The 72,089-nt window shown below is 37.4% G+C and overlaps 2 protein-coding genes and 1 pseudogene across 5 annotated transcripts; all 3 read left to right on the top strand.

The window, feature by feature from the left end:
• Nucleotides 1-18,180: 18,180 nt before the first annotated feature.
• Nucleotides 18,181-66,846, top strand: LOC111389626 (E3 ubiquitin-protein ligase BRE1-like 1). 4 transcript variants are annotated; one of them, XM_023014555.1, is made up of 11 exons: nucleotides 18,181-18,368; nucleotides 18,449-18,775; nucleotides 18,867-19,052; nucleotides 19,133-19,293; nucleotides 19,376-19,447; nucleotides 20,036-20,112; nucleotides 26,982-27,176; nucleotides 43,524-43,597; nucleotides 43,680-43,766; nucleotides 66,416-66,553; nucleotides 66,633-66,846. In XM_023014555.1, the coding sequence occupies exons 5-9, from the start codon at nucleotides 19,379-19,381 to the stop codon at nucleotides 43,697-43,699; spliced, it is 435 nt and encodes a 144-aa protein (XP_022870323.1). In that variant the 5' UTR covers nucleotides 18,181-18,368; nucleotides 18,449-18,775; nucleotides 18,867-19,052; nucleotides 19,133-19,293; nucleotides 19,376-19,378; the 3' UTR covers nucleotides 43,700-43,766; nucleotides 66,416-66,553; nucleotides 66,633-66,846. The 4 variants fall into 4 exon arrangements, with proteins under 4 accessions (XP_022870323.1, XP_022870322.1, XP_022870324.1 ...); XM_023014554.1 differs by lacking the exons at nucleotides 66,416-66,553; nucleotides 66,633-66,846 and adding exons at nucleotides 49,767-50,178; nucleotides 50,508-50,869; XM_023014556.1 differs by lacking the exons at nucleotides 66,416-66,553; nucleotides 66,633-66,846 and adding an exon at nucleotides 44,553-44,635.
• On the top strand, nucleotides 58,655-67,720 carry LOC111389618 (annotated as a pseudogene).
• A 2,731-nt stretch (nucleotides 67,721-70,451) lies between these two features.
• Nucleotides 70,452-71,777, top strand: LOC111389636 (ethylene-responsive transcription factor ERF039-like). The gene has a single exon (XM_023014568.1). It carries the CDS (start codon nucleotides 70,739-70,741, stop codon nucleotides 71,495-71,497), a length of 759 nt encoding a protein of 252 aa, XP_022870336.1. The 5' UTR covers nucleotides 70,452-70,738; the 3' UTR covers nucleotides 71,498-71,777.
• The last annotated feature ends 312 nt before the right edge of the window (nucleotides 71,778-72,089 follow it).

The raw sequence follows: 72,089 nt of genomic DNA, 5'->3' as shown, positions 1-72,089 counted from the left end.
ATAAGTGATATGTGGCTGCATATCTTTTTGAACATTTAGATTTTATATACTTACATTTTAGTCATGGTTGATGCCATTAGCTAAGTAATTGAATGATATGACCTTTTATTTTTGACTTATTTGTTTGATTATTAAAACAAATGATGACCTAATTATCAAATGATTTATTTTATTGCTAACAGGGCTCTAGCCTTTTTGTTTGTCTTGCTCCTCCCTAGTTACATTTTCCTGCACGGTACTTATCTTCGATAGCATGGATATAATTCTTTCAATGAAAATTTCTCTATTAAATGATTAATTACAATCCTATATTCATTTTCCTTTCTTTCTTCCATGCTTCAGTGTGCATGAATGAATTTTGGTTGTCGTTTTATGATAGTTAACTAGGAGATGAATGAATTGGCTCTGATAGGGTAGGAGCATGTTTTAGTAAAAAAATGTTGTTGTTTTTTAGCTGTAAGCTTACTTTTGTTTTGGCCGCTTGATTGTAGTCTTTGGTGTTTCCCATGTGGACATATAACTAAAATACAGGCCGAGCTTGTACTTCTCCATATGAAATCCTGTAAGCATTACCTTAAAGTTTAAAATTCTTAATGGTGCAGCTCGTCGCAGCAGTGTTCAATTCCAAAATCAGATGCTTTTTCTGAAGTTAGAAGATCAGAAAATTGAGATTAGTGCTCGAGCTAATAAAATGTGTCGATTGAGGGAGAAACAACAGTAATATGAGAAGACTTTGGCTGTGTTTAATAACTTTTGGGGAGAGGTATTATGCTTCTCTGTTTATTTTATTACTTGTTTTTTCATGTCTAATTTACAATTTTCTCAAGCTGTATGGTCAACTTAGTGACTTTAATGTTGGCTCTGGTTTTTCTTCCAGCTGGTTGATGACTTGGAATCATGTTCTAATCACACAGAGGACTTGTCGAGACATGGGATAGGTTTTGAACATCAAATTCTCAAAGAAGGTGAGGGACACCTGACCTAAACTAGATTTTTTCTCCCTTCACTGATGGCACCCAGAATCCATTAAAACACATAATACAGGATTATTTGGGTTATTAAATATGAGGAAAAATTGCAGCATTGGTCCCCAATATAATATCTGAGTAGCTAGTGGGCTCAATCTTTAAAAGGGAGCAAGTTGGACGTCGACCTTTGATTATAATTGACAATCAATCCCAACAATGAAAAGTATTCAAATCTTTAGTAAATTGTAATCTGGCCCTCCTGAAAATAGTTACTTGGGTATTTAGCTTAATAAAGTTGGATGTCTGAGGGTCATGTGGCAATTTAACACAGATTTGGACAGTGTGTTTCATTGAGGATTGATTGATGATAAAAGGTTCAGGAGTGATCTGCTACTTTTTTAATGTTGGTGACCAACTTGGTACTTGAGCAATAGGTTGGGAACCGTTTATATGATTTTACTTATCTGTAATCAAAGAAATGGTAGTTCGCAATCAAGTAATGGCTCATTTCCATTTTGAAAAATATACACCTGTGATTATTATCTCCTACGTGTATTTACCTGATTGGAATAGTACAGCTAATTTCCTGTCAGTGCTGACTTTTAACTGACTGGTATTTGGAATCTTATGATTTATATTGGTTGGTCACAATTACAAAAGGTAGACGTCTTAGACAGAACCAGAAAACACTCACTGTCGATGCTTTCTAGGGATTTTTAGTTTTGAGATATGTGCTACTGAACACTTCTTTGGTGTCTGCAATAGTCTTCTTAGAAAACTAAATGCTGATCTCAAGCCTAATTTTCCTATATTAGTGGATGAACTGAAGTTACATGAAGATTTTGTTAACTAATGAAGATCTATTAATTGCTTGTTTTGATGGCTATTCACCTCCAGAAGCTGTGTTTTTAAGTTGGCTCTTAGAAACAGGTGCAACTGAAAGTAGCGCAGCTGGTACTGCTGCTAGTCAAATTGAAGAAGATATTGACGTGGAAAAGTCTATAGCTACATTGTGTAACATAGTAACACTTCCTATGGTCTATGTGATTTAGAGGAGAGGTTGTATATTGCATCTTTTCGAGCTTCTTTCATCTGGTGGTAAGAACATACTAGGAACACTGTTGGAGATATAGAGTTCTTCATTGTGGACCATGACATTTCTTATCGATGTTATCCATTCACTCTTTTTGTTGCTTACTCACTGATGCAGCACCAACGGGACAGTTAATTGAGAAATAGAACAGATCTACGGGGAGGAAGAATTAGAGAGGAGAAAGGGAAGGGGATTCAACAGAAGAGAAGAAAGAAAACAAGAAGGGAGAGAACGCCATAAACCACCAAAATATTCATTCATCATCAACCGAAAATTATAATGTAAAATATGTTTAAATAGTTAAGCAATCCTAACAAGCTTGGGCCCAAGCCCATACAAGCCCAAATCTTAAGTAATAGTCCAAAATATAAATAAAGCATAACTAAAGCGTAAATAAAATAAGTAACGTCCGATGTCCTCATCAACTCTCCCGGGGTGGGAGAAAACTTGATCCTGTCGAGTGGATATATCACTCTAAGCTGTCATCAATCTCCCAATCATAAGTTGAGTGGTTGGGCAAGTTTCTTCCGACGTCTATAAAAATGTGTCAATGGAGGTCTGAACCTGGTGTCCTCACCAACTCCCCTCGGGTGGACGAGAGGCGATTTGGGCCAAGGAAGATCCTGCTGACTCCGATAAAACTCCAATAAATCTGGATCCAATTGCTGTAGTGTCTCCCTGGAGATCCATGCACAGTTAGAATCTGGTCGACCAATCCAACGAACAAGGAAGCGCTGAACCTCTCCATCATTAGTGAACACAATTTCTTCATCTAAAATAGTATCAATTTTTTCTTTGTGTGCTATGAGAGGTGGTAGTGGGTTAGAAGGGGCCAAAGAATCAGGATCAAGGTCCACAAAAGGAGGTGACAGAGGATCATCTGAGGGAATGAAATGACCTTTATAAGTTACAAGGTCTTCAACATTGAAAGTAGAGTGGTAATCAAGGTGTGGTGGAATGTCAACAATATATGCATTTGAACCAGCCTGCTTTAAAATTTTAAAAAGACCAGCACTACGAGCTTGCAATTTGGAGGCGGGTCCATGTAGACGCCGCTCTGGCTTAATGCAAACCATAACGTAATCCCCAATGTTAAACTCAATATGTCGTTTGTGTAAATCAGTGTGGAGTTTATATTTTGCATTACTAGTTGCAAGTTGTTTATTGATCTCAATATGCAAGTCACGAAAATGTTGTGCAAATGCTTCGGCTGATACTGCCTGTAGGGACATAGGGATGAGATCTAACGGTTTCCTAGGTCTGTACCCATGAACGGCTTCAAATGGACTCATACCTAATGAACGATTTATGGAGCTATTATACGCAATTTGAGCTACAGGAAGGATCAAATCCCAATTTCGAAGGTTTTCCCGGACCAGACAACGTAATAGGTTACCAAGACTTCGATTAACTACTTCAGTTTGACCGTCAGTCTAAGGGTGGTAGGCCTTAGAAAATTTCAATTTGGTACCCATCTTATGCCACAAAGTTCTTCAAAAATGGCTAGTGAAACGAACGTCCCTATCAGACACAATGGTCTTGGGAAGCCCATACAATTTGACAATTTTATTAAAGAATAACATGGCAACCTTGGACGCATCCGACGTCTTGCTACAGGGGATAAAATGAGCCATCTTTGAGAAGCAATCGACAACCACAAAAATAGAATCATGCTTCTTTGGGGTGCGTGGAAGTCCTAACACAAAATCCATACTAACATCTTGCCAAGGACAATTGGGGACAGGGAGAGGGGTGTATAGACCCGTGTTCTGCTTCTTCTGCTTACTCAATTGACAAGTGTTACAAGTACTAACAATCTTAGCCACGTCTTTCTTCAAGCTAGGCCAATAGAATTTATTTCAACTTCCTCTATGGTCTTATCACGTCCAAAGTGACCGGCTAACCCTCCCGCATGAATTTCTCACACTATGAAATCGCGCACTGACGTTCGAGGGATGCACAATTTATTAGTTCTAAAGAGATAACCCTCCTCAAGTCGGAAGCCATCTGTGGCGCCTGACTGTCCCCTTTGTAAATCAAGAAAGATATCTTTAAAATCGGGACATGCCTCGTAATCCTCCTTAAGCCTTTCAAAATCGATGACCTTGACACTCATGATCGACAAAAGGGAGACTCGACGACTTAAAGCATCAGCTGCTTGGTTCTCGACGCCCTTCTTGTGTTTTAAAACAAAGGAATAGGCCTATAAATACTCAATCCCATGGCCATGCCTAGAGCTTATTCTCTTCTGGGAGTTGAGGTAACGGAGGGCCTCATGGTCCGAATAAAGGACAAATTCCTGGGGCAACAAATAGTGACGCCAATAGCGCAAAGCTTGGACCACCGCATACAGTTCCTTATCATAAGTCGAGTACCGTTGTTTGGCTTCGTTTAACTTCTCACTGAAGTAGGCAACAGGGTAACGATCTTGACTCAAGACTCCGCCTATACCTATCCCGGAGGCATTGCATTCAACTTCAAAGACTTTGGAAAAGTCGGGAAGACGCATGACAAGAGCCTCTGTCATTCGCTTCTTGACCAATTTAAAGGCCTTAGCCGCTTCTTGTGTCCAATGAAACTCCCCGTTCTTCATGGACTCCGTAATAGGTGCCATAATAGTGCTAAACCCCTTAATAAAGCGACGAAAAATGTAGCTAAGCCGTGAAAGCTCCTGACTTCATGAATAGCTTTAGGCTCAGGCTAGTCAATAATCGCCTGAACCTTAGTAGGGTCAGCAGATACCCCTGTCGAAGAGACAATGAACCCCAGAAAAATGACTGTATTGGTGAAGAAATAGCACTTCTTGACATTAGCATATAGATTAGTTGCACGAAGGGTAGAGCAAACTTGTGTGAGGTGGTCAAGGTGTTGCTTCTTAGTCTTACTATAGATGAGGATATCATCAAAGTAGACAACAAGAAACTTTCCCATGAAAGGTCGGAGAGTTTGTGTCATTACTTGCATAAAGGTACTTGGCGCATTACTTAGCCCAAAAGGCATGACCAACCATTCATAAAGACCATCTTTCGTCTTAAACGCGATCTTCCACTCATCACCTGGGCGAATTCGAATCTGATGGTATCCACTCTTCAGATCAATCTTCGAAAAGATTGTGGCACCAACCGTCATATCTAACATATCGTCAAGTCTAGGAATGGGAAAACGATACTTCACCGTGATCCTATTGATCGCACGACTATCCACACACATCCTCCAAGAACCATCCTTTTTGGGCGTCAATAGGGCGGGGACAGCACACGGGTTTAAACTCTCACGAATGAATCCTTTGTGAAGGAGATCATCCACTTGCCTTTTAAGTTCAGCGTGCTCGGTAGGATTCATCCTATAATGAGGCAAATTTGGAAGGGATGCCCTTGGGACAAAATCTATGGCATGTTGAATATCCCGTAGAGGAGGTAGATGATCAGGTAGGTCCTCCGGAAAGACATCTCGAAACTCTTAAAGGATCGACTGGACTTCAACAGGGCTCTCTATTGTGGAGTGGGATGAAACCTCCACGACCACCAAAGCGAACACAACTGAGTCACCAGCAAGTATACGCTCAAACTCCGTAGGACTAATAATGTGCAATCCCTTTCGTTCTACACTCTTCTTCATTTCCAGTGGGCCAACAGGCTTTGGGGACAGTGGGTTAAGGTGAATCTTCTTTCCATTAGACACGAAGGAGCAGGAATTGGATCGACCATAGATGGTTACATCTAGGTCAAATAACTAACGTCGTCCCAAGATGATGTGCCCGACATCCATTGAAATGACATCACACCATTATATGGTCCTTATATTCGAGAAACTGGATAGGGACTAAACAACGCTCCTTGACAGCTATAAAAGAGGTATCAACCCAAGAGACGCTATATGGCTGAGGGTGCGGAACAGACTTCAATCCTAGACGGAAAATGGTAGCCATCGAAACTGCATTAATGCAGCTGCCACTATCCACGATAACTTTACAGCCCTTATTATTAATCTTGATGTAAGTGTGGAAGATGGCATGACGGCGCCAATCATCGGCATCCCTAGGCTGGGTAAGAGTACAACAGACGACACCGACTTTAGGTGTATGTGGGATATGGGGACTAGCCTGAATACAACCCAAGAAGGTATCGTCACTATCCACCAAGTCATCAAACTCTTCTAACTTAGGCTCATAAACCTATTCCTCTAGTGGCTCGTCAACTATACCTTTACACTCTTCCAAAACTAGGGCTCGGCTAGGACACTTAGAGGCAATGTGACCAAAACCCTTACAGTTGAAGTATTGCAAACGAGAGGATGTTCTTGAAACCTCAGAATCTCTACCTTTACTGTCCGATGTAGGGGTAGTATTAGAAGGAGGAGGTCCTAGAATAGACTTAGGGGATGGAGTGGATGCAGAAGAGGTTGCAGTGTAGGAGTCACTACGATTTCTGTACGGTGTCCTAGTCAATAACTCGTAATCCTGAACGAAAGAGTAGGCGTGGTCAAGAGTGGTGACACCTCTAAGAACAAGCTCACGTCTAAGATCATCTCGTAGGCCTTGCCTAAACCTACTCAAGGTCATGACTTCATCCTCAACGACTTGACATCTCATTCGAAACTCGTCAAACTGAGCAACGTATTCGGTCACAGGTCGACTGCCTTGCGTAAGTGCGTTCCATTGATCCAGTAAGTTGCCCCTGTAAGATTGAGGTAAATATTTTTCTTGAAGGCGGCTCTTCATTTCATCCCAACTCCTAACAGGGGGAGCATGGCGCCTCTCTAAGAGATCCTCAACACTTTCCTAAAACAGTTGAGTTGTGCCAGTTAATTTCAAACTGGCAAATTGTACCCTCCGATCTTCAAGGACCCCATACCAGGCAAAGAAGCGATCCATATCTCTAATCTATTGATTGAATACACTAGGATCTAGACAACCATCAAATGTAGGGGCATCTAACTTAATATTTCGAAAGAGGCGCTCCTCGTGGCGAGGGGGAGATGGTGTACCATGATGGTGATATTCCCGCTCGCGTCCACAAGCTTGATTTCCCTCCCTACAATCATGTCTAGCATAGTGTCGACCACCTTGTGGGCGACGATGAGGTCTATTAATGGAAGCGTCAGAGTTTTCAGCTACAGTTGAGTATTGAGTTGGGTCAAGAGTGTTCACCCTAGCGGTTAGGGCTCTATTCTCCTCACGAGCAGTGGCTAACTCAGTTTGGACATCTGTTAATTGATTTTGTAATTGTGCCAACTATCGGGTGATAGCTTCAATATGGGAAGGGTCCATGTTTATGGGTACTAGCACTAGACGCAGTAACACGATCACTACGCAATTGCATACACAGTAACACTAGCTACGTGAGGTGCGCTGTAGAGATCAACAAACAACGAGTGCCAAAAGTAGATTCGCAATCTGAAATTTCATTATTAGTATTATTAATTTGCGTATTTTGTTTAGTTTTTTTTTTTGTCTTTTTTGTTTGTGTTTATGAAAAATTTGGATTACGCAAGGTCCGTTCGTAGCAAGCCAATAATACTAATGCGAATAAAATAAAAAGCGATTGGTCCAAAGATAGGCCTAGTCACGTGGGGTAACGGGGAATAATGGAAGTTAACTCACGAAATTCGATCTAGTAGGGTATAAGGCTAAAAGTAGCAAATAACAACAACACTAGTATTGTAATTGATGCTATTTTAAAATGAAGCAACAGTATAAACGAAAGATAGATAACAGTAGTGACTCCCTACAGGTCGGTTGTGACTCCTAGTATTCCGATTGGTTTGAGCTGCTAACAGGTTGGACCCCAGGTATGCTTTTGTCCCAACTCTCGCCTCCGTTGCCTTAACCTGCAGAAGTCTTCCTGCGAAATTGTGATGCCTGCTGTCTGCACTTTGAATTTGAAGTGGGAGGGGTTACAAATAGTAACCAATGTCACAATAACTTGCCTCTGATTCTTGTGAATTCCCTGAATAGTTGCTCTAAATTTATGTGAATGAACGTGACTGAAACTGTAGAATGATATGTGAATGAAAGATGTCCAAATCGATGGCTGTTGTGGCGGCGATATGTGAATGAAAGATGAGTGGTGCTTCGGCTTTGGTGGAATGTCGATGATTGACACGACTTGTAGGCCGCTTGATGACCGGTCGACTGAGGTCCAAGAAGGGGAAGCAGAGAAGAAGAAGACAAGAGGAAGATGGCCGGCAGCGAGGAGAAGAGTGAATGGCGGCAGTGCTGGGGAGTAATTGCAGAAATGGCGGTATATGGCTGTTCTGACAGGAGGTGTCGGAGGGACACAGAGCAAAGCAGATAGGGTTCAGGCTGATTGTGAGGTCGCCGGTGTAGGTAGCATTGGCGGAGAGACGAAGGTTATGGGGAACAATCGGGCTCGAGTTAGGGGCTAATATGGCTGCTTTGTGGATGACGATTTGGGTTTGGAAGACGAACGGGGTGAAAATCGGGCACTGGGAGTTCGAGTGTGGTGAGAGACGAACCGATGATGCTGGCAGTGCTGGAGAGTGGTGTCGCCGACGTCGGTGAACAGTAGGGGAGTCGACGTCGTGGAAGAAGACTCGGGTTGAACGGTGGGCCGATTTGAGTTTGTATATAATGGGCTAGGGTGATATGGGTTTGACCGGGTCTATGGATTACGAGTTAGTGGGTTACGTAGGTTTGGGCTGTGTTCTATATGGGCTGAGTTTAGACTGAAAATTACGTTGAGCTGGAATATATGTTGAGCTGGAATCTATGGAATTGAAAATAAAAAATATGTGCTAGGGTTTGAAATAGCAACTTTAATGCAAAAGGAAGCAGCAAATCAATCAAATTAAACGGCAGAATTTTTTTTTTTATAGAAAGAAAATCAAAAATTTGGAATCCGGGTGTGAATAGTACCCGTGAACAGTAACATGATTTTTTTTTCAACTAACTCTGAAAATTGAAGAATAAAATTGTTGCATTTACCAAAATCCTTTTAATTTGTGCTGTTCCAACAAAATTTGGGAGAAAAGAAGAGATTTTGGATTGTAAAAGAAAGTACCCAAGATTCGACTCTGATACCAAATTTGATGCAACACCAATGGGACGGTTAATTGAGAAATAGAACGGATGGGGAGGGAGAATTAGAGAGGAGAAAGGGAAGGGGGATTCAACAGAAGAGAAGAAAGAAAACAAGAAGGGAGAGAACGCCATAAGCCACCAAAATATTCATTCATTATCAACTGAAAATTATAATGTAAAATAGGTTTAAATAGTTAAGCAACCCTAACAAGTTTGGGCCCGAGCCCATACAAGTCCAAATCTTAAGTAATAGTTCAAAAGATAAATAAAGCATAACTAAAGCGTAAATAAAATAAGTAACGTCCGATGTCCTCATCACTCACCTTTCTTGATTGCTCATTTTCTTTGTTCTCTTTCTCCCTCACTCTAGGATCGAGCCAACATATTGGCTCCTGTGATTTGAAATCGAAGGTTAAAATTCTAAGACTGCCAGATGTTAATCTTCATTTGAAGCACAAATTGCTGGCTGGTGAATTACAGAGCCATCGAGATATTGATGCAAAGAGCGAAGCTGATCTTAGAAATTTGAGAGGTACTTAACTATGGGCACTCTGTTATGCAGTCTTCGATGATATTCAGGACAATTTTCCTTATTGATCTTGACTAATATCTCCCTGCTTTTAAGCTATAGTTGGCTTAAGCACACAACTTAAATTAATCGTAGGTCTCACATTATGTTGACGAGTGTATTGCATCGATCGCGGATGTGTTAATCATCTTTATGCTTTGGGCCTATGGAAAAAGTTAATGGCATTTATTGGCTTACATAAGATTAGTTTGGAATTATCACGAGACTGAAGCAGCAGTGAGTAACTTATGAATTCATGTTGGTGGAAGATTAATATTTTCATAATAACGTAATAATTTAGGTGTATTCAAGTACGATTTGTTTTTGTGCTTATCTACTAATTTAAAAGTTAGTTGCTTGCATATATTTTCTTTCGATTATATATGTGCTTAAGCATGTATGCTACAATCATGATGTTGGTGGTATAAACGGAGTGTTTATGAAGCTATGGTGAATTTGTGACATGTATGCAAGGTATCAAGTTGGTGTAACATTATATAACAAAGATCATTCTAAAGTTCAATCACTATCCGTTTTTTAAATTACATGCAGAACAGAACTTCTAGAGTAAATTACTTCAGAAACAAATATTAGCTTGACTTGGTGGCTTTTGAAACTTGGTGATTAAAATGTTTGAAGAGAGAACTTGTTGATATTTTTTCAGTTATTAATGTTTTAGGTAGCTTTATTGTGTTATGCATTTCTAAGGTTTTCAAGTACCTGCATCTGTCAGGTGTATTCTTTTCCTGTACATATTCCTCCAATATACATGCTCTGTACTTGGCACATTTTATTTTTTAGACATCTCAAGAAAAAGTTGAACTGAGATATAATACTTGGATTCCTTTTCACGTCATGATAAATCACTTACTACAGAATGGATTGAAGAATCATATCCCTATTGTTCATGCATGTACTAGTTGGAGAATCATATTTAACTGTGTTTCTTGCATAATTTTGGAAAATAATTGCCTGGTGGGGTTAAGCATGAAGACTGCATTTTGTTATTAAAATTTCTAAAAGGTGAAGAAAATGTGGCTGGTGCCTCCTAAGTTAATCATACAAAATGTGGATGATTGTTCTCATTGTGTCCTTGCATTATACCAACCAGTTTTTATATTATCTTTCTTGAAGCAGGTTATTTTATGTAGTTTGATAAAAAATATATATATATATATGATTTTCAAATTTTTATGTAGATGCCTTCTAGAAATTTGCATTTTATCCGGTCATTTATATAGTGAGGTTTAATTAAAGTGTCCAAAATGTCCCCATTTGCTGTGTTCAACTCTACTTCTATTATCCACATCTTTTTGGTGTTGAATTATAATTTAATCATGCTAAAAATCGAGAATCACCAAATAATAAATTGATAAATCGAATTCATACCTGCGGAAGCCATTGTTGATATGAATAATAGTTGTAATAGCAGTCAAGATCTTCCCTTCCTTGCTCCTCACAAAAGTATTAGCTATCAATGAGGCAAGCTAATGAAAACATATGGAGAGGAGAGGAAACCTAGCCTTTATATATAGGAAATAATTTGAGCCGTCCCATTATAACTAGAATTTTAATTAGGGTTTATTTTCGGTCCACATACTTTAAACTACCACATAAAATTAATTACAACCTGTAAAGTGTAAAATGCCCAATTGATCACTTAATAAATTTAGCCCAAACACAAATATCATTATGAGCCATACATCTAACATGTGAAATTTGCTATCCAATGTGAAGCCCACATATGGAATAATTAATTATTCCAACATTCTCCCACTTGGGCAAACATTTGATTGCCATAACAAAGTTTTAACACCCGGGTTAGACTACATAGGTGGCCAGAAAAGTATAGCTCCAATGATGACACCTTACATAACATGATCCGGTCCAACAAGAATATTAACACCGAACATGGAAGTCATTACACCAATTTAAGAGATGTAAGACCATTCCACAGCTACAAATGTCAACATCCTTATCGACATGAATCCCCATCCTCCAACCAATGTGGTAGTATGTGGTATGAACTTAGTACCAAATGTGATCAAAAATTGTGCTAACTCATATCGGTCCTCATAATGTTTCAAATCAAAATGAAGTCACATGTCTCTAAATGAGACCCATCTTATGTCTTTATAGGTCATATTTCAAGATAATTGAAAGACATAAGTCAAATGCATACTTAAAATAGTTCATGAATAGGGGAAAAATTATTTTATTATCAGAAAGGGGCTGTACCCGAAAACATATGGGTTGTCTACGTACCCTGTAAAGGGATCAAGCTCAAAACGTAGTTCTTTATATAAATAATTTTCACTAACCAAAAATATCAAATGTTTCCACAATACCCATATTAGTAATATGTGTTTTAAAGACTTTTGGAGCGAGTCCCTTAGTCAAGGGATCTGCAACCATCGTCTCTGTATTGATATGCTCTATTTTCGTCTGCCCTTCTTTGACTCTGTCTCTAACGACCAAATATTTGATGTCAATATGTTTTGATCCACCATAACTTTTATTATTCTTTGAAAAGAATACTGCTGCACTATTATCACAGTAGATGGTGATCGGTCTTGCGATTGAATCAACAACTTTCAAGCCAGAGATGAAATTTCTTAACCAAACGGCTTGAACTGTAGCCCCATAACATGCCACAAATTCAGCTTGTATAGTAGAAGATGCTACTAGAGTCTGTTTAGCACTTTTCCAAGAAATGGCACCACTAGCTAATGTAAAAATGTAACCTGAGGTTGATTTCAAATCATCTTGACATCCAGCAAAATCAGAATCTGAATATCCTACCACCTCAAGATGATTTGTACGCTGGAATGTAAGTATGTAACCTTTAGTTTTCTTCAAATATCTCATAACTTTCTGAGCTGCTTTCCAATGTTCTTATCCTGGATTAGACTGAAATCTGTTAAGGACACTTACTGCGTAGGCTATATTCGGTCTAGTGCAAACTTGAGCATACATCAAGCTCCCCACAGCACTAGCATATGGGATCATCTTCATAGACTCTCTTTCCAGCTCATTCCTTGGACATTGGGTTTTGTTAAACTTATCTCCTTTTATGATAGGTACATCTCCAGGTGCACAATTCTGAATATTAAACCTTTCTAGAACGCGTCGTATGTAAGCTTTCTGAGAAAGTCCCAATAAGCCACGATTTCTATCACGATGTATTTCAATGCCAGTACATAGAAAGCTTCTCCAAGATCTTTCATCTCAAAATTAGCAGACAACATTTTCTTTATCTCATGAAGCAGCCCTAAGTTACTGCTAGCAAGTAGAATGTTATCAACATACAATACAAGGAAAATAAAATTTCTCCCACTGGTTTTAAGATAAATGTATTGATCAATAGTATTTTCAATAAAACCAAGAGATGTCACAACCTCATCAAACTTCAAATACCACTGTCGAGATGCTTGCTTGAGACCATATAAGGATTTGTTTAACTTACACACCAAGTTTTCTTTTCCTTTTACAACAAAACCTTCAGGTTGTTTCATATAAACCATTTCAGAAAGGTCTCCATCCAAAAATGCTGTCTTAACATCCATTTGATGAAACTCCAAATTGTAGTGTGTCACAAGAGTCATGATAATTCTAAATGAATCTTTCGATGAAACAGGTGAGAAGGTTTCAACATAATCAATGCCCTCTCGTTGAGTGAAACCTTTTGCAACTAATCTTGCTTTCTTTCGTTCAACATTTCCTTTTGAATCTAATTTACTTTTGAAAATCCACTTGTTATCTACAGCCTTAGCATCTGGAGGAAGTTCAACAAGATCCCAAACTTTATTCCTTTCCATGGAATTCATTTCATCTTCCATGGCAGCTATCCAATTATCTGTATCACAACTTGTCAATGCTTGGTTATAAGTTATAGGATCAACAATATGCCCAATATTAAAATCGCTCTCCAATAAATATGCAATATAATCACTGGGCAATGCAGATCTTCTTTCCCTTTATGATCTCCTAACTTGCGGCTCAAGAACCGATTCAATCGTTGTTTGAGGAATTGGAGATTCCTCGGTTCTTCATTAACAACTTCAATTGGTTGAGAACCAACTCTTTCCTGTATGACAGGAACTGGAACTACAACTTGATTAGGTTCAATAAGAATTTCTCTCAACGTGGAACTCCCACTATCTCCAAAATTCTCCAGAAACTTAGCAGTAATGGACTCCATAATTCTAGTGCTGCGATTTGGAGAGTAAAACTTATATCCCTTTGATCTATCCGAATACCCAATAAAGTAGCCAGGAGTTGATTTAGGGTCTAATTTCTTTTCAAACGGATTATAAATCCTAACCTCAGCTGGACATCCCCAAACTTTAAAGTGAGCCATACTTGGCTTACGTCCTGTCCATAATTCAAAAGGTGTCTTTGTAACAGCTTTACTTGGAACTCTGTTCAAAATATACATAGCTGTTTTCAAGGCTTTACCCCACAAATATTCAGACAAATTTGTTCTACTCATCATACTTCTAACCATATCTTTTAAAGTTCGATTACGTCTTTCAGAAACACCATTCTGCTCAGGTGTCCCTGGTATGGTATATTGGGGCACTATTCCACACTCTTGTAAAAATTTTGCAAAATCACCCATATTTTGACCAGATTCGTCATATTTCCCATAGTACTCACCACCTCGATCAGATCTTACAACTTTGATACATTTCCTACATTGTTTCTCTACTTTCAGTTTGAAAATTTTGAATTTCTCAAGTGCATGTGATTTGTCGTTAATTAAATAAATATATCCATATCGTGAGAAATTATCAATGAAAGTTATGAAACATTTATTCCCACATATAGTGGAAAGCAAAGGTCAACTGATATCAGTGTGAATTAAGTCCAAAATTCCATTACTCCTAGTCGAACCCTTCCTCGTAGACTTAGTTAACTTTCCTCTTATACAATCTATACAGGTGTCAAAATCGGAGAAGTCTAAGGAAGGAAGTATCTCATCTTTTACTAATCTTTCCATTCTATCCTTAGAAATATGACCCAATCACTTATGCCACAACATAGAGGATGATTCACAAATTAAAGCTCTTTTCTTTGATACATTTGTAACACATGAGATATCACCAAAAGAAGCCAAAGACAATTTATATAAACCATCACATAAAATGCCATTCCCAATCAAATGAGAATCATAAAATAACTTAACTATTCCATTACCAAAATTAAATGTAAAACCACAAGCATCAAGTTTTGGTATAGAAATTAAATTCCGTCTCATCTGCAGTACATAAACTGTATTTTCCAAAACAAGATAAAAACCAGACTCTAAAGTTAACTTCACTACTCCTATGAATTCAACCTTCACTTGAAATCCATTTGCAACGCTCAAGCTTACTTCATTCTCACTTGGCCTCCGTTTGCTTATGAACACCTGCAAGGAATTCGCAATATGAATACTAGCTCCCGAGTCTAACCACCAAGAATTCAAAGGCACATCTATTAAAGAAGACTCAAAACAAACTAAGGTCAAGGGAATACCTGAAGAACTCTTCTTCTTTTCCAACCAAGTCTTGAACTTAAAACAATCTTTCTGCCAGTGACCATTCTTTTTACAGAACTTGCACTGATCATTTTTCTTTATAACTCCTTCGGGACCACTAAAATTTTTATTCTGCTGACTTCGATGGGACTTATTACCCTTACGAAACTTAGGTTTATGATTATGAGAAGGCCCCTTATTCTGTGATGGCTGAAAAGCTAATTGCACAGTTTCACGGCGCATCCTATACTCTTCTTGGGCACACACTGCTATAAGGTCATTCAAATTCCACTTATCCCGCTGAGCATTGTAAGCAACCTTAAGCTGATTAAACTTACTAGGAAGGCTATTCAAAACATGATAGACTAGGAAAGGCTCCACAATGGGAATGTCAAGAGCCTTTAGCTTAGATGATATATTTATCATTTTCATGACATGCTCCCTAACACCATTTGTGCCATCATATCTCATGCTCATCAATTTATCCATCAGATCCCCAGTTTCGGCTTTATCAGACTCAACAAATTTTTCTCCTATGACATCCATAAAACTTTTGGCATTTTCATTATCAGGGATGGCACCTAGAATGGAATCAGATATCGATCGCTTAATGATTTTCAAACAGAGTTTGTTAGCCCTTTCCCATTTTTCATGCTCGGCTACATATTTAACGGTACTCTTATCTGTGGGTTTTTCAAGCTTTTTCTCCATTGCAAAATCCAAGCCCAAAAGACCAAGTGCTATTTCTACGTCTCGTTTCCATCTCACATAGTTATTGCCAGTCAAAATTTCAATAGCAGACAATTGATTCGAAAGAGATGAGTCATTATAAACTGTGGAAACATAAAATATCACTTTTAATATCATTCAAACTTAATGCATGCAATCAAATGGATGATGAAATATCCAACTAATTAATATGGGTTATTAATTAGATAATCCGTAATTTAAATCGAAACATATAAATTTTTATTACGGTAAGAGCCTAGATGCATCATCATAAGGTCACCTTTGGGTCGACAATACAACATGTTATAAGATACTCTTAAAATACATTATGTAGCTAGTTAACAAAATTACATTGATTTTTGAAATTCCAACACCTTTGGGCAGAAGGAAATTTTTTTTTAAACCAAATAAGCTCGTTAACTGCCTTATGTCATTTTCCAAAAAATATCACATATAACAACACCTTTGGGCAAGATGTTATATGCAATAAATCAAATTATTGTGCAAAATACTTATATTTTTATTGTAGAGAAAATCGAATAAATAATAATGAGTGTGTCATTTTGGCAGCTACCATCCATTTTTATTTCAAAATATTTCTCTTTGTGGGGACAAATTAGGATCATCTCAAAACTCATAAAAATTTAATTACAAAACAATAATTATGCAAAAAATAATCGATAAAATATGAAGATTCATATGTAATTGAGAGACGAAATTGCCAACAAAATTTCAAAAATGAAATTTAAATGCATAAATAATGGCAATATTTAAATACATATACAATTTAATGAAAAATATAAAAGTCGTCAATCAAATTATTATTATTATCTAATATGTTTTAATCGGGTCAATTATCAATTAAAGTTTTAATTTGGTCAAAAATAAAATTTTAAAGTCAAAAGTTTAGAAGTTCGAATTTAAGAGCCTCCTATTGAAAATTACATTTTAATACTAAACACAAATTAAAATCAGGTCCCTCAACTATACAAATTACATGACAGACCCTCCTTTTAAACTTGCAAGTTTAAGCCCAATCTCTTAATTGCAGATAGGGGCCTCTAAACCCATAATTTGCAACAGAGGCTCCCGTCTCCAATATATTCAAAATCGATTTTCAGAAAATCCTAAAGGGAAAAACTTTTCCTTTTTGCCTCGGCCACCGACGCTACATTTTGCCAGTACGTCGTCGCCCAGATGACCACTAAATAGGCAGCTTTATACAAATATTTATGCACATAATATGTAAATATAAAAATGGCACTTTTAATTTGACTTTTTCGATTTGTTTTTCTCTTATTCTTAATTTCAGAGGTCGTTTGGGATTCGACACTGTTTAAAAAAAAAAAAAAAAAAAAGAACAGAAAAACCCAATACACATCCAGATTCAGATTCAAGAATTAATCCTAAAAGGAAGTTAGTCAAAATCTATGTTTTATTACGTGTGGCCGCGGATTTGCCTACTACGGAAGCTAGGATGAAAGACAAAAAATGAATTGACTCCAAACATTAAAATTGCTGCTGGAAATCATGATTCAAAACATAATAATTCCAAAGCTCAAATTGGTGGCTGCGTAACCAAATTGGAAGCTTAATAACAATCCAAAATCTCAAAAATTTAAGAATTTTAAATCCACTAGCGGCTGCGGAAGCCAAAATTAGCGACTTTATATTTATTTTTAAATTGGTAGTTTGAAAAAATTCTGGAATTATTCAGCCAAAAATCGAGAGAAGAAAAAAAAAAAAAGTTTTTTATGAAGGATTTTGATCTTAGCGTAGAAGTTCTGATACCAATTGTTGAATTATAATTTAATCATGCTAAGAATCAAGAATCACCAAATAATAAATTGATAAATCGAATTCATATTTGCGGAAACCATTATTGATATGAATAGTAGTTGTAATAGCAGTCAAGATCTTTTCCTCCTTTCTCCTCACAAAGTATTAGCTATCAATGGGGCAAGCTAATGAAAACATATGGAGAAAAGAGGGGACCTAGCCTATATATATAGGAAATAATTTGATTCGTCCCATTACGACTAGAATTCTAATTATGGTTTATTTCTGGCCCACATACTTTAAACTACCACGTAAAATTAATTACAATTCGTAAAGTGTAAAAGATCGAGTTGATCACTTAATAAATTTGACCAAAACACAAATATAATTATGTGCCATACATCTAACACGTAGAATAGTGAAGCCCACTTGTGGAATAATTAATTATTCCAACATTTGGTTGTCAATATTACAGGAGATTTGGAGACTACTGCTGCTGGATTCGAAGAAAGTAACTGCAAGTAGGCAATTTTAAAATCCGAAAGAGCTGTGGGAAAGGAGGAATTTTTGCCTGTCCCAAATCGGTTGTATTTCCGGTCACCACTGATAAAGCTAGAGATAAACAAAAAGATTTGCAAGGCATGGAGTCCACAATGAAGGAGTTATTGGTAATCACTTGCATTATGTTTTATGGAGTCTATAGTTGATTGCACTGTAGCTTAGATAATGGACTAAGTTATCTGTGCAGGACGACTCCTCTGCTCGATTACAAGAACTCAAGCGTCTTCATGATTATCAGATAGACATATTAAGGCAATTATTAGTGTTGCAAATTAGTTCTTTCGTTCTTGTTTTCTCTGTTTTGTGCTTCGAAATGTCTCTTTGGTGGTTATGCAATACTTTCCCCTTCTGTATTTGTTCCTACTCATCTTTTGAAATTGGATTTTTTTGATATCACAATCTAAAGAATGTGAAGCGTATATGTTTGTGCCGACCATATCTCATGCTGAAAGATCAACTTGCTAAGTCTAAGGCCGATGTAGTTCAATATCATTCTCTTTATGCGAAACTACAGGTTGTAACTGGTTGGTCATTTTATTTTTAATGCCATTTTTTTTTTGTGAAGAAAATTTAGTTATATTGCTCACTCATCTATCTAAATTCAGGTCGAAAAAGGCAATCTTGCCTGAAGGGAAAAAGATACTCTTATTAGAAAAGAATTAGTTGATTTTTTCATCAAGCTTCAGCTGTTGCCGATTCTAGAATTAAGGACCTAGAGGCAGATATAGAAAAGTGCATCAAAGAAAAAAAATGGATCGAAAAAAAGAGGGAAGAAGTGCCTAAAGAACCTGGTATGAAGATTTTGATGATTCCCTCATGTGACATGTCCTTATTGGTACTGTCAGTAAGTTTCATGTCCTTTTGATTTCAGATAGGTTAGAAATCATTGTGGAGTTCGAAGGTATAATTTATTCGTTTCCTGAGGAAATGTGTAGCGTGCAAAATCAGTTTAGTAGATTCAAGGAGGATGCTTCAGATGTTCATAGTCTGTGAGCTGATGTAAAGTCTCTTGCCAACATTCTTGATCGTAAGGTGGGATTTCTTTTACTTGCAGTTTTCTTTTGTTTTCAAATTGCTGCTTATGCTGGTCAAAACCTTCTGTTAATATCTGCAGGCTATGGAATTGGAAGCTTCTTTATTGAGTTCAGTTGAACAAAATGCTGGAATACAGAAGTTGCAAGCTGTGGTACGAGTTTTCCCCTTCATTACATAAGTGTGAAGAAATATGTCTGTTACTACGTTGTCGTCCATCTGATATACTATTCTTCTCTTGACATGAGGTGCAAAGGGAATGATCTTTTTCCTATCCCCACTACTCGTTTATCCTGGCTCCGAAACAAACCACCATGTGCCTGATGAATGAATGAAAGAAAGTGTCTATGAGGCTACAAGCCTTCACTCGATTAGCCGTACCAGTATAACAATTATGGAGGAAATTCACGTCGAATTATTTTTAACAATGCAACGGAGCTTCCTAATTGGCATACCTGTTATAACTTTCCACTAATACCTACGCAAGATAGTGCTAACAGGTGAAACAGCTTTATGTACAATCTGACAATATTGTAAGATCAGGAAAAGTTTAATGACTGAACTTACGTATTCTCTTTTAACATTTTATGGATGAGTTAAACTCACTAGACAAGAACTGTAGCTATCACTATCTGTATTGCATAGTCCTGCTTTCTGAACAAAGATCGTTAATATCTTGGGTTGGTTTCAAATATAGTAGAGACTTTCTTCAGCTTTTTTAATTTCAATTTTCTTGGTACAGGTCCGTGGTTTAAAGGAAACCATTTCAGACTTGAAGCTTTATAGGGAAATGTACAGACATGAATCAACGTATTCAAGGTTAGTGTTTCTTGGGGATTTCTGCTTTAGATTTCATTCAATGTCACTTATGTTGGATCCAAATGACTTCTTCATAATTTTGTTTGCTCTTGAAAAATGTGGTTGTATCTCTGAACATATTATAAACTTGAGTCCCATGGTCTTATCATTCTCAGGTATTTATTGCTTTTATCAGTGCTAACGTGTTTATACTGCTGATGTTTGCCTTTTGATCTATTCCTGTGTAGGGGTGGGCGCGGGTCGATTCGGTTCGGTTCTCTTTAGAACCGAACCGAACCAAACTTTTCGGGTATCTAGTAAATGGAACCGTCGGGTCCAAATATAATTATGGAACCGTTTGGGTTCGGTTCCATTCGGTTCGGTTCGGTTCGGATCGGTTCGGTTCCGTTCGGTTCTGTACTATAATTAAATTTTTTAACATTTATAACAACGTTATATAAATACGACTAATGATACATTCAATAGTTTTGGAATGTCAGAGATTAGTAAACTATCTTATTCAAATGATCGCTACGATCAAAGTTTCGGTCGGGGAAAGTCACGACTTCGATCGGAGGTCAGAGTGTCGGCCGACGATTGTATAGATTTTGGAATATTAGATAGGCTGCGAGAGTGAGTGCGAGAGTCGAGACAACGTTATGCACTTTATTGTAGGTGCTTAGGGTTATTTAGTGGATTTGATTTGTTTGACTAAGAAATGAAACAATAAAATGGGTAATTGGGCCAAAAATTAAAAAATTAGAAATGAAACAAATTATTGGGCCAAAAATTTGGATTTAGAAATCATTAATTTGTTAATTTGTTTAGAAAAAATTAAAATTAAAATAATTTGATTTACTCAATATAAAAACTATTCCTGTGTAGGAAATCGTCTATAATGGAAAGATATCAAAATCTTTCCATTAATAGTGTAATTGATAGTTTTATAGGCTGAAATTACTCTCTAATATTATGAGACCCTTTTTTTCCTTTTTTGGCTCCATTATGTATTATAAAAGGATGTAAATAGTGATATTCAATCATCAAGAAATAAAAGAATAGTTCTTGGTCCCGTTTTGTTCATGGTATCAGAGCCTAAATTACCTTTTCTCGAACCAGTGGTTGTTCTCGCGAGTTTCTCGTGTTTCCGACATCTTCGTGTGTTTCCGGTGCCTTTAGAACTCGGTGTCCATAGTGGATCTTTTGTTCAAGTCGAACGCAGGTGGTCGTGTTTCAGCACAATCTCGGAGTGTTCTGGTTTCATCCGATTCTCCTTTGTGGTGTCAGAAGTGGGAGTCAACTTTCCGACGTGAGTGAAGGTTGCGTTGTTGTTCTGGGAGGCCCGATTTTACCTCGTCATCTTTCTGGGAGGCGATTTTGCCTCTTTTGTCGGATTTCAAAGGGTTGGTGTGAAAATTGGATCATAGTATCACGGTATCGGGTTTTGCCACTTTTGGGTTGATTGTTGTCTCGATTTTGGGCTTCACTTGTAGTGTTGGGCCATTTGTTGTGTTGGGTTAATTAAACCAAGGTATTGGGCTTGAAAAAATTGGGCCTGAAGTTATGGGTATGTCAATTAAAAGACAAATTGATTAGAAGTCAAGACAAGGCATTAGAATTTGGGAATATCAAGCTGAGGCTAATACCAATCCTGCTCAAATTGATGCATTCAATCCCGAAGAATTGGAACAGCTCTACCGAATTTTTTCCAAGTTTCAAACTTCCGGTCAATCCCTTTCTAATGGTCATTCAAACTCCTTATTTCATAACGGGAATTTCTTGAGTCTCTTATGTACCACGTCAAAATCTATAACCCCTTGGATCATCGACTCAGGAGCATCCGATCATATGACGGTACATATCATCTCTTTTCGTCTTATTCAACTTGTGCTGGTAATGTTGAAGTCGAAATCGCAGATGGCTCCCTCTCATCTGTTGCAGGAAAAGGGATTATAAAACTCTCTAACTCTATAACACTCGAATCTGTCTTACATGTTCCAAATTTTTCTTGTAATCTATTGTCAATTAGCAAGCTAACTAGAGACACTAATTGTTTCGCTAAATTCCTTTCATCTCACTGCATTTTTCAGGACTTTTTATCGAGGAAGACAATTGACAGTGCTAAAGAGTGGGGGGGTCTGTACTACTTTGAGGAGGCTGATGTGAGTAAACAACGTCAAATTTCAACTTGTGAGTCTACATCTCTTTCTAGGGATAATGAAATTCTGTTATGGCATTATAGACTAGGCCACCTGAATTTTCAATTTTTGAAACGTGTCATCCCTTCAATTTTCTCGAATAAAATTCCAATTGATTTTCAGTGTGAACATTGTGAACTTGTGAAACATCACCGCACTTCTATCCAACCTCTATATACAAACCATCTAAGCCCTTTACTATGATCCACAGTGACTTATGGGGACCATCTCGAACCGCTAATCGAACACACACAAGATGGTTTATCACATTTATAGATGATCATACTCGAGCATGTTGGGTCTACCTACTAAAAGATAAATCTGAAGTCCGCTTCGCGTTTATCAATTTTCATTCAATGATTCAAACACAATTTTAGACTTAAATCCAAATTCTCCTCATAGATAATGACACGGAATATTTCGATACTACATTACGAGACTATTTACAAAAACATGGGATAGTCCACCAAACTTCTTGTGTCAATACTCCTTAACAAAATGGGATTCCAGAACAAAAAAATAAACACATTCTCGAAGTTGCCCGTGCCTTACTATTTACTACAAATGTGCCAAAACTATTTTGGGGTGATGCCATTCTAACAGCAACCTATCTGATCAATAGAATGCCCAATTGTACCCTATCCTTCGACTCACCACTTCAGAAATTCCAAACACACTTTCCTACCTCTCGCCTTTACCCTAACCTACCTTTGAAAGTGTTTGGATGCATGACCTTCACTCATATTCACTCTCATCATCGAAATAAACTAGAATCCCGTGCACTTAAATGTGTATTCATTGGATACTCATCCACTCAAAAGGGATATAAATGCTATGATCCATCAACATATAGAGTCTTTGCTAGTCTAGATGTCACCTTCATTGAAAAAATACCCTATTTCAAAACCCCTCTATTCAGGGGGAGAATCTGAGTGAAGAGTGGCATTTTGAAGAGTTCTTCAACTTTGATCTCTCCCCTCTTGAACCAACCTATACTGAACAGGTCAAGTCAAATATACCATCTATCGAAGGGAACTTCAATACAGGGGGAGATGTAGACAGACAGAATGACAAGGAGATGCTAGTTTACTCAAGGAGGCCAAATCCAAAGTACAAAGGAAACCTCGCACCTCAAGCACCAAAAGAGTTCGAAGCACCAAAAGAGTCCGAAACGATGATGGGGCCTAATGAAAACCTACCTGATAAATCTGGATCTCCAAATGACGATTTACCTATTGCTCTCATAAAACAAACTCAGTCATGTACTCTCCACCCTATCTCTAAATTTGTCTTATAAAACTTTATCTACAAAATTTCGTACTTTTACTGCTAATCTTGAAAATACAAAAATTCCTAGGAATATTCAGGAGGCCTTGGAAGTTCCCAAGTGGAGAGAAGCACTAATGGAAGAAATGTATGCCTTAGAAAAAAATGAAACTTGGGATATGATGTAGTTACTAAAGGGTAAGAAATCAGTTGGTTGTAAATGGGTCTTCAATGTGAAGTATAAAGCTGATGGGACGATAGAACGCTATAAAGCTCAACTGGTAGCCAAAAGATACACACAGACATATGGTATTGATTATATGGAGACATTTGCACCAGTAGCAAAACTGAACACTGTTCGGGTTCTCTTATCTCTAGCAGCCAATTTGGATTGGCCTCTCCAGCAACTGGATATTAAGAATGCTTTCTTAAATATAAAATTGGAAGAGGAAGTTTTCATGACAGTACCTCCAGGATTCAGCAATGAGGTTGGAAAAGATTGGGTATGCAAACTCAAGAAATCATTATATGGCCTTAAACAATCACCAAGAGCTTGGTTTGATAGATTTGCAAAAGTGTTGAGGAATCAAGGTTATCAGCAAGGGAAGTCAGATCATACCATGTTCTTCCGACAATCTGAAGAAGGGAAAATAACAATTCTAATTGTGTATGTGGATAATATAATCCTCACTGGCAACAATATAGATGAGATGGACAGATTAAAGAAAAGCCTGGCTACTAAATTTGAAATGAAAGACCTACGATTGATGCGGTACTTCTTGGGTATGGAAGTAGCAAGATAAAAAAGAGGTATCAGTGTATCACAACGTAAATGCATCCTTGACCTGCTGACTCAAACTGACATGCTTGGTTGTAGGCCGAGTAACACACCTATAGAATGTGGAAAGATGACAAATGAAACAGGGAGACCAATTGAAAAGGATGGATACCAACGACTGGTTGGTAAATTGATCTACCTGTCATATACTACTAGACCAGACATTGCCTTTGCGGTCAGTGTTGTAAGTTAACACATGCACTCACTGAAGGAAGCTCACCTAGAAGCAGTACACAAAATTCTCAGGTATCTAAAAGGCTCCGTTGGAAAGGGATTATTCTTCAAGAAGTGTGAAAAAAGGAAAGTAGAAATATTTGCAGATGTTGATTGGGCCGGATCAATAGAAGATCGGAGATCAACGTCAGGTTATTGTGCCTCTGTATGGGGAAATCTAGTAACCTGGAGAAATAAAAAATAGAATGTAGTGGCAAGAAGCAGTGCCGAAGCAGAATTCAAAGCAGCTGCACAAGGGATATGTGAAGGACTATGGTTAAAGAAACTTTTGGAGGAATTGAAGGTTGGAATGAAATTACCAATAAAACTCTATTGTGATAATAAAACAGCCATCAGTATTTCACTCAACCTAATTCAGCATGATAGAACAAAGCACGTGGAAATTGATAGATACTTCATCAAAGAAAAGGTTGAAGGAGTCATTTGTATGGTGTATGTCCCTACAAGGGAACAGAGGGCAGATATCCTTACTAAAGGGTTGTGTAATATCTTGAATTTTTTATTACTAGTCATTAGATTAAAAATTAAGACTTAAGTGTGCCAGCATTAAAGTCTAATGACCTTATTGGTTATTGACTTAGTTAAATGACCTTATTAATTACTAGTCAATAGTTTGAGGACCTAAGTAAAGAGTTAAATTGGAAGTTAAATGAAATTATTTGTAAATATGTCAATTAGCCATGATTAGAGATGCGTTATTTGATCACATGCATTAATTCACCACATTTTAAGCTAAGTAATTGCTTTGACTACATAAATTAAGATAATTGATTAGACCACACGCATTATTTATACCAAGATTCAAGCCAAGTCAATTAATTTGATCACATGATTAAAGGAATTGATTTGACAACTTTCAAGACATGCACCAATTATGCTTTGACCATGCCTAACATCTAGCCATTTTCTTTCAATTTTCTATACATGGTTCAAGAACTTGCACTATAAATAGGAGTTAAACTCAATATTGGACTATCCCTCACCAATTATTTTACACTCTTCCTATTTATCTCTATCACTTTGTCTCTGCACCTTTACTATTTCTCTTGTCTTTTTCATATTAAATTTATTCAAACTTACACAATCACACAACTGGGCACGCGACTCAAGGATCTCCCTCCAACAATCACTTCTTCTATCATTTTTGAATTGTCAAGTGAAAGATGAGTGTAGTAGTACGAATTGTTCTTTCATTATTTAAATTATGGAAATTTATGTTATAAATATGATGATACGAAAATTTTAGCCATGATTATGATAAGGGTCCTATATGTGTAAGTTCAAAGAACCGGAGTTTAGTAGCCCTACGCACGGGAATTATAGACACGAAATTCGAATTTTAATTCTCGTGTCTCCATATGTATGTTATAATTTTCCGTAATTAAATATGAGATGGAAATTCGTTATTACTCATTTATTGATATTTATGTCTCACATGTATAAGTTAAATATTTTATAGGTAATTAAAAGAGGCGGGTTTGAGGCGATCGGAGGTGGATTGTGCTTGCGTGGTTGAAAATGAATAATGATTTAAGTAGTTAAAGATTTTTAATGAAGTTTATTGTATTTTCTTTAAAATTTGTTTTAAACCTTTCACATTCAAAAGATATTATGTTTTTCTTTCATTATTTATGAAAGTATTATTTTACGGTAGATGTATAATGATTCCAAAGGAAAAAATTTGGGTCATTACAGGTTGTCTCAACGAGATTTTAACGATTTCATCAGCAAGTTGTATATGATTAATATTTACAATCCAACTTGAAGGGGAGTGTAGGAAATCGTTTATAATGGAAAGATATCAAAATCTTTCCATTAATAGTGTAATCGATAGTTTTATAGGTTGAAATTACTCTCTAATATTATGAGACTGTTTTTTTCCTTTTTTGGCTCCATTATGTATTATAAAAGGATGTAAATAGTGATATTCAATCATCAAGAATCATAAGAAAAGTTCTTGGTCCTGTTTTGTTCATCCTGTTTATACCTATATAGTTTGTCCAATGCACCTAGCCTGTAATTCTGGACAATGTTAAGTTTGGACAAATTCAATATTAATATAATAGAATGGTCATTGTACTCTCCTATGTATTTCTTTGAGTGTTCTTGAGATTCTCCAATGCTTAACAATGTTTATCCTTGTTTTTGGCACTTGTACTGTAAATGGAATTGACGCCGACGTTATTGCATATTTCATTCATTTCAGATTCTTGATGAATAAAGACGAGTATTTAATGTTGTTTTCCCCCCATTGATATAGATGTCATAATAGTAGTTGCTTTAGTGTGCGTATACTGGTTTGATATAGCATCCAGCATGGTTTCCAATTTATAACCTGGGTATATTGATTGCAGGGAAGTGTATGAAGCTAGAAATGGGGAAATTAAGGCATGGGCTTATGTTCGGAGCCTGATTACTTCTCTTGAGGGACAGAATTTGGAGTCACGACTTAAAGCCTCAATTGAAGCTAAAGCAAAATCCCAGAAAAGGTTAGCGGCAGCAGAAGCTGAGATTGGTGACCTGAGACAGAAGTTAGAGGCCTCTAAAAGGTTTGTTCTACATCGTGCTGGTATTTGCTTAGTGTCTTCCATAATATTTTTCTATTTTCTAGTTCTCATCAACTGAAACTAAATTAAGCTCGAAGGCTATTTTGCCTCTTCCCATTTTACCTTTCCATCCATTCCATCATCGTCATCATCATCTATTCATCTGCTGCTTCTCCTCTGTACATTTCTCAAGCCTCTCTTCATTGGATCACGAATGCTTGAACTCGAAGATTCATAGCAGATTCTGAAGTGGATTCTAGTATTTCCTCAAGAAAAGGTAATATTTTCTAATTACTAGATGAATTCAGAAGAACATATTCTCCTCACTGAGGTAGTTATCTGCTTTGAGATTTGAGTTCTGGTATTGACTGCTATGGATCTAAGATGTTAGCCTTCTCCCTCATTTTATCTTTTTGCATATTTTATTGCTTTTCTGTTCCTCCAGCATGATGATGTTTCAATTGATTGCTAACTTGATATGTTGCAATGTCATGGCATGTACACAGAATATAGTAATTCTTATAAATGGAAGGGATCAATTAAATTCTTTCATCCAAGGTTGAGGAAGAGTTAGTTGTACAAATAATAACCACGTCATACACCTGATAGGCCCCCGGTTAATTTCACATACGTGAGGAGGAAGAAAGGGGAAAAGGCGGTTAGCAACAAACTAGATGGGGCACCTGATCAGTTGGTTAAGAAGGGTAGATTAGGAAACTGAGTCAGGGAGAGGGAGATGGCTATAAATGTAATGGGAAGGGTGTTATTTCATTCACTAACGTTTTCTTGGTTGTAAGTCGTGGGGGAGAGACTAGGCCTCTCGAAAGCCTTGGATTTCTTCCCCCTTCTTTCTTTTCCAGTAATTCAATAAAAGTATATTCAGTATTGAAACTATTTTACTACATAAGGATCCTACCAATTTGGTATTAGAGCAGAGATCTTGAGAGAATGACGATTGCTGAACGAATGAGTGTTTTGGAAACCCGAATGGATGGAATCAAAGGTGAGTTACAAGAACTGGGAATCATGAGAGCAGAGATTCAAAAGGACCTGGCGTCCATGATGGAACAATTCGAATTCATCTGAAAAAGGTTGGAAAGTATGGAGTTGGATCCAAAAGAAAAGGGAGTAGCAACCAGTCCAGCAGAACCCACCCTCACCTCAGAGACATTGGCCAAATTTACTGGAATGGGGTCTAAGTCAGAAGATCAGGGGAAGACTTCATTCATGGCTGATTCAGCCATATATTGCTATAGAGTGATGCCATTTGGGTTGAAAAATGTTGGGGCAACATATCAGAGGCTCATCAACAAAGTCTTCGCCGATTTGATAGGGAAGAACATTGAGGCCTATGTGGACGACATGGCTGTAAAGAGTAAGAAGGTAGAGGAACACATATCCGACCTGGAGGAGGTGTTCTTCACCCTACGAAAATATAAGATGAAGCTCAACCCAGAGAAGTGTGTATTCAGCGTAGCTTCAGGAAAGTTTCTGGGTTTCATGATCACTCATCGGGGGATTGAGGCCAACCCCGATAAGATTCAGGCTCTTGCAGCAATGGAATCACCAAGGACCGAGAAGGAGGTTCAAAAGTTGACAGGCAGGGTAACTGCTTTAAACAGGTTCATGTCCCGAGCAGCTGACAGGTGCTTCCCCTTCTTCAAAGCCCTCATGGGGAATCATTACTTTGAATGGAATGAGGAGTGCGAGAAGGCTTTTCAAGAGCTCAAGCAGACTTTGAAATCTCCTCCTATCCTCACCAAACCCGAGCTCGGGGATACTTTGTATTTATGCTTAGGCGTATCCCAGAATGCAGTGAGTGGTGTCTTAGTGAAAGAGGTTAACAGGGCCCAGCAACCCATTTATTATGTAAGTAGAGTTCTACTTGATGCAGAAACAAGATACACTTTGACAGAACAGCTTGCCTTTGTATTAATAGTGGCAGCACGAAAACTTCGGCAATATTTTCAGTCGCATCCTATTGTAGTGCTCACCAATCAGCCTCTAAAACACATTCTTCAGAAACTAGACGTCTTAGGAAGATTACTGAGGTGGACAATTGAACTCGGAGAATTTGACATAGAGTTCAAGCCCCGTCCATCTATCAAAGCTCTGGCGTTAGCTGACTTCATTGCAGAACTCACCTCAAGGCCTCGGGGGCTAGATGGTAGCTCGACCCGACCATATGTGTGTGGCAAATTTTCGTACATGGAGCATCAAACTCCTCAGGCTCGGGCGCAGGAGTCATAATTACAAGCCCGGACATGCTTATAAACATTCAGTGCGCACCCAGGTTCGAATTTGAGGCAAGCAATAATGAGGCAGAGTATGAGGCCGTCATCATAGCCATGAAACTCGCCATAAATCTCGAGCTTGAAAATATCAAAATTTACAGTGATTCCCAGTTGGTAGTTGGACAAATCGAAGGGACGTTCGATAGGAAGTACGAGAAGATGAGCTTATACTACTTGAAAGTGCATGATCTCCAGAGAAAGTTCAAGAGTTGTGAAATTGTGAAAATTTCTCGGGCTGAGAATTGTAAGGCCGATGCCTTGTCAAGATTGGTGTTCATGGGAATAGATGGCTTGACAGGACAGTTCACGTCAAAATTGTAACCGAGCCAAGCACCAGTCAGACCATAGGTGTCATGGATATTGATAATGAGCCGTCGTGGATGGACCCAATAGTAGACTTCATAAAACATGGTAGTCTTCCAGAAGATCCTCGAGCAGTGAGGAGCATCCAGTCCAAAGCTCCGATGTATTGAATGATTGAAGAAGTTTTATTTAGCAGGAGCCTCACACTTCCATACCTCAGATGCCTTAGGCCTTCCGAATCATCCCAAGCCCTAGAAGAAGTTCATGAAAGAGTATGTGGGAACCATCAAGGAGCTCGGGCATTAGCCTTCAAGCTCATAAGGTATGGATATTATTGGCCAACCATGAAGAAAGACGCACAGGAATATGTCAAGAAGTGTGACAAGTGCCAAAGATTTGGCAATGTCATCCACCCTCCCGCAAAGGACCTCACTAACATTAGTTGCACAGCCCCATTTGAGCTGTGGGAAATTGACATCCTTGGTCCCTTTCCAATAAGTAGGGGACAATTGAAGTTTGTGGCTGTAGAGTATTTCATTAAGTGGGTGGAGGCTGAGCCTTTAGCAACAATTTCAGAGCCGAAGTTAAGAAGTTTCATTTGGAGATCTATCATATGTAGGTTCGGAGTACCGAAAGTCCTCATAACTGATAATGGCAGGCAGTTCGACAATGCACAATTTAAAAACTTTTGTTCCAACCTAGGGGTTGATCACCGTTTGACGTCAGTTTCCCATCCTCAAAGTAATGGTCTCGTCGAAGTGACCAATCGGATTGTATTGCAAGACCTCCATACAAGGATCTGGTATGCAAGAGGTTCCTGGTCTGACGAGTTACCTTCCATACTTTGGACGTATAGAACGTCCCATAGAACTGCTACGGGGGAAACCCCCTTCATGTTGGCTTTTGGTATTGAGGCCACCATCCCTGTTGAAGTCAGGTTACCCAGCCAAAGGAGACTCGAGCCCGAAGATGCAGGGCAATCACTGAACATCTCGACCTCTTGGAAGAAGTTCGTGATCAGGCAACTTTAAGAATGACCTCCTACCAAGATAAAACAGCAATGTACTTCAATAAAAAGGTGAGGACGCGGAGATTCAGAGCTGGAGACCTTGTGTTAAGAAGGGCCGAAGCAGCAGGTTATGCCCCGGGCAAGCTAGGACGAGTTTGGGAAGGACTCTTTGAAATCATACGACAACTCTAAAGAGGTGCATACAATTTAAGGGATACATCAGGAAGACCACTTCCAAGACCATGGAACATCGAGAATTTAAAAATATATTACAAGTAACCTAGTCTTCCAGTTATCAGTAGTCGGGCCTGCACGTCAAGGTTCACGTTTTCAATTCTCAGGCCTGCATGCCAAGTTTTATTTTTTCGGTAGTCAGGCTTGCGTGCCAAGGTTAACGTTTTTAGTCGTCAGGCCTGCGTGCCAAATCTATTTTTAATGTATAATAAGAATTAAGATATTCGTCAAAATATGATCTAGCTACAAAAAACCTTGCCCTACGCAAGCAACTCAAGACTTGCCTCGTGCAAGCAATTAAAAAGCATTGCCTCGTGCAAGCAATCAAAAAGTCTTGCCCTGAGCAAGCACATCAAGTAACATTCCCAATCACACAGTGCCCAATCAATGATGTGAGAGATCTTATAAAAGACCATCACTGTCCTCGGGAATCACGCTATAGGTCGATATAATTATGTTATCATGGAGTCCTCGAGATAAACATGCATAATATGCTCAACGCATAGTGTTCAAAAATAATTTTACAAATTGAGTCCTCGAGATAACTTGTGTACATGCTCGAGCTCAACGCATAATGTTCAAAAATGATTTTACAAATTGAGTCCTCGGGATACTCATGTACATGCTCTAGCTTAACACGCAGTGTTCAAAAATGATTTTACAAATTAAAGTCCTCGAGACAATTTGTCTACATGCTCGAGCTTAACGCATAATTTAAAAAATGATTTTATAAAATTCAGTCCTTAAGAGTTATTTATCGAGCATGACAGAAATAAATCTTTGTTGTCGGTGAATAAGTACGTCAAGGCTACAACTTCACTTAGGCGTCGAGCTGTTTAATACATCTTAGGCGTCGAGTTATTTATTTGGTCTAGGCATCGAGCTGTTTAATACATCTTAGGCGTCGAGTTATTTATTTGGTTTAGACGTTGAGCTGTTTAATACATCTTAGGCGTCGAGTTATATAATTATTCTAGGCGTCGAGCTATGGATTCTCTTAAAAGTCGAGCTAGGTCACATCACTTAGCATAGTTCTCAAATGAACTTAATGCTTGAGGCTCGTGCAAACATAAACATAGCAAGAAACGCAATTCAAGCTCTGGAAGAACACATTGTTTCAAAAACTGATTAATCAAGTACAAGAGTTGAGTATCCAAAAACAGAAGAAAAACATAAACTAATCTAGGTCCTCAGCTCTTTCTCCCGAGGTCGTGCTTCCTTGCTCTTCCGCCGCGTCCTCGCCGTCAATATCGACCTCATGGTCCTCGACGGTTTCCTCGGATTCTGAAAGCTCGAGGTCATCAGCAACCTCAGGGATGCTCTTTAAATCCTCGAGCTTTGCGTCAGGCTTAGACCTCAAAAATGCCCGAGCCTCTTTCAAAGCGTGGAAGTACGAGCCCATGGCGTACTCTCCCTTCAGCCCGCTAAACTCCTTGGACGTTTTGAAATCTTCGATCGTAATGCCTTGAACTTCAGTCAGGCGAGTTTCGAAATCTCTCTTCAAACGCTCGATCTCGAGCTTTAAATCCTCGGCCTCGCCCTTGGCAGCTCCAACCTCTTCCCGAGCTCTCTGAAGGTCGTTCTTCACGTCATCGAGCTCCCTCTAGAGAAGGAAGCGCTCAGCTTCCATGTCAGCTATCTTCTTCTCATGTGCTCGAGAAGTATCCTCGAGCTCAGCAATTTTCTGTGCCTCGTCTTTCCCCTTCAGAGAGAGGCCTCGGGCAATACTCAAAGTCTGCATCATATAAACCCAAGCTTAAACGATCACATCATATAAACCCATGAATTACAACAAGTAAGTTGAGTGAGCTTACCTTCAGTGTAAGGGATTCAAGAGCCTTCATACCCTCGTCAAAGTCGAGGTCCTTTCGATATTTGTCCACGATGCTGGACACTAGGGGACACTAATCAGGATCTTGATTTTGGAATAAAGGCATAGGAGGGACCTCATCCTCGAGGTTAACAACCTCGAGGGTACTCCTTGGCCGAGGACGTGACCGAGGAGGGGCAGTTGGAGTGTCATAAGCCTGTATGGTCGGGGATTGTCCTCGGGCAGAAGGTTCGCCTGGCCCACTCCTAATATTCTCGGGGCCTGAATCACGAGCTCTCTTCTTCCCTCTCTTTTGTTCACGGCCTGTTTGAGGGCTGAAGGATCGAAATTCATCTCTGCAAAAACAAGTCATTGACATGAGCACAATTATACATTCAAAGACAGATCAATAAGGAAGAAGGCAAAAAGATGATCCCTACCCTCAGCGCCTTTCACATCCGCGAGATCGAGAACGTCATCCCCGAGGATGTCATCTATATCATAAACAAGTGGCTCAAGGTTCTCTAACATTATGCCATTCTAAAGACTCAAAATAGGCCTGACCTTCACAAAACCTGGTAGTGTCAGGCAAAACCCACCTAGGACTAAAAGGAAGGTCACCATCCTGAGGTACGACATAAAACCACCTTTCTTTCCATCCTTTCAATGAACTGTGTATCCTCGGTAATCTAAAGCCTCCTCGAGATGAAAGGTAGGCAAAACAAGTATATTGAGGTAGCTGTTTCAGGTCGAAGACTATTCTACAAAGATCGATGTATGGGTTAATTCCTAGGTATCTACAGGCTATAAAAAAATAGGTGAGCATCCTCCACCCATTTGGCGCGAGCTGTCCAGCGCTCATGTTATGCTCGACCAATAAAGCTACAAAAAAGGGGTGCAGAGGCCATCTAAATCCCCTCTTTAGTGAGTCCCTAAAAATTACGAACTCTCCATCTCGAGCAAAGGCCATCCTATCCTCTCCCCTTGGCGTCCTAATATCACACTTCGGCATGAGCCCATGCTCCCTAGCCGTCGATATTGCTAGATGCTCTTCAAACTTACAAGGAACCTCGGGGTACCCAAATGGGGTCGGGATACTTTGTGCCCAAGGTTGGGCATTAACAGGCACGGCCATAGGTATGATCGAGCATCCTATGTCCTCGGGAGTACTCCTTGAGGAGTAGGACGAAGACTCACTACTACTACTGCTAGACATCCCGACCTAGGTTAAAAAGTGCCGAAGGAGTAACTTAAGAACTCGAGGTCTTACCTTAAAGTCGACGCCTAAAAACTCAAAGTTCTGATCCCGACGATTAGCAAGAGAAGTTTACTGAGAGTAAAAAGTGAAAAATGAAATGTGGAGAGGGTATTTATAGGCAACAGGAGCGGGTAGTCCAAAAGTCGCTACCCCAACCGTTAGATCTGGCCACGTGTCCTACATCCACCCCCTACCATTTTTACCGCCTTTTCCTATTTGGGGCTTACCTCAGTACACGTCAGCCCTTCTGAAAACCTGCCTTCAAAAAGTCCTCGAGCTAAAACACCCGAAATTTTGTTTCAAGCCTCTTTGCATCATATCCTCGAGCAAATGCTTCGAGCATATGTGCACGGAGGCCAATGATACTAACATTCCGGATAACCCGACCACCATATTAACCCGAGGATTACACTATCCTTTTATGACACACATGATTGCTCGAACATTTTATCGCGACCACAAATCTTGGATTAACCCGCAAATTCCACATATCAAGTGCTCGAGCTTATGCTCAACCCGAGGGTTATTCTCGAGCACTCACTATCTTGCTGCTTTACATACTGCAATTCTTGTGCTCGAGCATTAGTAGTCCTCGAGTATACCCTCCCCTCACAACCTACGATTATTGACCTTTTAGAACTCGTATGCAATTAGGACTCTAACTCAACCATATACTTGACTTCCGCAAGGATTCTATCCCATATATAATTATGGAATTTAACCAACTCCTTAACTATACAGGATTCCAAACTGAGATAGCCGCTACTCGTGAAGAGAATAGAGCCCTAACCGCTAGGTTGAATACTCTTGACCAACTCCTTAGTTTATTTTATTTAAGTGGGCTAGCCTAGTCTCATTAAGGTTTTTGTTTGGGTCTATATGTAGTTGTATGTGTGCATTTGGAGGGGGGTCGAATGATGAATTGATCGTGGTGGTTTGCTGCCGTCTACCTCCTCTCTTCCTCTTCTATGGTTCTTCCGGTTCTTCTTCTTCTTCTCTATTTTCTGCATTTCTCTCCTCTCTAGTAAGCTCTTTTCTTGCTTCTCCTCTTCTTCTCCGTTTCTCCAGCTTTCTTCTTCTTCGTTCTTCTGCTCTCTTCTTCTACTCTTAGTCTATTCTTCACTCCCCTTCCCTGTAGGTCTATTTCTATATCTGTTATATTTGTCTTTTAATTACAATCCATTGTAATCAACTGCATTGCAATTGAATAATCAATTAATGGAATGAATGGCTGATTTTGAATTGGAAATTAACTGATTATTGTTAGTAATTTCAGTTTATGTTCTCACTTTGAGCAATTACAACATATATTCTGTATCTTGTGTCTCTGCTGCTGGTTATCTTGTGTTTATTGCTGCTGGTTATTGGTTGAATATTATTGCAATTGAACTCCCCTGGTTATTGATTATTGGTTGCTTATTGGTTATTGGTTGAGTTTTGGTGGAAGTTGAAGCCCAACCATAACAAATGGTATCAGAGCAGCTACAATCCTTGGGTGTCTCTCGATTGGATGGCATAATGGAAGAAATTAATAGGAAGCATGATCTACAAATTTCAATGATGACTGAATTTATTGAGCGTAAATCAGCCTCCAAAGAGGAACAATAGGAGGAATTGGAAGAGGAGAGTATTATCCCACCAAATGATGGTACATCTGAAGCAGTTTCTGTTGAATTTATTAATGGTCCGCAATCTAGTTCCGGTGAAAGTGGCCACAAGTTGTTGAGGTATGCAATTCAGAGGTTGGGCAGGAACATATGCATTTTCTATCTGCTAATTTACCAAGAATGGATAATCCAATTGAAGATTTCAAAGATCATGAATATATTTAGTCGAAGCTTCCTTTGGACCCTAGCTCTTCTGAAATAGCAAGATCCATAGAAGCTGTTGATGAAGGTACTAGTGCAGAGGAGTATTCAAGTGCCCATTCAGTTAAGCCAGCAAGGAGTATGCCTAGACTTTCTGTAGCTTCGATCCATTTTAGTGCCGTGGAAGATAATCTTGAAATTGTAACTGACTCTCCCACATCTGGGTTATTGAATCCCAGCTTACAAAAGATTCTAAAAGAAATCGAGAAGGGTACTGTAAAGCAGATACACGAACTTTTTGACCTTAGCTGTGGAACATCTACAGGCAGAATGTTTACTGTTGCTCTTGGAATCAAACTGATATCCTTGGAAAAATGTGAAGAAACATACAAAAAACTAGGAAAATTGATCTTTGCTGAACCTATACCTAAGGGCGATGAAGCAGCAAGTTGGAGAGAAAAGTTGGATGAGCTCTATAAAAGCTCATCACAGAGTTTTAGTGTTGATGTGCACAGATCTAAACACAGTGCAGATCAGTTTGAAAGACTGCTCGGGAAAATTTGTGCTGATAAGGATGGAGATCTCCTCATAGAATCTTCATACAACTTATTGTTTGGGAAATTGGATTTGAGATGCCTTTTTGAGGAGTACTTTGAAGAAGCGAGGCATTTTAGCACCAAGATTAGGCTGAAGCTAGTAGATGATGTGCATGTTGATTTGGTTGCTGCTGTTGCTGGTTACTAAGCAAGATGGGAAGTTTGACTGCTGGGGTGGAATATGAACCAAAATTTGGAAGCAAAGATGGAACAAAATACAAAAAGCTGGTAAATTGGAGTTGTACTATTGCTTATGGATTAGGATCAGGGAGTCCATTGAGCCCATCCTTCAATTTTGGACTTGAACTTGCTAAAAATTCACAATTCATTGCTTCTTTTTATCAACACGTGGTGATTCGAGGACGATTGAAAAATCCACGTAAAGAGAATGAAATAGTTGGAATCACTATTCACGTTGACTTTGGTTTTGAGTTACAGACAAGCATTGACGATGAAAAATCATCAAATAATATTCAAGAGCGCACTTTTCAATTTGCTGCATCTTGGCAAGCCAATAATAATTTCTTACTGAAGGGTGAAAAGAGTGATGCGGGTCATGCAAACCAGGAATATGCCACATTGTACTACTTGCTTAATCCAAAGGTGGTGAAAAGAATGAGGCGGTGCTAACTTCATATAAAGAAAACATCCTGACTTTGAACCTTGAGGACAAGGTTAATTTAAGGAGAAGGGATGTCATGGGTTGGACCCTTTAGTTTATTTTATTTAAGTGGGCTAGCCTAGTCTCATAAGGGTTGTTGTTTGGGTCTATATGTAGTTGTATGTGTGCATTTGGAGGGGGGTCGAATGATGAATTGATTGAGAATTATTGGTTTTGGCTGCTGCCATCTCTTCTCCCTCTTCTGCCCTATTTCTTCTTCTTCTTCCTTCTCCCATATCTCTTCTTGTTATCTTTATTGAGTTAATCATTCTGCATTACACCTAGCTAGTTGGGTCCCACTAGGAAAATGTCGCTTATTACTATAAATACAGAACCTTGAGCCATTATTCAGGTACATTTTCATTATTCTCCAGTCTATAGCCTCACGCATATAATTCCCTTTCTGATTTAAGCATCGGAGGGGCAACGAGAACACACTTCGTTTCCTTTGTTTCAGGTATCGGAAGACAACGATCGTGCTCAATCCGAATCATCAAGCTCGGGAAATATACAAGTACGATTTTTGGTAGCATCAGTACCAATGGGAGGATAGTTGCCTTATCATTCGAAGTTGGGAGGAGTTGAAAAGGCGACTGCTGGAACAGTTTCGACCATCGCAGGAGGGTTCCATTCTGGAGAAGTTTTTGTCATTGAAGCAGGGACGGTTAGGGAGTATAGGAGGAGGTTCGAAGTTTTGGCTGCCCCATTACCAGAAATTTCAGACGATGTGTTAGAGAGCAGCTTCATTAATGGGTTGAAGGCGCCTATCCGGGCTGAGATAAGGATGATGAAGCCTCGCGGGTTGGGCCACATCATGGGCCTAGCCTAACGAGTTGAGGACAGAAATGAATTAATCAAAGAGACCCCAATGCTCCATGGGCCAAGTAAAGGAAGGACCAGCTATTCTAGCCCAACCAATTACAACCCACAATTCTCTTCATATGACCACGTCTTTAGTTCGCACGCCACAAATTTGGTGAACCCATCCCTTCCTAGGGTAGCGACGACAATGGTCCGACCAACACCAGCTGCTCGAGGGAATCCACCTTTCAAAAGGCATTCGGATGTTGAGCTGCAGCGAAGGAGAGAAAAGGGGCTATGCTACAAGTGCTATGAAAAATATAGGCCGAGTCATTGATGTAGAAACAAAGAGTTGCAAGTCTTGGTAGTACAGGAGGAGGAAGGAGGCGGCAGAAGGGAAGAAATACAGGAGGATGAACAAGGAATGGAGGTGGGCAAATGATCGAGTTGTCAATTAACTCGGTTTTGGGTCTCACGTCTCCCCGAACTATGAAGCTGACGGGGAACATTTTGGGTCATCCCGTACTTGTTATGATCGATTGTGGTGCAACCCACAACTTCATTTCAGCTGAGCTAGCTAGTCAGTTAGCTCTACCGATCACGCGTACCGCTAGCTATGGGGTGCTCATAGGAACTGGACTATCAATAAGGGGGCGTAGGGATCTAAAGGGGAGTAACAGTATCTCTGCTAAGCATCGATGTCGTGGACGATTTCCTTCCACTGCAGTTGGGATGTGCGGACAAGTGGCTGGAAACGTTAGGCCAGATGTAGGTGAACTGGAGTACATTGACAATGAGTTTTGTAATTGAACAGAGAATTGGGGAATTTTTCTATATTATTATCATTGGAAATCACGATATATATACATGTACAATCTCTCTAAGGTATGCTAATCTATCTAGTTAATTACGTTAATTTAGCTACTGAAATTAGGCTAATTAGAGACTAATTAGGCTACTGTAATTAGACCTAATTAGAGACTAATTAGCTCGTAATGTTAGCCTATTTTTCTATAGCACTCCCCCCTCAAGTTGGAGCATAGATATTAATCATGCCCAACTTGTTACAAAGATACTCAACCCTAGTCCCATTTAATGCCTTTGTGAAGAAATCCCTAAGTTGCTCTCCAGTCTTCACATAAACAATAGAGATTATATTTTCCTGGATTTTCTCACGAATGAAATGACAGTCGACCTCAATGTGTTTAGTCCTTTCATGGTATACCGGATTTGAGGTGATATGAAGGGTAGCTTGGTTGTCACACCAGAGTTTTGCTGGTACCGAAGGCTTCAATCCAACTTCAGCTAGAAAATGTTGTATCCACAAAATTTCGCATGTAGTCTGGGCCATGGCTCTGTACTCCGATTCTGAACTGGACCAGGATACAACATTCTGCTTCTTACTCCTCCAGGACACAAGGTTTCCACCAACGAAGATGCAATATCCTGTAGTAGACCGTCTATCAATTTTAGATCCAGCCCAATCAGCATCTACAAAGCCTTCAATGCAAAAATGTCTGTGATTGCCATACACTATACCAAGGCCAGGAGCTCTTTTCAGGTAACACAGTATCTGTTCCAATGATGTCCAATGTTTTACTGTAGGCGCAGACATAAATTGGCTAACAACACTGACAGCATAAGCTATATCTGGATGAGTCACTTTGAGATAATTTAGTTTCCCAACTAGTCTCTTGTACTTTTCTGGATCATCAAAGAAATCACCATCATCTTTTGTAAGATGTACATTAGGAACCATTGGAGTGCTGCATGGCTTGGCTCCCATCTTTCCGATTTCTGCCAGCAAATCAAGTACATACTTTCTTTGAGACAAGAATATCCCTTTTTTGCTTCTTGTTACTTCTATTCCGAGAAAATATTTTAGTTGGTCCAAGTCTTTTGTGTGAAATTTGGTATGCAGAAATAACTTGAGAGAGGAGATTCCAGCGCAATCATATCCTGTAATGATAATGTCATCAACATAAACAACAACAAGAATAATGCCAGTTGCTGACTGTCTGTAGAAGACTGAGTGATCACATTTGCTCTTCTTCAACCCAAACTCCTGAGCTACTTCACTGAACTTGCCAAACCAGGCACGGGGACTTTGTTTTAGACCATACAGAGATTTCTTCAGATGACAGACTTTCCCATACTTCCCCTAAGCAACAAATCCAGGTGGTTGCTCCATATACACCTCTTCCTGGAGATCACCATGAAAGAATGCATTCTTGATATCCAACTGGTATAAGGGCCAATCTTGGGATGTAGCAATGGATATAAATAGGCGGATAGAGGTAAGTTTGGCCACCGGAGAGAAGGTATCCGAATAATCCACTCCATAAGTCTGAGCAAATCCTTTTGCAACAAGTCTGGCTTTAAGTCTTGCTACAGAACCATCTGGATTGACCTTGACAGCAAAGACCCATTTGCATTCCACAGCTTTCTTGCCATTAGGCAGATCTACCAACTCCCATGTGTGATTTTCATCTAGAGCGTTTATCTCCTCAAACATTGCATTCTTCCATCCAGGATGACTTAAGGCTTCTTTTACTATTCTAGGCACAGAGATTGAATCTAAAGAGGTAATTAAAGAACTAGACGCAGGAGACAGATGGTCGTAAGAAATGAAGTTAGCTATGGGATAAATAGATTTAGGGAGAGTACACTGGCGTTTACCTTTGCGAAGACTAATGGGAAGGTCAAGGTCGTTTGGAGAATCAAATGACGAAGTAGCCGGTGTAGGACGTATCATTGGTCTCTTGCCCTCTGGAATAAACATGGATAACAGGCGGCTTTACTTGAGTAGGAGGTTGCTCATTAGAGGTTCCGGGAGATGTAAGAGAAGCGCCATCATCTGATTGCTCAATAGGAGCACTTGGATGTATGATTTGATAGATTAGCCACTCATCTTTCTCTCCCTGACTTGTAGAGATGGAGGGAGAGGAGAAGAATGATGTATTTTCTGAAAAGATCACATCAGTAGAAACTAGGTATTTATGGAGATCAGGTGAGTAGCATCGATACCCTTTTTGAAGACGAGAATATCCTAGAAAAGCACACTTCAAGGCTTTTGGATCCAGTTTAGTAACGGATGGCCTTACATCACGAACGTAACAGGTGCTTCCAAATACCCGTGGTTCCACTGGAAATAGTGACTTGTTTGGAAATAGAATACTATATGGAATATCCCCGTTAAGTACTGTAGATGGCATGCGATTAATCAGAAAACATGCTGTAGAGACGGCATTAGCCCATAACTGCTTAGGAACCTTCGTTTGAAACAGAAGAGCTCGAGCTGTTTCAAGTAGATGTCTATTCTTTCTTTCAGCAACTCCATTTTGAGAAGGAGTATCAATACAAGAGGATTATGAGGTTTGCTAACAAAACAAATACATGGCCTTGTCACCTGGTGGGCTGTTACAACCACTTTCCATTACAGACACCGTTTAGGTTGATGTCTCCTTGGACTTTATTGAAGGATTGCCAAGGTCAGGGGGTAGGACACTCTTCTGGTGGTAGTCGATCGGCTGAGCAAATACGGCCGTTTTATTGGCCTGAAACGCCCATTCACTGCCCCAATGGTGGCTGTTGTTTTCATCAAGGAGGTTGTCCGCTTACATGGCATTCCACAATCAATCCTTTCTGATCGGGATAGAATATTCATGAGCAAATTCTAGACAGAATTATTCAAGGCGTAGGGAACTAGCCTAAAGCACAATATGGCCTACCATCCCCAGACGGATGGCCAGATTGAAGTTGTGAATCGGTGCTTGGAGACTTACTTGAGGTGTTTCGCATCCCACAAACCACGCTCATGGAGTCAATGGTCGCCATGGTTGGAGTTTTGATACAATACTTCTTTTCACACTGCTACACAACAGACCCCCTTTCAAATTGTATACGGCTGCGAGCCACCCCCTATTCTGCCGATTGAGAAGGGGCTCAGTGTGGTTTCAACTGTGGAAAGGTCACTGTTACAATGGGATGAAGTACTGCAGGAACTAATATTACAACTAACTCGTGCCCAATAACATATGAAATTGGCAGCAGATGGGCATAGTCGTGATGTGCAGTTTGAAGTAGGGGACGTGGTATACCTTAAATTACGCCCATACCGTCAGAGTTCTGTGTCTGCACACCCCTATGCTAAGTTATCACCAAAGTACTATAGGCCATTGGAGGTGGAAACTTGAGTGGGGCAGGTAGCATACAAGCTAAAACTTCCTCCTACAGCAGCTATACATCTGGTCTTTCACGTTTCTCAACTTCGGAAGGCTGTGGGAAATAGTCAGGCCATCTCGCAACTTCCCCCACAACTGGAAGCAGAAGAGCAAGTACAGGTTAAACTAGAAACTGTACTACAGATCAGACAAGGACCAGCAAACACTAATATAGGGAAGAAGGTGTTGATCAAGTGGAAGAATTTATCGGACTTTGAAGTAACATGGGAACCATACCACAACATCCAACAGCAGTTTCCCGAGTTCCACCTTGAGGACAAGGTGGATTTCGGGATAGGAGGAAATGATAGGCCCCTGGTTAACTTCACATACGTGAGGAGAAAGAAAGGGGAAAAGGCGGTTAGCAACAAACTAGATGGGCCACCGGATCAGTTAGTTGGTTAAGAAGGGTAGATTAGGAAATTGAGTTAGGGGGAGGGAGATAGCTATAAATGTAATGGGAAGGGTGTTATTTCATTCATTCACGCCTCCTTGGTTGTAAGTCCTGGGGGAGAGACCAGGCCTCTTAAAAGCCTTTGATTTATTCCCCCTTCTTTCATTTCCAGTAATTCAATAAAAGTATATTCATTATTGAATCTTTTTTACTACATAAGGATCCTACCAACACTTCCAACATTTTTCATTAGAATTTGTAAAATATTTGGATAAATATGTGTAACGACCTAGGCCTCGTGTCCAAGCCGTTATATCATATGTACTTTCTGCTTTGGGTGGGAATTTGCCCACTTACCTCCTCATGTATTTCTCTTATGACTTCCAGGATTCGAACCTTAGACCTCTTCCTAATGAGAGACATAAGTTGAATCTTGGTACCAATTGGGTTGGGGAATTGGAAGATGGAAGTACAGATGATTGAGCTGAGCCCATTGGAGGTCTAATGTGGTGGAAAAAGCTTCTCCTCCATGAGCACTGGTGAGTGGAGAGATAGAGAGGACAATTAGCGAGATTTGAGTGTTCAGTTGTCCATATGCCACTATGCCTAAATTCTATTTCCTTCTATTCCATTTTGTCCACAGCTCTTTGGAACTTTAAATAAAACCCGTGCCCCATAAAGTGTTAAGACAATTCACCTGCCATGACCAACACAATTCTCAATCTTGATACTTGTTTGACACTCTTAATTGTGTTCGACAGACATTGGAGGCACATATCCTTGCCTGACACTGTCAAAGACTGCACACTTCTCATTCTAGGCATGTCAAATGAATCATAACTAACTTGAGTTGACGTAAACAAGCAAAATTTAAAATTGAAAAAACTTCCATAAGAAGCTCAACTTGTAATATGTTGCTTTCTGAATTTTCCAAGATTTTGTTCGCACTGTTGTTTCAGGAATAAATACAGATTTTCTGATGACTTAAAACACGAACATGAAGACACTGAGGCCTATCTTTTTGAGATAAGAGGTTTCTATTCTACCATGACTTGTATTGATGGATATCCTTTTATTGCGTTAGTTTTGCTGACTTTATTGGCCTTTTTTTAAAGAGTATCGGACATGCCTATGATGATATACAGTCTCAAAACCTACGGTTTTTGCAGCAAATCGTGGAGAGAGATGAGTACGACATGAAGGTGATTAATTACAAAAGTACTTAATAGCATTTCCTTAACATCAAATTCTTTTGGAAATTAAATTAATTCATCCAACTTTACCTACTTAAAATTTGAAGTGATGTCTCTATTTGATAATGAAGCCGGTAAAAAATGTTGAAATTATTTTTATAGCATGGCTCGTGGGAGGGGTTTGCCTTTCCAGTTATGATAATTGTTTTCTTCAGCTCTCTGATCAAGAAATTCATGCTGGTTTGATTGCACACTTTTCAAGTTATTACTTTCACCAGATTTATCTTGTGAACTGTTTGATATTTACATTGAGTCTGAAAAACAAACTTTAGTCATCCGTGAAAATGTTTTGGCAGCTTTAGTGAAACATACGTACACATTTGGAACTTGGGAGGTCTATCTTAGCTTCCATTTGCAGTAAAATTCCCCCTTGCTTCCTCCTACGTAATATTATTATCCTTTTCTTATTTCTACAAAAGAATCAGATTTATACCGTATATATTGCAGCAGTTAAGCTTTCTCAGTGGCTAAATAAGGTGAAACTGGACACAATCGTCCTAGAAAGTTTTCACTTTCCCACTTCCACGATGTTAAACTCTGTGGTAATGATGTTTCTGAACATACATGTTTCGTTCTTGTTCTGAAACAAGAACACAGGATACAAGCATGTTGTCTTGTCAAGGATTCTTGCATTTGTTTTTGCAGTTTTCATACCGTAAAAGATGCACAAGTATTTTTGCTTTCATTGAGGTTTATTTTGTGAGTGTCATCAGGTTGTTTTACCTCCTGTTTCAGCTTGTTTTAGAGGGAGTGCCGGCAACACAGATGAGAGATGCCCTATTGATGAAGATGTCAGATGAATTCAGAATTCAAGAGAAAGAAATAGCTTTTGAGATTTCTTGAAAAACCGTCTCCATTACATGCTGCCCTCTTCTCTATATATATACAGATAGAAAATGGCTTTACAAGGAAATTATATCCTATATATGCTATACAATCCCTAAGAATATAAAAATATAAATATGGAAAGAAATCTTCATTATTATATACGGTAACACCCCCCCTCAAATTGATGCGGGGAAGTCAACCAGCAACAATTTGCCAACAAGAAATTGATGTAGTTGTCGAGTCAATGCCTTGGTGAAGATGTCGGCCACTTGAAGATCAGAAGAAATGTAAGGAAGAGATATAACCCGACCCTCCAATGTATCGCGGATAAAATAACAATTAACTTCAATGTGCTTGATGCGCTCATGAAAGACAGGATTATTGGCAATTTGGATAACACTCGTGTTATCAGCATGAAGAGGAGTAGAATTAGCTTGAGGAAAACCTAGCTCCTCCAGAATACTGCGTAACCATATAATTTCTGAGCAAGCCATAGACAATGCACAATACTCAGCCTCAGTAAAGGACTTAGAGACACGATCGTGTTTCTTACATTTCCAAGAGATCAATGCATCACCAAAAAACACACACCAGCCTGTAGTAGAACGACGTGTATTCGGGCAAGCAGCTCAATCAGCATCATTATAAGCAAAAAGCTGAAAAGATGACCCTGTAGGAAAGAACAACCCACGAGAAGGTGACCCGCGAAGATAGCGAATAAGGCGGCGGACTGCAGCAAGGTGAAGATGCCAAGGAGAAGACATAAACTAGCTCACTTGATGGACGGCATATGAGATGTCCGGTCTAGTAGTGCTCAGATAGATAAGACTCCCAACCGAGCGACGATAGAGTGTGGGATCATCCAGGACATCCCCTTCATCTCTTCTGAATTTCACATTTACCTCCATAGGAGTATCAACCGAAGAGGTATCCTCCAAACCAGCTAATGTGATAAGATCTTGAGCATACTCATGTTGGTTTAAGAAAATGCCATTGTCTCGATGATAAACTTTCAGCCCTAAGAAGTAAGTGAGGCGACCCATGTCCTTCATATGGAAAGTGGCATGCAACAAATTTTGAAGTTTAATAATCACACTACAGTCAGTTCCAGTAATAATTATATCATCCAAATACACCAAAAGGAGAACAATGCCTGCCGCAGACTTGTGGAAGAAGAGAGAAGAATCAAACTGACTTTGTGTAAAATCGAATGTAAGAAGCGTACCACGAAATTTTTCAAACCATGCCCGAGGGGCCTGCTTGAGCCCATACAAAGATCGCCTTAACTTACAAACATCATGAGGAGAGGTAGCAGGTAAACCAGAAGGAAGCTACATATAAATCTCCTCTTGCAAATCACCATGAAGAAAAGCATTCTTCACATCCATCTGATGTAGTTGCCATGACTGGGAGGCAGCAATAGCTAATATTGTTCGAACCGTGGTCATTTTGGCAACAGGGACAAATGTTTCCTCATAGTCAATCCCATATTCTTGTTTGTTACCTAGAGCTACAAGTCTAGCTTTGTATCGATCCAAAGAACCATCAGGCCGAAGTTTGACTGAGAAAACCCATTTACTCCCAATAGGCTTGACCGCAGAAGGATAAGGAACAATGTCCCAAGTATGATTCTCCTTAAGGGCATGAAGTTCTGCTTGCATTGCATCCCGCCAACACTTATGTTCCATAGCCTGTTTGTAGCAAGAGGGAATAGAAATAGATGATAAAGTAGTTACGAGGGAAACAGGAGGAGAGAAACCATACCGATTAGGAGGTCGAGAAGGACGAGTAGATCGACGAAGATTGGTGACAGATGTAGAATGATCAGGTGCCGAGTCGAGATCACGAGGGGGCATAGAGGGAGTACGAACGGACTCATGTGGATGACGATGGGCATACACAAAATCATGTTTAAACCTTTCCACAACCGGAGGGGAATCAGAATAACTAGGCAAAGGAGAGAATGTTGCAGATGGGGACTCGACGTGAGAGTGAAAGAAATATTAAATTTCAAAGAAAGCCATATCTCTAGAGACACGAATACGACGAGCATTAGGATCATAACAAACATAACCTTTTTGTGAGGTAGCATAGCCAAGAAAAGCACATTGAACAGATTGAGCAGTAAGTTTATGTCGTTCATGAGCAGGGACATGCACAAAGCAGACACAACCAAATGTACGAAGATCAAAATATGATGGAGGACGACCAAAAAACCTAAAGTAAGGTGAATCATGATTTAATGTAGGAGATGGTAAACGATTAATTAGAAGGATAGCAGTAGACAGTGCTTCACACCAAAAATGAGGAGGAACGGATGCTTCAAGTAAAAAAGTCCATACCACATCCAGAAGATGGCGATTTTTCCGTTCAGCAACACCATTTTGTTGCGGTGTCGAAGGACAAGAACACTGAGACATGATTCCTTTGCTTTGGAGAAAGGCTTGAAACTCATTAGACATGTACTCTCCCCCAGAGTCAGATTGTAGGATTTTGATATTGACAGAAAACTGATTCTCAAGAAGAGCAAGAAAGCGCTTAAAGCAAGAAAACTTCAGACTTAGCCTTTAAAAAATAAACCCAAGTGAAGCGACTAAAGTCATCAATGAAAGTAACAAAATACTTGTAGTGTGCATGAGAAACAACAAAGGCAATCCCCCAAACATCACTATGGATAATATCAAAACATTGTGAGGCATGAGATGCATGAGAAGGAAACAGTAAAACTTTTCTTTTGCCAATTTTGCAAGTTGTAAAATCAAACGAAAGATTAAGTAAAGAACTTGTTTTATTTCCCAATAAACCAGAATTAAATAAAGTACGAAGTACATCCGAGTTTGGGTGGCCTAAACGTTTATGCCACATTTTATTTCCAGTATTATCAGTACCACATGCTAAGGAAAGTAAAGGAAAACGGAGAATGACTGGGGAAGGAGAAATATGTAAAGGGAATAGCCGTCCCACTTTAGGCCCCTTCGCGATCATCTTCCCGGACACTGGATCCTGCACAACACAGCCAGAGCGAGAAAAATGAACATTATAATTATTGTCAACCAATTGACCAACAGAGATAAGATTCGTAGAAAGGATAGGAGATACAAAAACATCAGGTAAGGACGGGGAAAGATCACCAATAGCACTTATAGGCAGAGAATTGCCATTGGCGGTATTAATTTTCATATTGCCATCATATTTTTTGACATTGGAAAGGAGTTCAGTTGTATTAGTCATATGATTAGAGGCACCGGAGTCAAAAAACCATGGCTTAGAAGAAGTGGAGTGATTACCTGAGATTCCAAAAGCAGAAAAAATCATCTGTTGTACCATTTCAGGAGTGAGTGTGTTCGGATTTGGACTAGGAGCAACTTGTGAGGCAGTATGCAATGTAGCAGAACTAGAGGCACCAGTGGAGGCATGATATGCTGTGCTGTGTTTCCTTTCAGGGCGAATGGGACAAGCTAAGAGAATATGACCTAGTTTCTTGCAGTAATGACAAGATTTCTTAGGACAATCTCGAGCAAGGTGATAAAAAACTTTACAGTTATAGCACTGGACATTACGCATGTCCCGATTCCTATTCCTCCCTTGTGCTGCATAAGCTACAGGAATCAGAGTGTCGACAGTAGTCCTTTGTTCCAAGGTTGCTTGAGTTAAGATACGTTGTTCTTCACGGAGAAGTTCACTCAAACATACATCCAAAGATGGTACCGGATGACGATTCATCAGATTAGAACGTGCAATCTCAAAATCTGAACGCAGCTTCATCAAAAATTGGTCTCTCTTACTTGTTTCATGCACTTTTTGAACAGCAGAAAGAGCTGCAACGAGAACATGAGCATAAACAATATTCGAATAATCAGTCCAGAGATTTTGGAAACTCGAATAATAATCCTCAATTGAAAGATTTCCTTGGGTAAAATTAGCCATCTCATATTCCAATTGGAAACGCCGAGCCGTATTGTCCTGCTTGTAAATCTTGCTCAAGTAATTCCACATGTCAGCGGCTGTTTTATACGGACTAATTATTGAGTACGATGTGAGGCTCAACCGAGCTAAGAATCCATGTCATAACCCGAGCATCCTTTATTTCCCACTTAGACAAAGCATCGACGTCTGTAGGGGCGGGATCACTTCCATCAATATGACCCCATAAGTCCTTTCCTTTGACAAATAATTGAAATTGAAACTCCCAAGCAAAATAATTCTTTCCAATAAAACGAATGTGAAACTTATCCGAAGACATGATGAAATAAATAGACTACTATATTATTATTGAACAAATAAAATACTCTTGCAAGAAGAAAAATTATTAAATTCAAACAATGCACCGACTGCAGCCTTCAAGCCAAACAGTAAACTGACCCACTAACCAGAGGAACCCGACTCACACCAGACAGCGAACAACACCAACGAACCCTAGCCGGAAGACGAGACCCAAACAACTGAGAGAGTCGACCGGGAAGAGAAGACTAGAAATCCAACAGAACCCGACACAAACAGAGACCCACTGGAATCTGAATGGGAAGAACAGAACAGTGTCGCTAGAACTAGAACCCGGCAGAACAAGGACCGAAAAAGCCACACCAAAAGTCGGAGATCAGAAGCACCGAATCACACACCAAAAATCGGCGACCAGAAGTGTCGAATCGCCCACCAAGAATCGACGACCAGAAGTGCCGAACACAACCTAGATGGAGTCGCCCAAGGAGAATCGACGGCAAGAATCAGGTACCAAGCTCTGATATCATGTCAGATGAATTCAGAATTCAAGAGAAAGAAATAGCTTTTGAGATTTCTTGAAAAACCGTCTCCATTACATGCTGCCCTCTTCTCAATATATATACAGATAGAAAATGGTTTTACAAGGAAATTATATCCTATATATGCTATACAATCCCTAAGAATATAAAAATATAAATATGGAAAGAAATCTTCATTATTATGTACGGTAACAGAAGAAGCGTTACTTGGAAAGAATAAATTGTCAAAACAAGGCAACTGTTAGATTTTATGATACTAAAGCTGCTAGAATTGAATATCAGGTAATATTGAGGTGCCTCTGTTCTGTAGTGCCGAATGTTGTGTCCGATCAATATCATATTGGTATTCTTTTTATTGCAGTTGAAATCCTACTCGGACCAAATTCGGAGGTTTTCTAAAATTAGGGCTCGAAGAACAGTTACTTTAGAGAACACCCAAAAAAGAGTGTTATATGTGAGGAAGTCATCTCAGCAACTGAGGAACACATTTGAAGAATCAAAATCAAAGCTTGACATAAGTACAGTTGGATTTGCTAAGCTGCAGATAGAATTGTAATGTGATGTCATTCCTATCATTTCTTGTTTTTAAACTATTTCTCCTTACTATGTTTGAGAAGAAAAGAATAGAAGAAGACGTAGAAACTCTGAGAAGGAAAACAAAAAGATTGAAGTTGCATTCCAAGGTTTCATCCCCAACTGAAAAGCTTCTGCAGGAACTTGGAGAATACAAGGAAATACTGAAGTGCAGTATTTGATTTGATAGAAGTGAAGAGGTATATCCATTTGGAAACAGGGATCCCTGTGAAGTATCAAGACATTTACAACTTAAAAATGAAACTCAAATATTAATAATGCTAATACGCTACAAAGAATTTGAAAGATAATAAATGTGATGTATGAGGGAAATGGCAAAATTATGGGACGACAGAATACAGGACCATTAATGATGGTGGGATATGGTGAACGGTGATAGTTTTCTTTATATGTGAAAACGTGTCTGCTGTATTTTTCACGAATATGAAACTTTAATTTTGCTTTCATAGTTAGCCTGCACAGTCTATAGTTCTCGAGCTGATAACCAGTGCCTTTTTTTTTTTTTTAGGTGTTTATCGCCAAATGCTACCACCTGTTTTGCAGCCATTGCGTACAGAGAGTTATAGAAACGGGCCAGCTCAAGTGCCCAGAATGTGTGGCAAGTTTCGAGGCTAGCGATGTTAAACCTGTTGAGGCAAATTGGAAAGTGTACTATAGACGTAGAAGAAATAAAATCAGTTAGGATTTTATAGAATTTCTTATTGATTATTAATGCGTCTTATTGCGATTTCAAGACAATTGACTTTGTTTCCTTTATAGAGGAAACCTTGTTATTCTGTATTAATCCTAGTTTAAACTCTATATACAGAGGTCAAGAGGTTCTTTGATTGTAATAAATAAACCATTACTATTGAATAAATTTACAATCTCCCTCTTAATTCTCTCGTCTTTTCTCCTCCCGCTCTTTCTTAATTTCTCATTGTCCATTGCATTTGTCGTAATCTATATGCATTTGACTGGAAATTTGAGGAACCATATTCTATGTTTTCTTGACAGATTAAATTTGAACCAGTTGCTGGTCCTAGTGGGCAATGTTTACATATATTTGTATATTTCTAGATGATTTGCAGAGACCAAAAACTACATTAGGAAACGACAGAAGTTCCACAGAGGATTTGCAGGTGCAGGTTCCGGGTTTAGATAAAATCGTTTTTCATTTTTTGGTTGCATGTAATCTGACTACTTAAAGCTTCTGGACACTTTCATTTACTAGCAGATTATTGAATTCAAATCAGTGCTATTCCATTGAGGTTTTAGTGATCATTTAGTGCATATTTAGTTGGCACGATGCTATTGACAAAATTTTAATCCATCGTATTTTTTTAGCGTGTGAGGTGTAAAGGTTTTGAGAAAAAAAGAGTAAATGAAAGAACTTGACAATTATCATACTCAATTTTGGAAAATGGTTTAGATGCTCATTTGATGTATGGATTTATTTTCATCATTTCATAGTTTATTCATGGCTTAATTAGCCAACGATGAGAATTAAAAAAGTCAAATAATTGACAATAAATAGGATACTTGCCTTATCTTCACCAAATTGACAATATATATATATATTGAAAAATGTGTAGTTAATAAGGAAAATTTTTGGATTTGTGTAAAAATAAATATTCGATTAAAAATAACTTTGAAAAAAATAAATTTTTAGAAAATCTAAGCCATCTCTAACGATTAATCAACAATTTGAAGTGTTTTTCTTGTATATTCTTGATAAACCAGCGTTTATATAGAGATATAGGAGGATCTGTTTGGAAAGTAAGGGTAGGGGCTAAGATTGTAATGACTAGGAGATAAAGAAATTAAAATATATAACCATAAAATAGATTATAGATATTAATTTGGCCAGCAAATCTTTGGTGGGACCCATTTTTGAACATGCTCGGTCCCACTTTCATGTTATCCATGTGTAACAAAATTAAAATATTTTAATTCATGAATTCATTTTCAAGTTTCAATGCTATTTCCAGTCGTTCTATGTAACATATATGTGATGGTTAGTGATTTGATGTTTTAATGTGATAACCCTACAACGTCCTCTTGCCAAGAATTCTCACGAAAACCATAATCTAAGCATGATTCGAGAGATCCTATATAATGAAATGAAATACAGTCGCACTCTAGTTGGTCTATAACCAGGGCCGGCCCTGAAATTTTAGATGCCCCGTGCGACATTTTAAAAATGGTGCCCCTTTCGTGTAATATAAAATATATTATAAAAAAAATAATTCAATAACATCATTTCATCCCAAAAATATGACATTAAAAAATTTGTTTAGTTTTTACATATTGTTAATAAAAAAAAATATAACTAAAACTTAAAAGCATTTTTCAAACTTCATCAAAATTCATATGTCATCAATAAAGAACCATCCAAACTATTAACCTCTTGGTACAATTTCACATGAGCAAACTTTGAAATCAAAAATAGCAAGTGCCACATGTAAATCTTGAAATGCAACAAATCATGTAAAAATATCGGTTCTCGCATTTTTAGAGACAATCTCATTAATTAAACCTTCGTAATCAATATGTTTTAGCAAATCTTTTTCAATAAATATCAAAACTAGCACATTCAATCATTCTTATAACATGGTTGATCACAAATAAGTTTTTAATAGGTTTAGTTTTGAAGAACATTTTTCGACAAATGCAACAATAACAATAATTATCAATAGTATTATATAAGCAATAAATCTATTCGAAAAGCAATCTAATCTTCTCAAATAAGTCGATATATTAAAAGCTATTTTTATTTCTTTTCGTAAAAAAAAAAAATTGCAAAAATTTAATGTAATCAACTATCAATTATCACCTAACAAAAAGTTACCCTTCTAGAACCAAAATAATAATTATAGTAATCATGAAATAGCAATTCACAAGTAGACTCGTTCTTGTGACTTGGTTGATCGCAAATAATATTTTAATAGCTTTAGTTTTGAAGAACATTTTTTGAAAAATCCAACAACAACAATAATTGTTAATAGTATTTTATAAGCAATAAATATATTTGAAAAACAATCCAATCTTCTTAAATAAGTCAATATATCAAAAGCTATTTTTGTTTCTTTTGGTAAAAAAATTGTCAAAAATTGAATGTAATCAACTATTAATTTTCACCCAACAAAAACTTACCCTTCAAAAAATTAAAAATTAAAAAATCATGAAATAACAATTCACAAGTGGACAACAGGCTCCAACAAATAGATTCTACTATTATAGAGTAAGTAATAAAGATTGACAATAAAGTCTTTTTTATTCTTTATTTGACTATTCTTTGTGGGCTAAAGGATAAGAATGAGAGAATTGATAAAAATGGATCTAGTATTAACTTTTCACTCTCCATTTTAATCATTTGAATTTTGGGCTACTTATTTTCTTTTTAGATTGGTAATTGATCAATGAAGCTAATTGGACAATTGATATTATGACTAGTAAAATAGATAGTTTATAATATTTTTAAAAGCAAGATATTTTAGAATTATAAAATATTTTTTTCAATATATGTTAAATTAAACATTTATTTTCAATAATATATTAAATTAAACAAATATTAACATAATATAATTTTTTTATTCTTTTTTCATAAATATTTTGCCCTTTAACTTAATATAATAATAAAAATTTTAAATCTTAAAATTAATAAAGCAATATGTACCATTATAAATATGTACTTCTACATATATACAGACTTACAAAAAAATTTTTTTTGGTGCCCCTATAATGCTGAGGCCCTGTGTGGTCGCTCAACTCGTACGTCCTCAGGGCCGCCTCTATTGCCAGGGTTGTGAATGAGAATAAATTCTATCAATTTCATCATTGAAGCATAATTTTTTTAATCGTTATTCTTTTATGGAATCAATTTAATTTCGATGAGAGAAATTTAATTTTTTTAATGGCCAAACTTAATTGACAGATGAAGTTTTGAGAGTGGGTGTTGGAGGAGGCATTGGGGAAGAAGATAAATTTTTTAAGGTTTTATGATTGTGGTGGAAGAATAAATTATTTTATGTGACAAATATATTAAAAATCTATTTATGTAATTTTATTTAAGGTTATTTAAGTAAATAAAAAAATTGTGTTTAACTAATAATTTTTGTAGTGGTGTTTGGAAAATATAATTCTTTGTTACTTGAATTAAGGCTTGCAAGTGTGTAAACATTTGTGGTACCCAATTTTTAGTGTGTATGAGTGTTGAGTTTCTTGGGTTTGACGACAACCCGCAAAAAGTTTCCATGTGAATTTAAGAGAAAATTGATAGTTTTCGTGGTTTAGAGTGTTTTCTTAATGGCGAATACAGATGAAGCGGACAGGAAACGGCGTCATCTTAGCTCTATATCACCAACTGCCGCCACTATGAATAAACCCTCTTCTATGCGAATAGATGAGGATAAAATGGTAAAGTTTTTATTAAATTTTTCTCAATTTATCAAAATTTTGAACTTCTTATCGAGAATTACGGAAATAAGATTGGAATTGGCTTCAAAATTCAATTTTGAATAATAAATTGCACATGTAGTACATCTTTTGATTTTTGCATGCATGCATCGTGTTCTTGGATTATGCAAGTTACTAAGTAAGTACTTCGTAGTTTTGGTTAATCTGCTCCCATGCTGCAAAAATGCTGGTTACTATGTTCCCATCATTTGATGCTGAGATCTAATGGGAGATGTGATCTGTATTTGTATATATTCTGTTATATGTCAAGGAAACTGGAACACGATGCTATAATCTTTCTGTGTTAACTAACATATTAAGATTCTACTTTGTTTAGTTACATGTAAATTACTGTTGTAGAGAGGAAATGTTTTCTTGGGTTTGAAAGTGGATTGCTTTAGAAATTGGAAGAGATTTATGGCTAGCACTGAGAACATTCTAGAAATGTGATAAAATCTCATGGTTTGCTGGAACCTGAAGCTTTCCCCTTTATTTCTCTGGGTATATGTTATATCCCTGACAGTCAAGAATAGAGATGGAAAGTACAATTAAGGAATGCTGGTGTCCACTGAACCTCATGACAAAGTGGTCACACTTTAAAGCTCCCTGGTTGACTTTAGATTACCCAATCATTTGGATGCTACCTCTCATAGTTAATATATCAGCTTCACTGGAATTTTTAAATATTTGGATGTGCTGGTTTCAACTTCTGTTGCAAACTTTTGTCTGTGGAGAGACAAGGGGATGAGTTCTTCAATTGGAAATTTAGCGGCAATAGTTTGTAGTGTGATGATAATTTTGTCCGATACAAGCTGAAGATTATAAAGCTGATGAGGTCCCTTGATTGTTGGCATTAGGATGTTCATGCACGGCCACTATCCTAATCCAAGAAAATTTAATTTTTACAAAAATCTCATTTTGGAAACAAGCTGAGTTTGAGTTATGCTGTTTTAGGCTCATGAAAGTTGCACAATTGCTAAAAGCACACAAATATCGGTTTTTCTATTGAAAACCTTTAGGTATTTTACAAGGACCAGTCTGTGTTTTAAGATATGTTGGCAAGCAATAAATTTCCTGTTTCCACTAGATATATAGTCAAAATTAATGGTTCTGCCTTCTTTCTTTGGAGTCTTGAGAGGTAAGTTGATGATTCAAGAGAAACATTTATTAGCCTCGAGGTAGCTAGATACTATTGAAAAGTTAAATACTGTTCGCAGGGGATATATAACGTCCCCAAAATATTTTAAATTTGTGAGTTAGAAAAAGGAAAAATGATGGTTGATGACAGTTCCATTTGAAGCTTGCATTTTGAGCCTCTGAAGGACAAGGTATATTGCAGAATTATTTTAAACATTTGCATCCCCCATTTTCCTTTTTCCCAAACTCGCATGTGGTAAAAATGACGTTTGGTACGTTAACTTTCTGACGTCTTTTGTGATGTAATAGTAATGCAATTACTTAATACCAGCCGCAAGGAAGCAATGGTATGACGAATTATTGGCTGACATCATGCATCATTTTTATCTGACTATGTTTGATATTTTACTTTCACTCATTTAATTTTCTCTTTATGCTTGATCTGAGCAGTTCTCAAGTTCGCTGTTTATGCCTTATTGAGCTTGGTAATTTGCCACGCTGTTTCAAGGCTTGCGTGGATCATGTCAGGCCCATTGTCTGTTATTTTAACATGGAAATGCTTTGTTTATTCCTTTTAGATGACGGGCTTCGGTTGATATATTTGATTACCTCAATCTTTTTTGTTTTACAAACTCTAATCTCTATGAGAAGAATTTGCACTATTCTGTTTCAATGCTTGTGTGGATCATGTCAGGCCCGTTATCTGTTATGTTGAAATGGAAATGATTCTCTATACCTTCAGATGAAGGGCTTCGGTTGAGATATTTTATTACCTCAATCATTTTTGTTTTATAAACTCTCATGTCAATGAAAAGAATTAGCACCCGAAATACGTGATTAGAATTCTCCATGTGTTAATTCATGATGGTCTTATTAACTTGACTGATACTAAAGATGCTTAAAAGTCCTTGAGGATGGATTAGAAGTTTGTAAGAATGTTCTCTTCTTTGAAGCACGCCACTCCTACTAGGATGGTGTGTTTGACACAAGTCGTACCCTGTTGGACACCAACACTCCTCAAAAATGTTGCTATAGTCTTTCTTTGGCAGTTTAATTTCAAAATTATTTTAATATAACAAATAGCTAATCTTATTTTAAAAGATTTCAACAACAAAAATCAAAACTGTAATATTATTCATTTTATTTAAACTAAAATGTATAAAACTAAAAACATACTATATAAATGTAGAGTTTTAAATAATTTAACTTAACACGTCCTTGATGCAAGGATGAATCCTGGAGCTCAAGTGAGCGCGGGTGGTTTTTGACTGTCCAAGATGATGCCCGCAATAAAAATCAAATATATCTATTATTATATTAACGTTATATTTGATTTTAACATTCATCAAATGCCAAAGTGGTAAGGCATTCCAAAATTTTATAGAGGAGTGCGGTTCAAATCTTTCCCATTGCCCAAGTTTCACCATCTGTTCGAATCTTTTCAGACTTTGAACATATATATTTATGTTGCACTCGTTGTTATCACCCACCAAATGCTATAGTGGTCAAACTTTCATCAATTCCAATGGAGATCATTGTTCGAATCTTTTTCCCATTGCATTGGTTTTAATAATAATATTTCAAAATGATAAAAAATATTAAAGTAAAATAATTAAATTAAGGATAGTTCTTGTAAAGTGTTGAACACTTGACCTCTGGCTTACAAAACGGATTACTTACCAACTGAACTACAGGAGTAAAATTGAAATTAATGAAATTACCAAATATATATCCAAAAACAATATACATTGACACCAAAAAAAAATTAATACCGGTGAATCCAGAACAGACGGCCGCGGGTGCTCGCCTAATGCTAGATCCACCGCTGCTTCAATGTGTCATTGTCCTAATTTTTTTCTCAAAAATCACATGATGATGTGTCTGTACAGTGTCTTATGCGTGTTGTGTGCCCGTGCTTTTTAGGCTCTTTCCCTATGATGTACAACTTTCTGAACCATATTTACCTATCATACGATTTTATGAGCCCCATAGACTCTTTATTATCCTGTTACTGTTGGTTTAGCTTAAGTTTCATCAGAAAATCTCCACTCCTACAAATGAAAGGTTCATGCCTTTGTTTCATCTCCTTGTCTAGTATATAAGTGATATGTGGCTGCATATCTTTTTGAACATCTCGATTTTATATATTTACATTTTAGTCATGGTTGATGCCATTAGCTAAGTAATTAAATGATATGACGTTTCATTTTTGACTTATTTGTTTGATTATTAAAACAAATGATGACCTAATTATCAAATGATTTATTTCATTGCTAACAGGACTCTGGCCTTTTAGTTTGTCTTGCTACTCCCTAGTTACATTTTCCTGCACGGTACTTATCTTCGATAGCATGGATATAATTCTTTCAATGAAAATTTCTCTATTAAATGATTAATTACAATCCCATATTCATTTTCCTTTCTTACTTCCATGCTTCAGTGTGCATGAATGCATTTTGGTTGTCGTTTTATGATAGTTAACTAGGAGATGAATGAATTGGCTCTGATAGGGTAGGAGCATGTTTTAGTAAAAAAATGTTGTTGTTTTTTAGCTGTAAGCTTACTTTTGTTTTGGCCGCTTGATTGTAGTCTTTGGTGTTTCCCATGTGGACATATAACTAAAATACAGGCCGAGCTTGTACTTCTCCATATTTAATCCTGTAAGCATTACCTTAAAGTTTAAAATTCTTAATGGTGCAGCTCGTTGCAGCAGTGTTCAATTCCAAAATCAGATGCTTTTTCTGAAGTTAGAAGATCAGAAGATTGAGATTAGTGCTCGAGATAATAAAATGTGTCGATTGAGGGAGAAACAACAGTAATATGAGAAGACTTTGGCTGTGGTTAATAACTTTTGGGGAGAGGTATTGTACTTTGATGCTTCTCTGTTTATTTTATTACTTGTTTTTTTTTACATGTCTAATTTACAATTTTCTCAAGCTGTATGGTCAACTTAGTGACTTTAATGTTGGCTCTGGTTTTTCTTCCAGCTGGTTGATGACTTGGAATCATGTTCTAATTACACAGAGGACTTGTCGAGACATGGGATAGGTTTTGAATATCAAATTGTCAAAGAAGGTGAGGGACACCTGACCTAAACTAGATTTTTTCTCCCTTCACTGATGGCACCCAGAATCCATTAAAACACACAATACAGGATTAGTTGGATTATTAAATATTAGGAAAAATTGCAGCATTGGTCCCCAATATATTATCCGAGTAGCTAGTGGGCTCAATCTTTAAAAGGGAGCAAGTTGGACCTCGACCTTTCATTATAGTGGACAATCAATCCCAACAATAAAAAGTATTCAAATCTTTAGTAAATTGTAATGTGGCCCTCCTGAAAATAGTTACTTGGGTATTTAGCTTAATAAAGTTGGACTTCTGAGGGTCGTGTGGCAATTTAACACAGATTTGGACAGTGTGTTTCGTTGAGGATTGATTGATGATAAAAGGTTCAGGATTGATTTGCTACATTTTTAATGTTGGTGGCCAACTTGGTACTTGAGCAATAGGTTGGGAACCGTTTATATGATTTTACTTTTCTGTAATCAAAGAAATGGTAGTTCGCAATCGAGTAATGACTCATTTCCATTTTGAAAAATATACACCTGTGATTATTATCTCCTACGTGTATTTACCCGATTGGAATAGTACAGCTAATTCCTGTCATTGCTGACTTATAACTGACTGGCGTTTGGAATCTTATGATTTATATTGGTTGGTCACAATTACAAAAGGTAGATGTCTTAGACAGAACCAGCACTGTCGATGCTTTCTAGGGATTTTTAGTTTTTGGAAGTTTAGCCTCCTTGAACTAGGTTTGGATTGAGATGATGGGCAAGGCCTAATTCTTCTCCTCTATTTCATGTTTAGTTTGTTTTGATGGCTAAAATTGCCTCTTTGGGCTAGGAAATCCATGGCAGATTCCAATCACTTTACAAATGTGAGATTCTTATAGTTTCTCGTTCATTTTTTTTCCTTCTCTAACAGACTCTTCTTTTCTATCTTGTCTGTGCATCTGTATGTATGTATGTTTACTGTTTTCTCTCTGTTGTCTCGTTTATACTTCATTATTGATTAGCGTATGTGTTCTCAATCTTTAATTATTAAAAGTTGGTGTGCCAATATGGACCTGCGGTTTTAGATCAAGGAAGGAAAGTGATCAATAATTGCAGTTAAAATCAATGTAGAACATAACTTTTTGTGTTGACCACAACGGGGAAGCTTTACACCTGCCATCCAGTAACTATGCAGATTACATTCCTTTATTTCCTTTTCCATATTGTTTTGAGATATGTGCTACTGAACACTTCTTTGTTGTCTGCAATAGTCTTCTTAGAAAACTAAATGCTGATGTCAAGCCTAATTTTCCTATATTAGTGGATGAGCTGAAGTTACATGAAGATTTTGTTAACTAATCAAGATCTATTAATTGCTTGTTTTGATGGCTATTCACCTTCCGAAGCTGTGTTTTTAAGCCGGCTCTTAGAAACAGGTACAACTGAAAGTAGCTCAGCTGGTACTGCTGCAAGTCAAATTGAAGAAGGTAGTCTTATTGACGTGGAAAAGTCTAGAGCTACATTGTGTAACACAGTAACTCTTCCTATGGTCTATGTGATTTAGAGGATAGGTTGTATATTGCATCTTTTCGAGCTTCTTTCATCTGGTGGTAAGAACATACTAGGAACACTGTTGAAGATATAGAGTTCTTCATTGTGGATCACGACATTTCTTATCGATGTTATCCATTCACTCTTTTTGTTGCTTACTCACCTTTCTTGGTTGCTCATTTTCTTTGTTCTCTTTCTCTCTCGCTCTAGGATCAAGCCAACATATTGGCTCCTGTGATTTGAAATCAAAGGTTAAAATTCTGAGACTGGCAGATGGTAATCTTCATTTGAAGCACAAATTGCTGGCTGGTGAATTACATAGCCATCGAGACATTGATGCAAAGAGCGAAGCTGATCTTAGAAATTTGAGAGGTACTTAACTATGGGTACTCTGTTATGCAGTATTCGATGATATTCAGGACAATTTTCCTTATTGATCTTGACTAATATCTCTCTGCTTTTAAGCTATAGTTGGCATAAGCGCACAACTAAACTTAATCCTGGGTCTCACATTATGTTGACAGTGTATTGCATCGATCGCGGATGTGTTAATCATCTTTATGCTTTGGGCCTATAGAAAAAGTTAATGGCATTTGTTGTGTTGCTATGGGCTTACATAAGATTAGTTGGAATTATCATGAGACTGAAGCAGCAGTGAGTAGCTTATGAATTCATGTTGGTGGAAGATTAATATTTTCATAATAACGTAATAATTTAGATGTATTCAAGTACGATTTGTTTTTGTGCTTATCGACTAATTTAAAAGTTGGTTTCTTGCATATATTTTCTTTCGATTATATGTGTGCTAAAGCATGTATGCTACAATCCTGATGTTGGTGGTATAAATGGAGTGTTTTTGAAGCTATGGTGAATTTGTGATATGTATGCAAGGTATCAAGTTGGTGTAACATTATATAACAAAGATCATTCTGAAGTTCAATCACTATCCGTTTTTAAAATTACATGCAGAACAGAACTTTTAGAGTAAATTACTTCAGAAACAAGAATTAGCTTGACTTGGTGGGTTTTGAAACTTGGTGATTAAAATGTTCCAAGAGAGAACTTGTTGATATTTTTTCAGTTATTGATGTTTTAGGTAGCTTTATTGTGTTTTGCATTTCTAATGTTTTCAAGTAACTGCATCTGTCAGGTGTATTCTTTACCTGTACATATGCCTCCTATATACATGCTTTGCACTTGGCACATTTTACTTTTTAGATATCTCAAGAAAAAATTGAACTGAGATATAATACTTTGACTCCTTTTCATGTCATGATAAATCACTTACGGCAGAATGGATTGACGAATCATATCCCTATTGTTCATGAATGTACTGGTTGGAGAATCATATTTAACTGTGTTTCTTGCATAATTTTGGAAAATAACTGCCTGGTGGGGTTTAGCATGAAGACTGCATTTTGTTACTAAAATTTCTAAAAGGTGCAGAAAATGTGACTGGTGCCTCCTAAGTTAATCATACAAAATGCGGATGATTGTTCTCATCGAGTCCTTGCCTGATACTAACCAGTTTTTATATTATCTTTCCTGAAGCAGGTTATTTTTTGTAGTTTGAAAATATATATATATGATTTTCAAATTTTTATGTAGATGCCTACTAGAAATTTGCATTTTATCTGGTCATTTATATAGTGAGGTTTACTAGAGTGTCCAAAATGTCCCCATTTGCTGTGTTCAACTATACTTCAATTATCCACATCTTTTTGGTTGTCAATATTACAGGAGATTTGGAGACTACTGCTGCTGGATTGGAAGAAAGAAACTGCAAGTTGGCAATTTTAAAATCCGAAAGAGCTGAGGGAAAGGGGGAATTTTTGCCTGTCCCAAATCGGTTGTATTTCCGGTCACCACTGATAAAGCTAGAGATAAACAAAAAGATTTGCAAGGCATGGAGTCCACAATGAAGGAGTTAGTGGTAATCACTTGCATTATGTTTTATGGAGTCTATAGTTGATTGCACTGTAGCTTAGATAATGGACTAGGTTATCTATGCAGGACGACTCTGCTAGATTACAAGAACTCAAGCGTCTTCATGATTATCGGATAGACATATTGAGGCAATTATTAATATTGCAAGTTAGTTCTTTCGTTCTTGATTTTTCTGTTTTGTGCTTCGAAATGTCTCTTTAGTGGTTATGCAATACTTCCCCCTTCTGTATTTATTCTTACTCATCTTTTGAAATTGGATTTTTCTTGATAGCTCAATCTAAAGAATGTGAAGCGTATATGTTCGTCCCGACCATATCTCATGCTGAAAGATCAACTTGCTAAGTCTAAGGCCGATGTAGTTCAATATCATGCTCTTTATGAGAAACTACAGGTTGTAACTGGTTGGTCATTTTATTTTTGATGCCTTTTTTTTTTGTGTGAAGAAAATTTAGTTATATTGCTCACTCATCTATGTAAATTCAGGTCGAAAAAGGCAATCTTGCCTGGAGGGAAAAAGATACTCATATTAGAAAAGAATTAGTTGATTTTTTTCATCAAGCTTCAGCTATTGCCGATTCTAGAATTAAGGACCTAGAGGCAGATATAGAAAAGTGCATCAAAGAAAAAAATTGGATCGAAAAAAAGATGGAAGAAGTGCCTAAAGAACCTGGTATGAAGATTTTGATGATTCCCTCTTGGGACATGTCCTTATTGGTACTGTCAGTAAGTTTCATGTCCTTCCCGATTTCAGGTAGGATAGAAATCATTGCAGAGTTCGAAGGTTTAATTTATTCATTTCCTGAGGAAATGTGTAGCATGCAAAATCAGTTTAGTAGATTCAAGGAGGATGCTTCAGATGTTCATAGTTTGCGAGCTGATGTAAAATCTCTTGCCCACATTCTTGATTGTAAGGTGGGATTTCTTTTGCTTGCAGTTTTCTTTTCTTATTTCTTTTGTTTTCAATTGCTGCTTATGCTGGTCAAAAGCTTCTGTTAAATATCTGCAGGCTATGGAATTGGAAGCTTTTTCATTGAGGTCAGCTGAACAAAATGCCGAAATACAGAAGTTGCAAGCTGTGGTATGAGTTTTCCCCTTCATTACATAAGTTAAGAAATATGTCTGTTACTACGTTGTCGTCCATCTAATATACTACTTGTTTATCCTGGCTCCGAAACAAACCACCATGTGCTTGATGAATGAATGAATGAAAGAAAGTGTCTATGAGGCTACAAGACTTAACTCGATTACCACACAAGTATAACAATTATGGTGGAAATTCACGTCGAATTATTTTTAACAATGCAACTGAGCTTCCTAATTGGTATACCTGTAATAACTTTCCAATAATACCTACCCAAGATAGTGCTAACACGTAAAACAGCTTTATGTACAATCTGACAATATTGTAAGATCAGGAAAAGTTTAATGGACTGAACTGACATATTCTCTTTTAACATTTTATGGATGAGTTGAACTTTCACTAGACAAGAACTGTAGCTATCGCTATCCGTATTGCTTAGTCCTGCTTTCTGAACAAAGACCGTTAATATCTTGGGTTGGTTTCAAATATAGTAGAGACTTTCTTCAGCATTTTTAATTTCAATTTTCTTGGTACAGGTCCGTGGTTTAAAGGAAACCATTTCAGACTTGAAGCTTTTTAGGGAAATGTACAGATGTGAATCAACTGATTCAAGGTTAGTGTTTCTTGGGGATTTCTGCTTTAGATTTCAATCAAGTCACTTATGTTGGATCCAAATGGCTTCTTCATAATTTTGTGTGCTCTTGAAAAAATGTGGTTGTTTCTCTGCACATATTATAAACTTGAGTTCCACGGTCTTAGCATCCTCATGTATTTATTGATTTTATCAGTGCTAACGTGTTTATACTGCTGATGTTTGCCTTTTGATCTATTCATGTTTATACCAATATGGTTTGTCCAATGCATGTAGCCTGTAATTCTGGACAATGTTAAATTTGACAAATTCAATATTATTCTAATAGAATGGTCATTGTACTCTCCTATGTATTTCTTTGAGTGTTTTTGAGATTCTCCGATGCTTGACAAATGTTTATCCTTGTTTTGGCACTTGCACTTTAAATGGAATTAACACTGACGTTATTGCATATTTCTTTTATTTCAGAGTCTTGATGAATAAAGATGAGTATTCAATGTTGTTTTCCCCCCATTGATACAGATGTCATAATAGTAGTTGCTTAAGTGTGCGTATACTGGTTTGATATATGTATGTTGATTGCAGGGAAGTGGATGAAGCTAGAAATGGGGAAATTAAGGCATGGGCTTATTTTCGGAGCCTGATTACTTCTCTTGATGGACAGAATTTGGAGTCACGACTTAAAGCCTCAATTGAAGCTGAGGTGAAATCCCAGCAAAGGTTAGCTGCAGCAGAAGCTGAGATAGGTGACCTGAGACAGAAGTTAGAGGCCTCTAAAAGGTTTGTTCTACATCGTGCTTCTATTTGCTTAGTGTCTTCCATAATATTTTTCTATTTTCTAGTTCTCATCAATTGAAACTAAATTAAACTCGAAGGCTATTTTCCCCCTTCCCATTTTACCTTTCCCTCCATTCCATCATCGTCATCATCATCTATTCATCTGCTGCTTCTCCTCTGTACTTTTCTTAAGTCTCTCTTCATTGGGTCATGAATGCTTGAACTCGAAGATTCATAGCAGATTTCCTCCAGAAAAGGTAATATTTTCTAATTACTAGATGAATTCGGAAGAACATATTTTCTTCAATGAGGTAGTTATCTGCTTTGAGATTTGAGTTCTGGTATTGACTGCTATGGATCTAAGATGTTGGCCTTCTCCCTCATTTTATCTTTTTGCATGTTTTATCGCTTTTTTGTTCCTCCAGCTTGATGGTGTTTCAATTGATTGATAACTTGATATGTTGCAATGTCATGGCATGTACACAGGACGTAGTAATTCTTATAAATGGAAGGGATCAACTAAATTCTTTCATCCCAGGTTGAGGAAGAGTATAGTTGTACAAATAATGACCACATCATACACCTCAACATTTTTCATCAGAATTTGTAAAATATTTGGATAAATATGTGTAACGACCTAGGCCTCGTGCCCAAGCCGTTATATCATATGTACTTTCTGCTTTGGGTGGGCATCTGCCCACTTACCTCCTTATGGATTTCTATTACGATCCAGGATTCGAACCCAAGACCTCTTCCTAATGAGAGATATAAGTTGAATTTTGGTACCAATTGGGTTTTGTCGGGGCTGGGGAATTGGAAGATGGAAGTACAGATGATTGAGTTGAGCCCATTGGAGGTCTAATGTGGTGGAAAAAGCTTCTCCTCCATGAGCACTGGTGAGTGGAGAGATAGATAGGACAATTAGCGAGATTTGAGTGTTCAGTTGTCTATATGCCACCATGCCTAAATTCTATTTCCTTCTATTCCATTTTGTCCACAGCTCTTTGGAACTTTAAATAAAACCCGTGCCCCATAAAGTGTTAAGACAATTCACCTCCCATGACCAATGCGATTCTCAATTTTGATACTTGTTTGACACTTTTAATTGTGTTCGACAGACATTGGAGGCACATATCCTTGCCTGACACTGTCGAAGACTGCACACTTCTCATTCTAGGCATGTCAAATGAATCATAACTAACTTGAGTTGGCGTAAACAAATTTGCCTTTCCAGTTATGATAATTGTTTTCTTCAGCTCTCTGATCAAGAAATTCATGCTGGTTTGATTGCACACTTTTCAAGTTATTACTTTCACCAGATTTATCTTGTGAACTGTTTGATATTTACATTGAGTCTGAAAATCAAACTTTAGTCATCCCTGAAAATGTTTGGCAGCTTTAGTGAAACATATGTACACATTTGGAACTTGGGAGGTCTATCTTAGCTTTCATTTGCAGTAAAATTCCCCCTTGCTTCCTCCTACGTAATATTATTATCCTTTTCTTATTTGTACAAAAGAATCAGATTTATACCGTGTTTATTGCAGCAGTTGAGCTTTCTCAGTGGCTAAATAAGGTGAAACTGGACATAATTGTCCTAGAAAGTTTTTACTTTCCCACTTCCACGATGTTAAACTCTGTAGTAATGATGTTTCTGAACATACATGTTCCGTTCTTGTTCTGAAACAAGAACACAGGATACAAGCATGTTGTCTTGTCAAGGATTCTTGCATTTGTTTTTCCAGTTTTCATACCATAAAAGATGCACAAGTATTTCTGCTTTCATTGAGGTTTATTTTGTAAGTGTCATCATGTTGTTTTACCTCCTGGTTCAGCTTGTTTTACAGGGAGTGCAGGCAACACAGATGAGGGATGCCCTATTGATGAAGAAGCGTTACTTGGAAAGAATAAATTGTCAAAACAAGGCAACTGTTAGATTTTATGACACTAAAGCTGCTAGAATTGAATATCAGGTAATATTGAGGTGCCTCTGTTCTGTAGTGCCGAATGTTGTGTCCGATCAATATCATATTGGTATTCTTTTTATTGCAGTTGAAATCCTACGCGGACCAAATTCGGAGGTTTTCTAAAATTAGGGCTCGAAGAACAGTTACTTTAGAGAACACCCAAAAAAGAGTGTTATATGTGAGGAAGTCATCTCAGCAACTGAGGAACACATTTGAAGAATCAAAATCAAAGCTTGACATAAGTACAGTTGGATTTGCTAAGCTGCAGATAGAATTGTAATGTGATGTCATTCCTATCATTTCTTGTTTTTAAACTATTTCTCCTTACTAGGTTTGAGAAGAAAAGAATAGAAGAAGACGTAGAAACTCTTAGAAGGAAAACAAAAAGATTGAAGTTGCATTCCAAGGTTTCATCCCCAACTGAAAAGCTTCTGCAGGAACTCGGAGAATACAAGGAAATACTGAAGTGCAGTATTTGCCTTGATAGAAGTAAAGAGGTATATCCATTTGGAAACAGGGATCCCTGTGAAGTATCAAGACAGTTACAACCTAAAAATGAAACTCAAATATTAATAATGCTAATATGCTACAAAGAATTTGAAAGAATAAATGTGATGTATGAGGGAAATGGCGAAATTATGTGACGACAGAATACAGGACCATTAATGATGGTGGGATATGGTGAACGGTGATAGTTTTCTTTATATATGAAAACGTGTCTGCTGTATTCTTCACGAATAAGAAACTTTAATTTTGCTTTCATAGCCTGCACAGTCTATAGTTCTTGAGGAGATAACCAGTGCCTTTTTTTTTTTAGGTGTTTATCGCCAAATGCTACCACCTGTTCTGCAGCCATTGCGTACAGAGAGTTATAGAAACGGGCCAGCTCAAGTGCCCAGAATGTGCGGCAAGTTTTGAGGCTAGCGATGTTAAACCCGTTGAGGCAAAATGGAAAGTTTACTATAGACGTAGAAGAAATAAAATCAATTAGGATTTTATAGAATTTGTTATTGATTATTAATGCGTCTTATTGCGATTTCAAGACAATTGACTTTGTTTCCTTTATAGAGGAAACCTTGTTATTCTGTATTAATCCTAGTTTAAACTCTATATAAAGAGGTAAAGAGGTTCTTTGATTGTAATAAATAAACCATTACTATTGAATAAACTTGCAATCTCCCTCTTAATTCTCTCGTCTTTTCTCCTCTCGCTCTTCTTTCTTAATTTCTCATTGTCTATTGCATTTGTCGTAATCTATATGCTTTTGACTGGAAATTTGAGGAACCATATTCCATGTTTTCTTGACAGATTACATTTGAACCAGTTGCTGGTCCTAGTGGGCAATGTTTACTTATATTTGTATATTTCTAGATGATTTGCAGAGACCAAAAACTACATTAGGAAATGACAGAAGTTCCATGGAGGATTTGCAGGTGCAGGTGCAGGTGCAGGTTCCGGGTTTAGATAAAATCGTTTTTCAGTAATCTCACTACTTAAAGCTTCTGGACACTTTCATTTACTAGCAGATCATTGAATTCAAATCATTGCTATTCCATTGAGGTTTTAGTGATCATTTAGTGCATATTTAGTTGGCACGATGCTATTGACAAAATTTTAATCCATCATATTAATTATTAAAACATTGATTTGTTTGAAAAATATGGCATTTTTAGCGTGTGAAGTGTAAAGGTTTTGAGAAAAAAAGAGTAAATGAAAGAACTTGACAATTATCATACTCAATTTTGGAAAATGGTTTAGATGCTCATTTGATGTATGGATTTATTTTCATCATTTCATAGTTTATTCATGGCTTAATTAGCCAACGATGAGAATTAAAAAAGTCAAATAATTGACAATAAATAGGATACTTGCCTTATCTTCACCAAATTGACAATATATATATATATTGAAAAATGTGTAGTTAATAAGGAAAATTTTTGGATTTGTGTAAAAATAAATATTCGATTAAAAATAACTTTGAAAAAAATAAATTTTTAGAAAATCTAAGCCATCTCTAACGATTAATCAACAATTTGGAGTGTTTTTCTTGTATATTCTTGATAAACCAGCGTTTATATAGAGATATAGGAGGATCTGTTTGGAAAGTAAGGGTAGGGGCTAAGATTGTAATGACTAGGAGATAAAGAAATTAAAATATATAACCATAAAATAGATTATAGATATTAATTTGGCCAGCAAATCTTTGGTGGGACCCATTTTTGAACATGCTCGGTCCCACTTTCATGTTATCCATGTGTAACAAAATTAAAATATTTTAATTCATGAATTCATCTTCAAGTTTCAATGCTATTTCCAGTCGTTCTATGTAATATATATGTGATGGTTAGTGATTTGATGTTTTAATGTGATAACCTTACAACGTCCTCTTGCCAAGAATTCTCACGAAAACCATAATCTAAGCATGATTCGAGAGATCCTATATAATGAAATGAAATACAGTCACATTAGACTCTAGTTGGTCTATAACCAGGGCCGGCCCTGAATTTTAGATGCCCCATGCGACATTTTAAAATGGTGCCCCTTTCATGTAATATAAAATATATTATAAAAAAAAATAATTCAATAACATCATTTCATCCCAATAATATGACATTAAAAAATTTGTTTAGTTTTTTACATATTGTTAATAAAAAAAATATAACTAAAGCTCAAAAGCATTTTTCAAACTTCATCAAAATTCATGTGTCATCAATAAAGAACCATCCAAACTATTAACCTCTTGGTACAATTTCACATGAGCAAACTTTGAAATCAAAAATAGCAAGTACCACATGTAAATTTTGAAATGCAACAAATCATGTAAAAATATTGGTTCTCGCATTTTTAGAGACAATCTCATTAATTAAACCTTCGTAATCAATATGTTTTAGCAAATCTTTTTCAATAAATATCAAAACTAGCGCATTCAATCATTCTTATAACATGGTTGATCACAAATAAATTTTTAATAACTTCAGTTTTGAAGAACATTTTTCGACAAATGCAACAATAACAATAATTGTTAATAGTATTTTATAAGCAATAAATATATTCGAAAAGCAATCCAATCTTTTTAAATAAGTCAATCTATCAAAAGTTATTTTTGTTTCTTTTGGTAAAAAAATTCTCAAAAATTGAATGTAATCAACTATCAGTTTTCACCTCACAAAAACTTATCCTTCAAAAAATAAAAAATCATGAAATAGCAATTCACACGTGGACAACGGGCTCCAACAAATAGATTCTACTATTATAGAGTAAGTAATAAAGATTGATAATAAAGTCTCTTTTATTCTTTATTTGACTATTCTTTGTGGGTTAAATGATGAGAATGAGAGAATTGATAAAAATGGATTTAGTATTAGCTTTTCACTCTCCATTTTAATCATTTGAATTTTGGGCAACTTATTTTCTTTTTAAATTGGTAATTGATCGATGAAGCTAATTAGACAATTGATATTAGGACTAGTAAAATAGATAGTTTATAATATTTTTGAAAGCAAGATATTTTAGAATTATAAAAATATTTTTTTTCAATATATGTTAAATTAAACATTTATTGTCAATAATATATTAAATTAAACAAATATTAACATAATATAATTTTTTATTCTTTTTTCGTAAATATTTTGCCCTTTAACTTAATATAATAATAAAAATTTTAAATCTTAAAATTAATAAAGCAATATGTACCATTATAAATATGTACTTATATATATATATACTTACAAAAAAATTTTTTTTGATGCCCCTATAATGTTGAGGCCCTGTGCGATCGCTCAACTCGCACGTTCTCAGGACCGCCTCTGTCTATAACGAAATCGGGTGTTTGGTGCAACCTACTTAGTCAAGCGTTATATATATTGTCCTTTTGCCCGTGCATTATGCGTGGTTGTCATTGTCGCAAAATTAAAATTTATACCAACTGACCATTCAAAGGACAAATAGCTATACACGTTTGAAAGATGCTTCGAAAGCATATGGTACACACATTAATATAAAAGTGCCACTTGATTAACAAAATAGCTGTAACTGTACCATTTTCCTTTTTCTAACGTTTCGTGTTTCTTTTTCTTTCCCTTTTTTTAAATAAATTGATCTGATTTATGTAAGAATTTTATAAACCCCAACTTGATTCCCTATTTTTATGTGCATCTTTCACAATTCTTTTCTGGCAGCCACAAGGCATACATGGAAGAACATTTCAACTTCGAGAGTCTAGCTCAAGACACCACCACCTCGTCCACATCATTTTCAATGACTTCGTCCTCGATGACAAGATCCACCACCTCTTCCTCCTCGAACTCTTGGTCGATATCTTCCTATCGAAGTACAAAGAGTCTAAATGAGGGCAAAGCTCACAAGAACTCGAAATATGTTCGAGGAGAAAAAAGTGGCAAAGCGAATGACAAGAAGCATACAACTTATCGAGGTGTACGAAAGCGTAGTTGGGGCAAATGGGTGTCCGAGATTCGACAACCTAAGAAGAAATCAAGAATATGGCTTGGAACATATCCAATACCAGAAATGGCAGCCCGAGCACATGATGTAGCAGCTTTAGCAATCAAAGGTCACTCAGCTTATCTTAACTTCCCACATTTGGCTCATGAACTCCCCCGGCCCGCCTCGGCATCGCCAAAGGACATCCAAGCTGCGGCCGCAAAGGCGGCTGCCGCCACAATTCGCGGTGGTGCAGAAGCTGAAGCACGACTGAGCAAAGCCCAGCTACCCAATTCTCATTCATCAACGAATTTATCGCAGGAACACTTTCAAGAATCTACTGATGATGACACGTTTTATGATCTGCCAGATCTTTCAATGAACGGTGCAGAACACAATGATGGATACTGTACTTACTATGCCTTGTCATGGCAGTTAGAGGGATCCGATCATATCAGATACGGGTCGCCTGAGGATTCATATTTATGGGAGTCTAACTGTTACAAGTGAGGACAGCTGTAACTATCGAAACTCATTTTTGGCGCAAATTTTTCAGGAGAGTTAATTATGATCGTATAATGAATAAATCTAAGCTTTCTTTTTCCAATATTTTTTTATTTTCTTAGGGTTCTTTTATTTACTTCATATGGCCCCATAGTAGTATAATTTAATGAGATATATAGTCTTGGAAATTCTATGTAGTAGAAATGAGAATAGTAATATTGTACTTAACTAAATTAGAAAAATACTTCGATAAATAGACGTGGCATGGAATAATCAGTCATATATTGAACGTATGTTTGGTCCCATTTTTCATAAGTTTATTTTAAATTACATATTTTATGAAATTCACAACTTTTATTAACTTTTAAATCATACACGTTTATAAATTTTTATCAAAATCTGCGATACAAATTTCAACTAAACCAAACAAGGACACATGAAACTCAGAAAATCTCCCTCACAAGAATCAACTCAGAGACAAATTATCACAGCTGGATGTGGTTAAGAAGGATTACATTAATGCATTAAATCTTTTCCTAAAAATCTAAGCCAAATATTAGAAAAGAGTTCGTTTAATCAACTCCTAGTTTTTATAGAT

This window comes from Olea europaea, unplaced genomic scaffold (genome assembly GCF_002742605.1).
Source record: "Olea europaea var. sylvestris unplaced genomic scaffold, O_europaea_v1 scaffold602, whole genome shotgun sequence".
NCBI classification, from domain to species: Eukaryota; Viridiplantae; Streptophyta; class Magnoliopsida; order Lamiales; family Oleaceae; genus Olea; species Olea europaea.
The sequence above is the reverse complement of the archived record's forward strand: the minus strand, read 5'-3'. Positions and strand labels throughout refer to the sequence as shown.

Excerpts from the sequence above, each read along its gene's own strand:
- LOC111389626 (XM_023014555.1), top strand. The coding sequence starts at position 19,379 with ATGGAATTGGAAGCTTCTTTATTGAGTTCAGTTGAACAAAATGCTGGA. Across the intron at positions 20,113-26,981 it reads CATGAATCAACGTATTCAAG|GGAAGTGTATGAAGCTAGAA; the intron begins GTTAGTGTTTCT and ends TATTGATTGCAG. Across the intron at positions 43,598-43,679 it reads CTATCTTTTTGAGATAAGAG|AGTATCGGACATGCCTATGA; the intron begins GTTTCTATTCTA and ends CTTTTTTTAAAG.
- LOC111389636 (XM_023014568.1), top strand. The coding sequence starts at position 70,739 with ATGGAAGAACATTTCAACTTCGAGAGTCTAGCTCAAGACACCACCACC.